Raw genomic sequence first — 71,884 nt, forward strand, 5'->3', positions numbered from 1 at the left:
ACAAACATTTCCCCTGTAAGACTACTGCGGTGTATCGTCCTCGTGGTGACTGGGAGTCCGACCCAGATGGAGGATGACACAAGACATTCCAGATGGCCATACAGTACTCTATGACACTCACTGTCCAAACACGCCGGCTCGGCTGTCCTAGCACCCAAACACAAGCAAGGCCCTTGCTTTGTTGTTGTTGCACAAAGCCTGGCCTTTTGAAGCAGTCCAGTCATGCTCCCGTGATGCCTGGATAGCTCATTCAGCCTGAGACACAGCAGGGTGTGGCAGAGCTCTTCTATCGGCCAAATATACACAACCAGGACACACTCCTGACGACCTCCCTCACCTCCCCAGAGACCCCTAGATTAGGGGGCAATAGACTTCAGAATGCCTTTCAGTAGTTATAGGTTACAGGAAGTTGTCAGAAACATCTGTCTAATGGATACCAAGAGATCACATGTTCTTCCCTAGATAGATCAGATTAAGATTGAAATATAACTGTGCACCATGTACAGTAGTCCTCATCATTACCCCACATCTGTGCAAACGCTCATATTCACTGGATGTTTAGACAGCGAATGATTCATTTCATCTCGCTGCTCTGTACGTATATGGACATCTTGCCTTCTCTTCTAGTCACAAGTGACTGCGCTGGTTGGAGGGAAAAATACACGTTACCTAACAGGAATGCTGAGGAGGTGCTATTAGTTGGCCTTTACCACAAGGATTCCCAACCACAAGGGCGTCTGGTGAGAGCATGTGTGTCTTCACTGAATAACTATCATGGACTTTTATTTTTCTTTGCTGGATGTGTATTGGCTGACTCAGCAGTCAGATTATTAATTTAGGCCTTAGTCATGCCCAGTATACAGCTGTTCACCTCCTGTCTTTTTCTTTCTTGTGCTGCTGTGACGTCATACAGCAAACATAACCAGATTATAACCCTGGAACCTTGGTTAACTAGTTGGTTTTATTCATTTTGGCGTTTTTACTTCTTTCAAAGCCTTTTGTTTCACTTAAATGAGACATATGATCTGCTTAGTCACTCAGCCACCTTCATGTTCACACAAACCCTTAAACATCAAGTTTATTTTAGCTCTATAGACTGACAGTGATGGAAAGTTTTATGCATTCCTACGTGCTCAAGTGTTGACCGTAATACTTTTTTTTATTTATTCAGTCTACCTTACACGGGACAGTGTGTACGTTCAGCTTTCTGAAAAGAGATTCATCAATCACAGCAAATGTTACACATTCACCCAGCTATTCATTAAAGGAGTAAACCGTCTTTGCAGATTGTCTTAATGTTGTTTCTCCAGAGAAATAAACTAGGACAGACATTGTCCTGAGAGGGAAACAATGTCAAGCTGGGTAATCATTTGTCTTAATAGTTTAAGACAATAGTTTCTGTCTGTCTTGTATGGTCTATTTTTCAGTATCCCATCTGTCTAGATTTCTTTATTTATGTAGCACATACACAGAAAATCCAATGTGATTCACATTTAAAAAATGTGGTTTCTTATATGATGTAAACATGTTTGTTTCTTTGCTTGTATTGCTTCAGATGAACTATAAACACTATGGCAACAGCTAAAACAGGAAGTCACTAGTAGCTGTGGTGTAGGAAGTGTGAATCTTTCTGATACTCTGTTTTCTTTTTGACTTTGACTCTTTGGTGGAATCATAGGTGGGTGTGAAGTCATCAGAAAACACAATCTGTGTTTGAAATCATAGTGTACAGTCAGTGTGAAATTAATGATTTTTTTCTGTAAAATGTTCTCCAAACAAAATCTAAAAAATCTTCAATTAAATTGTAGTCTTTGCATTAACCCAAAGAGCATCTATCTCTTCAATTAACACTTGTGGAACAACTTGACCTTTTGCTCTCATCAGTGGTTTGTTCCCAAACCGTAAGTGAATAAAGGCTAAAGGATGTTGAGGGGCTACTACTTATCTATTGGTAGTACAGTACATTGTTCTCAATGTCTCGTCTTCAGAATTGTTCTGTATTTAATTCCATTTGTTCCTTTTACTGCATGTTTATTTCATTGTTAGCTGCCTGATGGGGATTATGTTGTTGTTATGTTTGGAGCTCTGATGGTAGTTTTTGCGTTCAGGTGTATTCTGGTATTTTTAGCCATACTAGTGGTGTGGCTCAAGGGATGGCAATGTCTGTCTTGGTCAGTCGGTCGGTCCAACACTTTGGTTCAGAACAGGTGGCGACCTCTGGGTCTGAAAAGCAAAGCCAATGCGAAGTGCCTTAATCGTCATCATCATTTACTAAATGATCATGCTGTATTGAAAAAGACTTGAAACTAGCGATTGAGACTCATAAACAATGTTTACTGATGTAATAAATCAAGTCTTTTCCATATACTTCTATACAATCTGACTTATTTCTGAAACCAGAGGATGGCCATTAGAAAGAATGAAAGTTTAAGCAGGGTATGCTTGTTTTCGTCTTACAACTTGAACTCTTTCACAGTGTGTTTTCACTTCATGAAAGTGAATTGTAACCTTTTTGGGCACCCTAAAAATGTCTTATTCAGCGTATGGTTGTACATAGCATCACCCTCTTGTGTCATTTCTGGTTTCAAAAAGCCAAGATGGCGACTTCCAAAAAATGTGCGTCGTTAAACGAAGATGGTGAACATATGGTAAACACACACCTGCTTAACCCATGTTAGCTTTAGCTCAAAGCACTATTGTGCCTAAGTACAGCCTTACATAGGTAACATGCTCTAGACTCTTAGTCTTGTTTTTTTAAACTTTTTGTGTTTCACAGCTGAAGTTTGTAAAAGGTTCATACATATGTAGGCCTATTTTAAAGTATCTGCCATCTTTGTTCATAGGATTTTTAGTTTTATCCATTTCCCCAAACAGCCCTATTTGTCCTATCCTCATATAGGCTAAATGAGCTGGAAATTCTGTGATTTAAGTGCCATTAAAGGCCAGATCGCTGTTTATATAAGGGCTGTCCCCATAACGACCACATTACTGGCCATGCTGAGCCAAAAGAAATCATTTATGGTTGGATGTTACAGAAGTGAGAAAATTACAGACGAGCACACACATTCTTATCACATGTTTATTTGAGATATTGCAAGATATGTTGTCGTTGGATAGACCTTAGACGACTCCAGCCCTCACCTGAAATGAATTGTTAATACAGAGTTTTAAAGTGAAGGGAAGTTTCTCACGATGGAAGTGGAAAAGGAAGGAAACTGAGATATTGCAGATAACATCAAGCTCCTCAGCTAAAAGTGTAACTGGAACAGATTTCCACAACCATCATCTGTGTTATTCCTAGTGGTTTAAAAAAGTAGCTCATAACTGGTGCTTGCTTTTGCTTCTTAAAAATGTTTTCTCTGATGAATTTATGTATGCTAGCCAAGCAGTGCAATGAGATCACTGTGGGTAAAAACAGATGTTAGACAGAGAAATGTGTGCAACAACCAATTTTTTGGTTCTATAAAAACTGGGAGGATGAGGTGTCTCTCTGTGAAATGGATGTGACCTCTTCCAATTGGTGGCACAGGATCACACTGACACATATAGCAAAAAAAGAAAGACAGAGAGCGCAAGGGAGCAGAGACAAGAAAATCGGATGAATTGAAAATGGAGTGAGAACTGAACAAAAGACCAGATGGGCTCTCAGAAACTGTTGCTGTCAGGGACATGAAAAGAGGAAGAGGGGGAGAGAGCGGGACATTGGGAGGGAGGGAGGGAAGGAGGGAGGGAAGGAGAGGAGGATAAGCAGCCAGAGAGAGGGAGAGATCACCTTCCTCTTAACCATTAATAAATGTAGAGACAGGAAGAGGGGAGAGAATGAGCAAGCAAGGCTGAGGCAGGGCGGGAGGGGAGGTGGGGCAAGTGTGGAAGAGGCAGAAGGGTGTGTGCTCACATGAACCACTCTTGCCCTTCTGCGTGTGTGCCAGTAGTCAGAGTGTTTTTCGGGCAAAGAATAGAAAAGTTAGGGCAAAGTCTGAGTCAGCTCCAGCAGCTACTAGACACTCACAGCAACTCCCTCCACAGTGACAGGTTTCTTCTCTCTCTCTCTTTTTTGACTGCTCTCTCTCTCACTCATTCTCTCTCTCTCTCTCTCTCTCTCTCTCTCTCTCTCTCTCTCTCTCTCTCTTTCACACACAAAAACACACACCACAACCACCACCACCACCACCACCACCACCCGTCACTCCTGGCAGAGAGAAGACAGGACCACAGGAGAACTGTTACACACCTTTACTCCCAGCTACTCACCCAGCCATCGACAGACGCTTTGTCCAGGATGTGGACGCTTGTCTTGGGGGTCACCTTTGGATTATTGGCCTCCTCCTGGTCGGAACAACTTCAAGGTGAGGGGACTGTGCCTTCGCCCAGGGGATGGCTCTTTGTTTAGGGATATATTTATTTATATATATTTTATTTTGACCTTATTTTGTCTAAATTTTGCCTGGCTGACAGTCCTTTGTTTTCAGATTTGTAGGACCAGACTGTATCTGTGTTTTATCCCTTCTTGAGCCTTGTTGAGAATGATGAGTGAACGTTCATGTAAAGACAAGACAGTGAAAGAAAGAGGCTGTGCTCTGCTGCTGCTGCTGCTGCTGCTTATAGAACGGTTGAGTGGATGCCGGCAAGAGAGCGTGTGCTACACCAGCGCAGACAGGCTTACGTCTGGCAGTCTGAGACTCCTGACAGACACAAAGGAGACAGGCGCTCTTGCTCACTCTCTGTCTCACACACATTCACAGGCTGGGAAGTGAACCTTATTTATCAGGGTTTTGGATAATCAGTGTAGCTTTCACAAGCAGTCTTTTTCAAGTAGAAGTAGAAATGGAGGGTTGTTTTTTTTTCCTTCTCTGATGTGCTGATACAGCTGGAGTCTGTGCTGCCACGCTTACTGCTTTATTCTCTGACACAAAGGATGTTCAGCAATCGCTCTAGCTTTTCCCCCCTAAGTCTCCCTCATTTCTCTTTGTCTCTCACTCATGTGCTTTCTGTGTAAGGTTTTGATTGGATTTGTTGCTCGGAGCAATATATCTCTGGAGGCGAAATTGGTACTGAATCTAACAGGTCTGGGTTTGTCTGGCTTGTTCCCTGAGGAGGTGGTGGTGGAGGAGTTGTTCACAAAGACTCCCTGTGGCACTGCGCCAAAGAACAATCAGCATCAAGCTATAAATTTGACCAGTATTTAAAGGCAAATAAGAGACTGCCTAAACAGCTTGTATGTGTACTGTATGTGGGAAGAGGAAAGGGGATGGGGCCACTTCCAGCCCCACTCCTTCCAGAGGAGTTGTGAGCTTTTGTGTGAGTACTTGTGTATGTATCTCCATGTTTGAGTGTTGAGAGTAATTGGTGTCGGCTAGAGGGGTCCCGCAGCACTTAGATCTCATCCTGGTGCAGACGTTGTCTTTGAACCTTAAACCTGTAGCTTTTGCTTGAACCACATCATTAAGAGCAGGACTCATGTAACTAAGATGAGATTCGTGGAGAGTTATTTATGATACTGCCTATATGCTCACCAATAGTATCTATGAGCATGTATGATTCGCTGAAAATTGTGTGGAAAAAAATCTATTTGAAAAACTGTTTTTCCCAATAGTTGATTAAAGTCATTTCATCCCTTGAAATTCAAACATAACTGTATGACCTTTGCAAGAAGTGTAACAACAACACAATTTAGGATGGTTCAAATGTATTACTGACTCCAATAAGACAGTTGATCAAGAGACTGTAAAGAGTTATATTATCTCACTGGGGGAAAAAAGGCCAAAACAAACAATAAATACAAGTTATTTTTGCTTGTAATAAATAAATAAATCGGCCAATGGAACAAGTACAAATTTTCTTTGCAAGATTTCTTGAAATAAGATGCAATATTTAAGCCTTTCAAGTTAAAAAGAGTTATTTAAGTAATTTGGAGCTAAATTTCACTAGTACTATGAAGTGCTGATCAGTAGTACCCACAATAAGTATTTCTTTACTTAACAAAATATAGTATATGGCATGTATATATATTTTTTGCACTGCTGCGATGAACATGATAATTGTCAATTTCTTGGCTCAAACACCAAGAGATTCAACATTGATAATCTGATGATCAGAATGACAACATATGTAAAGCTTTCAACACAACCAAATCTCTCAGTAACTTTATCTGATGAGTAAGTTTAGTGCTCTCGTATCTTTTGAGTTTATAGGTCGTATTAAGTCGTGCTTCCTCTATGCACTCGATTAGTCTCCCTCTCTATCTCTCTCTCACACAAACACACACACACAAACTCAGATGCATGCATTAAGGTCAACCTGACCGCTGGACTTCCTGTAAAAATGCGGCCGTATTTGCCTCCTTGGCCTAACAACCCTTCCTGCATGCACCCGTGTCATGTTTCAAGGTGAGGGGTGGTCAGGGGGCCTGTGGACTGGGACTGGGTCCTGACAAAGAGGGCTTGTGCCTTTACAGGTCTGAGCACCATCTCCTGCCACCTGAGACTCTCAGGCACGTGTTTTCCTTCTCTACCAATGTACCCTCCTCTACAAATAAACCACCCTGAAGCAGAATGGCCCTGCACCAATATCTTATATAACTTCTCTTCTCTTTTAATTTTCATTTCTTTGCCCAGTGTCTTTGACACTGATTGAACTGGTCTTAAATGTTGCGGGGGTCCTCATATTCCAGGTTTCTTCTATCTCTTTGAGTGCTGTTAAACCTTTTAATTACTTTTTAAAACCTTTTAGTGAGTTTCATGCTCATATCCATACTTCCCCCGCATGCTCTCCCTCCTCATACAGCCCACACCAAAGTCTTTGTGTCCATGGGAAAACTGCTCAAAAAGAGCAGGGGTTTCCAAACTCACTGTATCATCAGGCAGAGTAGCAGATTATACTGGATCTATACTTTGGTTTTAAGTACAAAAAGCATGTTGACACATAATAATGCAAACAAAGGCAGACAATGAAATACTTCTGCAATGTCAGGAATGTTTTGAAACGTATCATTAAATGCTTCTTTATCTTCAAACGTGAATGTTTAAAATGCATGTTGGAGGTCTAATTTCTTATCAGATCATCTATTTGGATTCATTGAAACCTTCTTTTTAGTTTAGGGGAGAGCTTAAAGGCTATTGCTACAAAAGAGCAAAACAAAATGAGTGAACCTGCCTTCTCTATTTCATAGGAAGCTGCTTTCAAAAGTGTATATAATAGATGGAGGTGGAGGGAGGCAGAAGGTGAGAAAGGATATGGCACCTATGAAAGAAAATCAGATAGCGAGAGTCCTTCTTGTCACCTTCAGGTAAAGTTGGTCATTTATTGCGACGTGTGTGTGTGTGTGTGTCTGCGCGTCCACAAACATAGTTGCACCATGTCTCATGTTTCACCTGTCCCGTTGACCTGTTGGACTTTTGTTGTGACCAGTGGAGGGAAAAACATACCTGCTGACACAGCAACCTCATTCAAGTGTGAAAATGCAGGACACTGGAGCATTGTGGGGGTGTTAGTTCCTCTCTGAACTAGCTGATGAACTATGGCTAAAAGGATGTTACAGTAGTAGTGGGACGTTGGCTTTACAGTACACTGTTTGTTCTAGCATGGGATTTGTGTACAGTGTTATGAGAAACTTCGGTGAGAACATTTTCAGTAAGGTGTATCTGAGAAAGACAAGAAAAATGCAGATAAGGGGATAGCTGCTGTTTGCTATGTATTAATCTTGACATCAAAAAACTGAGCATACAGGCTCTCTCGCTGTGCTACATGCTGTGTCAGGGCTCTACAAAGGAAATGATCAGCCAACGTTCAAGTGAGTGTGTTTGTGTGTGTCGATGTGTGTGTGTGTATGCGTGTGTGTGTGTGTGTGTGTGTATGTGTGCATCTGTGTTCTGCCTTTTGTGTTTGAGCATCTGCATGCAGGGGGTAATTTGTACTTTATTGCTGGCATGGAAAAGACAAACAGAGAGAAAGTGAAGCGAGAGTGGAGAGTCAGGCTTGTCTATTACTTCTCAAGCAGCTGGAGGTTTTGGCAAGACGTATTAAAAGTCTCTTTCTCTCAGGTTCTGTACACTCAGACTTTGCAGTATCCTTGGTTTCAACTCTATTAGGTGACAATGGAGCCTTTGGAAGAGTCAGTGCCTTGGCATAGCTGGCTTCTCAACTGTATAAAGACACCCATGACTGTTCCCTCTGCATACTAATGTTTGTGCCTGAGATTCATGTCAGCACCCCTTTTCAGCTCACTGATGGTAAGCTGTGCTCCCTTTGATCCCCCTGGGCAGGTTTGCAAGGCCAGGACTGTTGTCTTGTTTTTCAGCCCTTTTCTTGCAGGAACACTGTGCCATGTGGCAGCATGTGTTGAGGTACATATTGTGTGTGTAGGTGTGTGTGTGTGTGTGTGTGTGGGTGTGTGTGTGTGTGTGTGTGTAGGAGAATTAAATGAGGGAAAGAGAGAAGCAACTGAAAGAGCCACAAACAGCAAAGAGCTTAACTTCCTGCTGCTGCTAGTGCTCTGTTTACTCATAACAGCCAGTGGAAAAAGGGAGGGGGGGGGGGGGGGTTAAACTTTTTTTCTATCACATCTTGTCTTTTAGAAGTCAGCTTTCACTGTATCAAAGGGATAAACACGGCCACAATATAACATCATAATTTCGTAAAAGCTTTACTTTAAAGTTGCATCTCCGGTGGGATAAAAAATAATCTGTAGTTGGGATGAACCTTTTAAAACCAATAAGTCATTTATATCTTGCATTTACAATGCACGAGTCAAATTGAGAATGCAGCCTGGAAAATCTGTACAGTTGGTGGTTAACAGTGCCCCTCCCTCTTTGCTGAGGCTATAGATGAACAATTTATCATTGTGGAGCATGTGACAACAATGTGAGCACTTGCTGTTCAAAGTCAAGCAATCTAATACAGCAACAACAACAGCCACGCAAACCTCTGAGTTGATTTAATTTCTCTCTGAAGCAGTCTCAATAAAGCTTCACAAATGTAGTATACATAGCACAATTACATTACAGGCATTTTAATTGGTCTAGAAGTTATATTGTGAGGGAGCAGGTTTTACAAGTTTTAAGAATTCTAAGATTCTTTAGCTGTGAAAAGAGAAGAAACTATAGTTTTTTCTATAGTTTGATTCAGTGCCCCAGCATGATTTCTTCTTCTAATTTGGGATCCTTATTTTCTGTTTTCCACTAAAACTGTGAGCGACAAAATCCAGATTGGAAAACATATGGCTCTATATTTTTTTATATAAATCTTGTGGAGTAATAACTCATTTCTTACACATTCTTGCTAAAAATCTATACCTGCTGGCTGCGTATTTGCGCTCCAAGTGACTTGTGAATCTTTAAGAAATTCAGTTAGTGGAAGTTGTTTACTGAAATTAGTTGGCATTGTAGTTGCTTTATTTGTTCAAACACTGTGAAGCAGGTGTGGATGCAGATTGTCTTGTTTGCCAGGCTTCACTGCATGAATCTCATGAGAAACATTGCTATATATATATATATATTTATGTGTGGTATTTTCTTCTGCAAGTCTGGTGTTGTTGCTGGGTGACTTGGTGACATCTTTCACATCCTGTGCATTCGTCACCATGGTAGCACATTTAAACAAGCACCAAACAGATAGATAGATATGTGCAGATATTGGTTTCTTCTGTGCATGAACTGTATGGATTCCAATAAATGTTCACATGACATCTGGTGTTTGCGGTAAAGGATCCGACTTTTGCTTTTGCTTATGCAAATTAATCTCGAGTTTTAGCAATACAGGATATGATACCCAATTAATTTTTATCTTATTTTGAGAGAATTGACAATCTTGCGGCACAAGATGTCATCACATGCCTGTTTTCAGTACTTTAATCGCTATCTGATAAGCCTCAATATTAGTTTCCTGATCAAATTTTCAGAGATTTTATAACTCCTTCAATTTCCCATGACATCTTATGCTATTGTACATACTAGAGATTTGATGCTTTTTAAAATAGCTTTCAGTAGACTTCAATAGCAATTCTCATGCACTAAACTGTTTTTTTCTGGGAGGGGGAGCCATGTAAACATCGCAAGTCAAATTCACGGGTAAATATTCAGTGTAAGGTGTGTGTGTCCTATCTCGCGAGACTCTTCCCAGGTGGTGTCGCTCTTTCATTTTCAATGCAAATGATCACCTGCTCACATCAGAGAAAAATCCCCAGGTGTTGTGAAACTGAAATGTATTTCTTTGTAATGGCCATATGGATATTTGAAAGTGATCTACATGTTTACACAAACCTATGCTGCCTAGTTTGCGTTTGTGTTTTCATTTCACTGAGGGAAAGTCATTTCCCTGAGGTTTCTCCTTTAGTCAAGCAAACTTAAGCAAATAGGCTAAGCATCACATGAGAGACAAACATTGCACCACTGTCAGTTCAACGTTTAATAGCATTTTGTTTGGGGTAAACCTTTTGAGAAAGAAGTCAGTTAGTGTATGTTTGTGTGCGTACCTTTGTCTAACTTTCCTTGTCTTTATGCGCTATGTGTACTCCGCTTTGCATACTTTGTGTTTAACAAAAATGACTGAGCAGGACCTGGTGGCTAAACACTGTAGATGAATCTGCTGCCTGTCTCAAGACTCTTCTGTTCTCTCCTAGAGAACTCATCTGAACAAGTCAGTCATCTCATGACTTGACACTTCAATAATGAAAAGACACTGCACATGTAGGCTATAGATCAAAATTTACCTGCCATACATTTTATTAAGCATTCATGTGCACCATCACAGTGTCAGGATGCAATAACTGAATCTTCTGAATAGACAACATGGTAGTTGAATTGAGAGAATGGCTGTGTTTTCTCTGTGAGGAAATCATGCATGAATCAAAAACAAATTCCCATTATGTAACCCACTGCATCTGGATCTTCACTGTAGTTTAAAACATATGTTTATGCTGTCTCACTATCTGGTTGTTTCAAATATGTTTTGAGCTATCGAAATTTGAAAACATAAACATAATGATATGACATGTTAGTTTTACCTGTATTAAAAGGATCTCATCTAGAAGTATTGTATTCCCTTCGAGGCCATAGTCCTCTACAATCTAAATTTCAGTCTGTGGTTCCTTGTTACTAGCTAGAAATAACATAACATTTCAAGTGTTACAATCAAAAACAACATGATAGACTCTGCGACACTGAACCTATATTTTTCCTGTTCTTTCTCTACAGTGAATTCCCGCAGCTGCAGTTATGCCGGAGTATTTCTGGCTGAGGGAGCGAGCCGTCACTCCCTGAACTTTGACACGGCTCAAAAGGTGTGTGAGCAGCTGCAGAGCCACATGGCGAGTGCAGAACAAGTCCAGGAGGCCTATAATAAAAACATGGAAACATGCAGGTGAAACCACAAGCCTTTGTTTAATAATTACCTTTATTGATTGCTGTGAGGAAGACTTTTTTGATTTACTGAAGACTTTTTGAAAATCATTTTAATGCTTGCTGAATACAAAGTACATTATTTAAGCTGTAAGACATGAAAGGAATACAAAATATTGATGATGTAACATCTATGGACCCCATTTTCTCAAGATCTTGCCATGAATGTAACCCTATCATATCTTTTAACATTTCAACTTTTGGATCGCCTTCAGTTCAGTCCCAGAGAATACTTTGCTCATAATCGGACATTTGTCACAGTTCAGCTCTACACCCTCTTCACTCTACCTGTCAGCCACTCCCTCCTCATCAGTCCATCTCCCTTCACCTGTTCAACTCACCTGCCTCTGCTCACTAATCAAGCCACTCTCTCCTCATCAGGCTAACTCCCTTCACCTGTTCACTCACCTGCCTCTGATCACTAATCAAGCCACTATAGACTCCTGCCTCTCAAACACGCATTGCCAGATTGTTCTTTGCTATTCTATGCCAGACTTTCCAGTGCTTTATCCCGGACTGATTTCCTGTTAACCCTTCCTGCCCCTGATCTGCCCGTCTCGCCTGACTCCCGGTAAACTCAACAGCCTTTTGTTCCTGACTTGGAATCATTCTGCCTTCTGTTTCCGCTGTTTCCGCTGTTTCCGCTGCTCTGCCAGAGACTTTTGATGTATCACTCTGTACCTGTTAAGTTTACTATAAAAGCCAACGGTTCCTGGAATCCTGTGTGCTGCAATTGGGTCCATACACAATACGTTACATCATTATTAAAACCCACAATTGAACTTAAACTATAAATGCACTTGGTCTCCATTATTGCAATTCATCCAGAGATTAAAAACCAGAAAAGAAGAACAAGGTCTTCCAGTTTGACAATATGGATACACCATGTTTGTCATGTGGTAGACATGCCGTTGACTTCCAATAAAAGAAACCACCATCTGCTCCCCAAGTTTTTCTCTACTTCCTCTGAGCAATATGAATTACCTTGGTTTTTCTTACGATGTAATGTGGTTAGACCTGGTATTCTGTATCAACAAATGTCTTAAAATTTGTTACAAATTCTGTAAAATATGTTTTCTAATAACAATATTGTTGTGTCCATTCAGAAACGGCTGGATCAGCAATAAGAGCATTGCCATACTCAGACACTCGCACCATGAAAACTGTGCTAAGAACATGACAGGCTTCATTATTTATTCACGTGAAAAGCCTGAAGAACTCTTTGATGCCTTGTGCTATGATGAAGAAGGTGACTATGTCCACAGGAAATAGTTACACTTCATCAGTGCAGTCCACAACTGAACTGATACTCAAATTTACAGACTGCATCACGTAGACATGCTGTTATTTGCCTTCGATATTTTTGGTAACGTCTACTTCCTGTTCCCCTTGTACCAGCTGGGCCTGAGGAGAACTGTACGAAAGCATTTTCAAATAAGGAAAACTTACCCTCAGATGCACCAGGTTAGTACAATATACCCATTCACACTCAACTTACTGTATTACTGCGCCCATTTGTCACCATTTATCAAACGTTTAAGCACTGATATACGGTTAAGTGAAAGCAAAAATTATGGATTGAAGGCAGTGTAACTTGTTTATCATTAGACCAACTGAAATATTGTACAGGACATCAACATCTAAAAACATGAAAATTATATCATATTTGGCATCTGCCATGGAACTGACCAGAAACAAATTTAGAAATTCAAACTTCTATTGCAGAAAGCACAAACCCTCCACACTTGAACAACTTCAAGCAAAGAAAACAAAAACAACTCTTAAACAACATTTCGGTCTAGTTACCAAATTGTCATCTTTTTAGTCAACACCAACATTCTCTCAGCTTCAAGCAATGTTACTTGAGGTGGGATTTACAGTCAACCTAAATCGGCTCTGGCTAAACAAAAAGACAGCTGGGTGAGGTTACTTATTATGAACGTCTTGTGTGCCATTCAGGGCTCAGTTTACCCAACATTAGGTTACCTTTTCCATTTTTGGAAAACTGCACAACCTAAGACCATACATTAGCTGTGGTAGCATTTTACATGGCCTCATTGCAGGTTTTGAAGTTGTGTATTGTCCTACAGAGAAATATCGGAATTACAGATAGTGATTTGTGAATGCATAATAAAAAAATTGGTCCTGATATGTTAAATACATAATATACATGGATGTAACAATATTTATGGTAATACAGTGCACTGAAATAAACACTGTCTACAATGTAACAAAGGCCTTGGAAGACTCCAACCGAGTCCTTCATTCACAAAAAGAAGGTGCCCTGTCAGTTTACATGACTTTTAAGAAGCCTGACAAATTCAAAACTACAATTTTTTTTATGTTTAAAAAAATGGATCATGGGGTAAAGCGACAATACTAAGTTTGTGCTGTATATTTAAATAATACCTGCACTCTCTCTGATTGTATGGTCTGACGAGACTTTGTTCAATTATTTGGCTTCACCTATACAATACATATTATGCTATAACACGGTATTGGGGTTATCTGAGTATAAGACGCAGCACGCACTTTCGTATGCATGTGGTTTGCATTGTAATAAATTATTATTATAAAATGACTGTATTACATATTGCTAAGAAATGGTTAATGTTCTAACAAAATATATCAAAGTAATGTATAATTAAAACTGTACATGACCCTCTTTATTCTCCAATCAGCTGAAGCCTCACCCCAGCCTTGGGCCCCAACATCAGCAGAGGGCCAGGAAGAGACCACTCCAAAAACACGACCTGAGGATGCTTCTGGTAGTGACCCGGCGGTACCCGCTGGGGAAGATACTCTTGGGGATGTGATTGAAATTACCCCATCAGCCACCACTACTCTCAAAGAACTGAGTCTAGATGAACCAGATGCTGCCACGGAGGGCCCTGCAGTGGAAGAAAACCCCTTTGGAGGGAGTGAGAACAGCAGTGTAGGGTCCACTTTCACCCCTAGAGAGTTTGACCAGCCTGCTGGATCTGGGATGAGAACAACCCTCTCTGAGGAGGAGGAAACCTCTCCAATGGCCCCTGTTGGAGAGCCAGAGAAAACACAATCTCCTACTGACCATAAGCAATGGAATGGAAAAATAGAGCCTGATAAAGAGGATGCCATAACAGAGAGTAATAAAAAACACAAGCAAAACCAACACATAACTGCTACAAATCTAAGCACAAGTTGAGTTGGGTTCAACAACGTATTGGGTGAATACAACACCTGAAAATATAATGCATTCTTGTATAATAGCCATGTAAAAAAAGCTCCTGGTTTTAGTGGAGACTCTATCTGAGAGAATTAGTGCTAATTGACTCTGTAGTAATACTTGGTTTGCATTATACTGGTTACAACCCCTGTAAATTAAAAATTGTCATCAAAGAAAATGCAGATTCTTAATTTAATTTAATTCTATTTATAATGCATGGAAACTAAAGAACAGCACTTGCATCAGATGTAACAGGTTTTGGGTGGACTGGAGTAACTTTAGGAACACATGACGCCCCCTTGTGTTAGGTTGAGCTGTGGAGTGGATTCATGACAAACGGGCCTCAGTGATTCTGCTTCTATCTGTCCCTAGGATGAATTACAAACGGGCTCAGTGTATTTAAGAAACGCATCAAATGCTGAAAAGTATTTAATGATGCCATTCATTTATATATAAATACATATATGTATCAAATTAGTTGGATTTTCAGACAAATAACAGGAATAGAAATAACAGTTTATATCCAGATCATATAAAAAAAACAAAAAACTTAATATGTAGCTTGCATGGTGCCAGAAAACCTGTAGCCTCACAAAGGGATGAATATACATTTCAATTTAAAGCAATATAAAGTAAAAACATTCTCTGATACAGCCACAAATACATTTCAATATTCCATCTAGTTTTGTGTGTTTAGGTTCTTCTGAGTTAAATTTGTCAGTGAATGAGTTATATGTGAGATGATTTCAACGTTTACCTTTTGTTTTATTGACATGCAGCTCCACAACAATCTAATGACAAAGAACGGGTCCTGGGTCCAGCTCAGCCTGATCACCAGGAGAGCAGCGGTTCAGTGGGTGAGCAGCCACATTACTTTACATGCATTTCTATCACCCTGAAGTCCACAGTGATGCAGTCAAATAAGATCATGTTGGGAAAAGTGCACTCATATTTGAATCCAATCTTTATTTCTTACTGACTCAGCTTCAATATTGTTGACGCATGGTTTGATATTTCCCCTTCCAGACTGGCTGGTTATCATTGGAGTGATTGTAGCCGTTGCTGCTATTCTTCTTGTGTGCGCAATTGTTGCCAAGAGAAAGAGGTATGATTTGATTGCTATTCTTTTTTTTTTGATCTTGCACTAACAGAGCTGTCATGTAACGTAATGACACATTGCCCCGTTTGCCTTTCTGTGTATAGTAGTCAATAGTCACTTTTAAAAAAAAAAAGAAGAAAAATATATATAATATCTAATAAATAAGTGTGTCTCAATGTACTCTTGCAGCTGGTGCGGCAAACGGCAGACCCTGATGATCACATCGAAAGACGGTGGCGAGGGAAACGGGGCTGCAGCATCAGCATCCAGCTCACACGCCCAGGAGAGAGAGCAGGAAATGGTGACCCTCATGAACAAGGAGAAGATCCAGGAGAACGGCAACACAGAGGAGTTCACCGTCATCACACTAGAGGAGTCGCCAGATAAAGAACAGCTGGCATGAGAGAAGAGTGTAGAGGCAGGCAGAAAAGAGTAAGTGAGGATAGGCAGGGTTAGAGTGAGGGAGATTGGACGGGTTGGGGCTCCAAACACTGGGAGGGGGGGGGACACTGCTTTAGTGGCCAGCACTGGATGGACACTGAGTAAGGGTATATGTGTGTGTTATTTAGAAAGATTGTCTAACTGAGGTACAATTTTGTACTGGGTCTGCAGGGTCTTTCAAACCAACATGTGCATCATTTTGTTTGTCTGGTATGCCAGGTTAGCTCGGACTGAATGGCAGTCAAAGAGCATCATGCATGGTGGGGAATCATGCATTGATGCAGCAGGGTGTGTGAATGTGTTTCGTGTCAGTTCTTTGTGTTTGTGAGTTGTATGCTTTGTTGATGATGGGGCTGGATAGACATGGGTTTTAAAGGGAGGGGTGATGAGGGTCTAATTTGGGAATAACATTAATTAATGGCAAATGATTCAGTTTTTTATATAGTTGGTGGATTCCAAATTGTAGGGCCTTTCATTCTAAATGAGAAATGATAAGTCAATGATGACAACCGTTATATTTGAGATACTGCGGATAGAAAAAAAAAAAATCATAATTTCGAGCAAAACAACCTTTGATGTTTTACATGTTTCATCTCTTTTTTTTCTTTTCTTTTTTTTTTTGCTTATTGCTGTAACTTTGTGTATATTTCAGACATTGCCTGTGGACTGGAGGTTTTTCAAGACAATTGGGGATGTCACTACCTTAACGTATGCAGCTTTGATTCCCTTTTTCTTGGTCTCTGTATATAACGTATATGTTTTGGAAATGCCTTAGCAATAGCTGCCAGTGCTCTTTGTTGTTTGGTAGAAAGGGGCTTTGTATCTCTTTTAAATAAAGACGTTTTTTAGGGTTATTTAATTAGAAGACAGTATCTCCGAAGTACACATTTGTGACTGAATTTTGCAATAGTCAGAGTGGAGTGGATATTGTATGAATCAACTTGATGTATAGCATCCAAAACTGTGCAATTGATGCACCACTGAAGTCAGTTATTATGGTATACATTTATATTGGGTTGGGAATAATGATGATGAAGTCCCGAATGTTATAGGTAGCATACAAAAAGAAAATGTATACATACTATATACACAGTGTGTACATTGATTAAGGAAAAAGAAAGAATATGATAAATTCATCATATTTTCAATGCAAAATGTATTCTCATTTGCGTCAAGTGAGTGACAGCGGCCTAGCTTTAGATGATAAACTACATGGCACCGATGATAATGGGGAGCGTATGAGCTGTTAACACATAGCAATGTAAAGGTTTCTTCATAAGAATGGGGCTGTGACAACGTTGTCCACGTGCTGCCGAGGGGGAGGGGTGTGATGAATGAAGCTTGTGTGCTTGCCCAAGCCCCAATGTACCAGTCTTTTTACATTTCACACATGTAAACAAAATGCTGCCGTTTTTTACTGACCTTCTCATTGGTGAAATATATCATACATTGTGTCATATCAATATTGTTCCCTGTGTGACAGCTAATTCTTTCTGGTTCAGTATGAAAATGCAGGATTACATACAGCGAGTGCAAATTTTGTTTTGTTTCTGACTTCTTCCATTTTTTCCCTGCTTTTGCTCTCATGATTCCTTTTGAGGAGAAGTAGCAAATGTACTAGTGTAGGCAGGTTTTATGACAAATTAACAAAAGATGTTGCTGAAAAGATTTGTAATGTCATGGACGAAAATAAATGTGCATAGAAAGAGATGTGCAGGAATGTGGTGTGTTCACTCACTAGTTATTCTGTATGTGTGAAAACAAAAGGGAGCAAGTGAATGCCATGACAGTGGGATGCGAGTATTTACATTTCCCCACATAAGAAGTATGGTTTCCATGGCACCAGGGTCGTGTTGTGAGAATATGTTAATTCAGGAAACAAAGATTTAGATAAAGACGACCATTTCCATCCAAGTGTTAAACAGAGTCAAACAAGTCATATGAGTTGTTAATGTCATGATATACTTTGACTTATTCATGGTATACTACAATATTATGGCTTTTTTATGGCATAGTATATCATAGGGCTGGGTATCGGAACTCAATGCCTTTAAAATATTGTCCGAATAACCCAGTACTAAGTAGTATCAAAACTTCTCTCGTCAAATGACACCTGCTATCCATCCATTTTGTTCCCAGAGCTAAAAGAAATTACTACTCTAATAATCATCCATGGAAAGATGCTAAAAACTGAAATGTGGTAAACAATATGATAAACGTGAAGAAGACGACCAGGTCCAAAGAAACCAGAGGAAGCCGAACCAACTGCCACGGAGTGAAAGATGGAGGAATGGGATCCAACAAACTATCATCCAACAAGATGCAGAGATGCAGAGATGCAGAGATGCCCACAGAGGAACAGCTCCCACTTCGTACAGCTTTACCTCCCATCTGCCTATCAGAACCGTCCAGTGAAACAATACAATTTCCAGATGTAAATGAGTTTGATGTTTCTAAGCAAAATATATTTAAGACCGATAATAAAATAATCTGAGATAAAAATATCTTAGAACTATAGATATACATTTAATTTAAATTAAAACTAATATAAAAGCGCTTCACAATATTCCCTAGTGCATCTAAAACTCTCAACTGCTGAAACGTGCAAAATTCTTTTTAGCAATGCAAAAACGTCAATCGACGGATTTAATTGATAGACATCAATCAATGATATGAGTCACATGTAATATTTTTGATTTATTTGTGGTCCTGTTATTCATTGTACTCTTCTTCATATTATTTATTAATGTCATTCATTTTGTTTATTTTATCGTTTATTAATTTGCTTTAAGTAGTTTAGTTATGTAGTTAGTTCAATAAATATTTAATTTATAAAGAACTTTAAAAAGCCATATAGCATGTCAAAAAAAGTCTTAGTACAGTGTTTTGAAAGAAGCCACTAGAAAAGGTCATAAAAGTCATCGTGTAGTATGTCAAAAACATTTATTAAAAGTCATAGTACAGTATTTCCAAAAAAGTCATAGCATATTATTTTGGGGAAAAGTGATGAAAAAAACTCTTGGTAAAGTATGAAAAAAGTATAAAAAGAGTCATGGTATGATGTGTAATAAAAAATATCAGTAACACTTTATAATAACCACACACTATGAAGTATTAGTTAAGTATGAGTAAACACTTAATTCATCATTTATAAAGCATTGTTCCTACATTAACACTCAGTAGTGTACAATTCACAACAACAGTTATAAATGTTTTTTCCTTCTTTAAAACCTTTTAAAAACGAGGCCTATTTGCAGGCCTCAGCTCGAATAAAGATAAGAAATACCTAATTAATTGTATAAAAAAAATAAATAAATAAAAAAAATAAAAAAAATAAAAAACTTTTTTTATATATTTTTGAGATGAGAAAAATCATGGAACTATCAGAATACATGTTACTGGTTCACATAAGATAAGGATGGAACACAGCAGAACTTGGAAAACTCAAAAGCTCGATCTTGAAAAACAGCACTTTTAGGGTATTGTTTTTTGGAAAGTATGGGTATCCAAGACTTTTAATATGCTGGGCTCTTAGAACAACTGATATAGGCTCTATATACACAGCTATACATAGATACAGTGAAACATTTATGAAATATAGAGCATTTCAAATTAGAAAACTGATCAAATACTCCAAGATTTGAATAAAAAAGTATTTTTAAAATTCAAAAACACTCTATATCACTTCTATGTATCACTCATGATGTTCATTGAATCAATAGACCGAAGATTGGACCTTTTTTGAGTGTTTTAAGCTCTTTCTATGCCCTTTTTAGTTATTTAGTTTAAGGTCAAATCCTGCTTCGACTCTCTGTTCAGGGCTGTATCTCAGCCCCCCCTTCTCCGATTTTCACCATTGAGACATCCTTCGAACCGTAGGAGCCAATAGAATTGCCTGGAATTGAAAGCTAGATGATTGACAGCACTATTAGCCAATAAAGCTCAAAAAGGTCCAGCTCTGAAATCTGATTTGCTGAGCTTCCAACCCTCCCAAGAATCCGAGGAGTGTCGGAGAGACACGAATCGAACGGATTCACACGGAGCACCAGCAGCTGGACAAACATGCGTTGGAAGTACGGAGATATTCCATTTTTTCGCTGAGATTCGACCAAAAGTAAGTACAATATTCGATGAAAGCTGTGTGACTTTTTGTGTTCGAAGCTGAATATCTCTGCGATGGTTTACCGGGGAGAGAAATGGAAACTATGTCCGTAATCTCCGTCAGGCGCTCGTGCTTTTTCATGCTGCATGTTCGTAGGTAGCACGTTGCTAACGGAGTGTAGCAGCCTTTTTCTCCGGTCTGTCCCAGTCATATCGAGTATGATTTATGATATTTTGTTATTTGTTTGCTTGGCTGATGGGAGATGTGTTTGTCTCATGTAGAAGTGACCTAGTTCATGTTGTTCCCAGGACGCTGAGGTTTCTGCAGAACTATAACATCACTATATTCGTTCTTCGTGGGTTCTCTGCCAGTTACTTTTAACACAAAACTCTCTAAGTTTTGATGTACTGTGCGTCCTAATGGGGGACCCTCGGGTGTATCTGGTAGCTTGTCTATTATGTGTTTGGTGATTGTTTTCATACTTTATGAATGATGGATTCCCCATTAGTAAATTAAGTATTATATATGTTACAAAACCAATTATTAAGGAGTTGTAGATGATTAATAACATCCTTTATAAAGTGCTAGTAAATGATTAATAACGTATTTAGATTTACATTATTCATGCAATTATATATTTAGAGTCCGTTTGTGATCCAGTGTCTATTTATTAATAGTCATACAAATCAATTGCATTTCTGTGTTTATGCAGTTTCTTGTCACGGTTAGGATGTGCATCCTGCGTCTCTGTGTGTGTGTGTGTGTGTGTGTGTGTGTGTGTGTGTGTGCTTTGGGCGTGGTTCCGCCCTGGTCTCCTCCCGGTTCCCTCCTGATTACATTCATTCACCTCACCTGCCCAGTCAACCCAGCTGCTTTCAATCTACTCATCACCCAACAGTATATCTACCCCCGGTTCCACATCTGCCAGATCATTGTTCAACCTCAGTGGTACTTTTGTTCTCTCGTCCTCGGATTCACGGCTGCTCCATGACAATTTTCCCTTTGTGGCTTCCTCGAATTAAACCCTTTTGTTTTCACTCAGTATTCCCTGGTTATGTCTGCTTTTGGGTCCATCACCACACCCCGTGACACTTCTGTTGTAGGATTTTGTATGTATGAATGATTTTTGGGGATTTTTTTTTAAGTTATGTAATTCTTTGGCAATTGTGAAATAAAGTTACTATCTAACGCTTCTCCAAAGTTGTGTAGCTATAAGTTCTTTCCTCAAGCAAATTGCACATTTAGCAACAAGAGACAGAGAAAGATTTATTCTTAAAACATGGGCCAAAATGCAATCAAAACTGATGAGTTTTCAGTCTATGACGGAAGATGTGTTCTTAGTATGGACAACAAGAATGTGTGGAAGAATAAGTCATGCTTAAATGTTGTGCAGATATTTAGTTTTTCCAGAGGTTTTGTGTGTATGAGTTGAGTGGAAGTGTTATGACCAAGTAGCTCAGGTAGTTAGGGGACTGCTCAGACAACTTAAGGTAATGGTTTGATCCTCCTGTGTGAATACTACTACAACAATGACTTCCACAACATCAAATGCAATATCAAATTCAGCAACTACTACGATAACAACTAATACAACAGGAGTTCTCAAAGTTTTGATGACTGAGTGCCCATTTATGATCAAGGACGGCACACTAAAAGTGTACTATATTCTGACATTATTTTTTGACATTTTTATGGCATAATACAGACTTTTTAACCCTCCTGTTTCAAAATTTGAAAATCTAGAAAAAATATTTTAAAGTACTTTTTCTGTATGAAACTTCTTCTGCTTGCCTTATTTAGTGTAATCAACGTTTAAAAAAAGAAATACAAAAATTCATGCATTTGCAACAACCCCCTGCAGGTTTCTATAACAGATGATGTTCAGGTCAATTTGACCCGGCAGTGAAAATGGAGGCTATAAGGGGTCAGAAGTGTCAAGTTTAGACCATTTCTTTCTTTGAAAACGTGAGACAAAGTATTTCTTACTCCCTCCCACCATGTTTCACCCCATTTCTCACACACACACACACACACACACACACACACACACACACACACTCTTTCTCACTACCGCACCTGTGCAAGAAATACAGATACTATTTTGACGGGAACCTTTTATAAACTCCACCCACACTTAGTAGGGGAGGGTTGCTTGAGAGTCCTACCAACATTACACTCTGCAGATGCAAACAACACAGCAGAATACTGTAGGACAACATGAGCAACAGAAACAAAGGATGAGGCTCTGGAGGCTCTGGAGCACATCCTTGATCACAACAGTGAAATAGAGGAGGATGTGTCTGAAGATGAAGACCATCTTGAGGTCAATTCAGATTATAATGGTACTGATTATGAACCATCAGATGAGGAAACGAGGAAATGAGGAAACACAATCTCACACACACACACACACACACACACACACCTCGTTCATTGTGCTTATCTCTTGTTCATTTTTGTAAATTTATGTTTCTTAACACTATAAATGAACATAAATTAAGTTTACTTTCAATACAAATCCTTTTGTATTCATTTGGCTTGATTTTGAGTGAGCGGGTCAATATGACCCTGAACAAAAGAGGTGTCTCATCTCTATTTATCTACATCACCCCATGAAAAAAAGAAAGTTTCAAAATGTACAAAAAATTTAGAAATAAATACACGTTATGGTAGACTAATGCAATTTATATCTAGGTTTTTCCAAAGTACCTAAAAAATTGTAAAACATGTATTTTTCATGAAAACGAGTGGGTTATCCTAATTGAACTATGATCTATGGAGGGGTGAATAACTCCATTCCACTAAATACTGATTGAATTGTTAGTAAGGGAGTTGGTGATGAGGTACAAACTATATTTGTTAGGATTTTTTGGTTTCTGACCACTTTTGGATGATTAAACATGCACCGGGTCAATTTGACCTACGAACATCATGGCTGTACCTAAAAAACAAACATAACAGGAGGGTTTTAATAGCATACTATATTATATACTTTTTAATAACATACTATATTCTGACATTTTTATAGCATAACATTCTATAATATTTGTATGACATTTTTATGGCTATATAACTTTTACTCTCATGAAGTTGTTACGGAATACTAAACTACGCAACTTTTACAGCAATTACTTTTTATGCTTTTTTCGACACACTATGATTTGAATTTTTACAGATGCGATAAACTTACTTTTTTGACATACTAAACTGACTTTTGTACAGACAGTACAATGAAGTTTTGACATACTATACAATTACTTTTTATGACTTGATTTTGATATAATACACTGACCTTTTTACATGCTACACTCAGACATTTTTATTTATTTACTTTTCATACTATACTATATTTTATGGCATTTTTCATGACAAACTATATGTACAATTACATTTTCTGATGATCTTTTATGTCATACTTAACTATGTAATTTCTTTCTGACTTTTTATGGTATACTATGCTACAACACTTATGGCATTTTTTCTTGGCATATTATACCATGACATTTCTTAGGACACTTTTTTAAGGCTTATTATACTATTGTTTTTTTTAGGGATTAACTTTATGATGATGTTGCTATCTCAGATGGTGATAGAAACCTGGATCTGTGCATCAGGTGGTTTGTGGTATGAATGACAGCATATTTAAAATTTTCAGCTCGTGTTTTTCTTTGGCATCATTCAAATTTTCAATAATTAGTCATTTCTTCAGTGGTTCTCGGGATAAAGCATAAAAGACAAGGCAGACTGGAGATGGTTAATAATAGCCAATACAAAGATGATTGTTCATTTCAATCTATTTAGCCCTACTTTAGTAATCTAATTTATTATAGCTTATATTTGCCTGTGTTTCAATATGACACATTAATGCTTTTCATTTAATGTTTTTAGAATATTACATCAGTAAAAGCTAGATGGGCTTGACTGTCTGGGTGTCGTTTTAACACCAACTGAATGACAGAAACAGACATGAAAATTGTATGTGTGAGTTATGTGACATGATGTAAAAAAAAAAAAATCACACAACCAAAATACCAATATTTAGTTATGAATCAACATTTATTAGTTATATTTGTATATGTACACCAAAGGTACAACACTTATTGATATGTAGAAACAGTTTTTTATGTATACCATAGACCGAGGAAAGAATTTTTTTGTCTTTTTTTGTCTCAGTAGTGTAACTCCCCCACACATACGCTCTGCCTTTACATCAAAATTACAACAGCTTTACAAAGAGGAAAGGCCTAGAAAAGTAAGATCAGGAAAGCAAGTTGTTGGCAGAAGTATGACAAGTTATCAGCTCTGTTTAGGAGTTTCTTCAAAAAGACACATTTCAGTAGAAAAGGACAAGCTTGAAGATATACTAGCTCTTTGTTTGAAATACTGTATCAGTCAAATCCCATTTCATCAGTACTATTTAACTCAGCTCCAGTTCCAGGTGTTTGTTAGTGCATATAGTTTCTGTGTAGAAAGCAAAAAAAAGGCAAGTGGAGTAAAGGCAGTTTACCAAGTGGGATTTCTATAGACCTCCATAATGTTGATGGCATAATGTTTGTGAAGATGGGGTGTTTAGACAAGGTACGATCTTGATATGTTCATGTCTTGCGGCTTTAAATGCACATGCATCAGGTAAACAAAGATGTCTGAGACTAAAGCCAGTTTTCTTCATTCAAAACACAAAATGGTTCAGATGAGTCACCTGAGGAATGTTGCTCAATACTGTAACAGGCATCTGAATGCATCAAATGTTGTTTGTTCTTTCACTTAAATCAACAACTAGGCTGTGTTTTTTTTTCTCACTGTATCTTACATACAGGGCAAATTTGACCTTTTCCTTTATTTGTCTCTCTTTTCAGCAACCTTTATTACAGTAATTCCCACCAAAATATATTTCATGTTGGTCCCCTTTTTTGAAACCAAAAACTTCCCCTCGCTCTCTTTCTGTCCCTCTCTTTCTCACTCTGTTTCTTTCTCAAACAGCATTTGCTTCACGATCACTGTAATTTCCAGAAAAGTCTGCTTCGCCACTGAACAGAACAATTATATATTTATTTATGTACAATGAAAATGAATGCACACTGCTTATATCTTCATGAACAAACATTCAAAACTCTTACATTAGATTAAAAAAAAAGATATTTATATATTGGTGTGTGACAGGTAAGTAAAACATCTAGTTAACAACTATTAGAGAACAGAAAAACAAGCAATTTATTACACGATTTCCTCTCTATACATTTTATCTAATCTAATTTTACTCAGGACATAGATGATATATTTTTTTCTAAAGGATTACATTAAAATGTCACAGCAATGAAACTATGTTCCTATATACCATTTCAACGCCCCTCCCAAAAAGAAAACAAAAGGAACAAAACAAACAAACAAAAAACATCTGTTACCTACAATATATACACAAAGTGCAAGGAGGCACTTCAAAATATCATGCTTTTAAGATAGTGGTGCAAAAAATAATTATCATTTTATTTTATTCATGCTTCTAAAACCGTGAGTTTGAACATAATAGTGGTCCAACACTCAATCCCCATCGATGATTATATGGTCTGTATTGTCTCCTTACTGGAGAGATTTTTTTTTCTTTTCCTGAAGATCACAAGATTGAAAGATCAGACTCAGAGGGCCTGATAGGGTGTCAGCTTGCTGATTACAATTAGAAATGTAGTGACCTTCCAGGTTTAAGAGTGTTTGCAAGTGTGTTTATATGTGTGCATTTAAAAACAAAGGTGAATGCGTGTGTGTGTGTGTGTCTGTTTGTGCATACTTGTTTTTGTGTGTATGGTGTGCGTAAGTCTGTGCAGTGTGTACGGCAGAACACCTTTGTTGTATCAAAGCACACTTGTTAGCCGAGCTTAAAAAAAAGCAAAGTTGAAAGACATCTTCTGAGAGTGTGTTTCAGGAACTAAAGGACATAGTGCTGTGCTAAGTGTTTTGTTAAGTTTTTTAGTGTTACTCCTATTGGCATTCGCTGTTGGGATTTGTTTGAAGCGAACATCTTCAAGGCAAGGTTGTCATTAAGCACAAATGAAAAGAAACAAGACAGGAGAGAAGGACATAATACTGATAAAGAAACACAGCCACATCACAGAAATCTCACCTCTCACTCACGCAGGCTAAAAAAGATTAACAGCCAGTAGTCCAGCTTTGTTTTTTGTGTTTGCAGGTCTTTTTAAGCCATTTGGTCTATGAGAGGAATATATTACCTGATAGTTGGCAACATTCTGGCATAATGCATGTGAGGTGTCCATTGTCCTAAAAACATCTTCGAACCCATATGGACACACAGCTGCAGCATCTAGGGTTTGTAGAAACAGTCTTGAGTTCTGGTGGCTAAAATATATTGTTGTTTATCTTTTTTTAGGACTGTCTAAACAAGAAGCTGGCAAGCCTCCCAGAAAGTGTTATATCAGTCTCTGTTTGTGCAAGCCATGAATCCATCTGTCAGCCAAACCTTGCACTACTTCTTCCTTTGTTTTTGTGTTTTTCTGGTGGTTCACCTTGTGTACTCTGTCAGTAACAACCATGTCTGTGCTTTCAGAGAGTATGCAGGTTGAGGATCATTCAATCGCTGGAATGTTGTCTGAAATACGTGTGTGTGCTTCCTGTATGTGCTAGGAAACGCTCCTTCCCAGCATATTATCATATAATGAAATTACTGTCTTTCACAAAGACATTTGCAGTAAACTGTCACCATTTTTACGGTCAATGCTTGGAAAAGTTGTGCCACTAAGAGGCCATTTTTTGAAGCTCTACAATGAGAAAGTTAACCTTTTAGGGTTACGTCTTTTTGTTTTCCCTGTAAAAGAGTACACATACAAGCCTGAGTATCTTCCGCTGTCCCTTATTGTGTTTTTAGAATCTAAAACTGTAATGTTTAAATGGAATACAATCAGAGTTGACATAAAACGATAATGTGCATGACTTTGACTATGCCACTGACTGAAAATGATCCTCATTGGCTTTATTTGTGCTCTATCATTCTGTTTATTATCTCTTTCTGTGCTACAAATTATTCAGATATGTCAATTATTTATTATTTATTTGTTTTTACAACAATCCCTTTGGCGCCTAATTTTCTTTTAATTTCATTGGCATCACAAAATATTTTTTTTTTGGGGGGGGGGTGAGAAAGTGATACGTTTCATATTTAGGGCAGTGATTTTCTTAGCTTTGAGGCCTCAACAGGAACTGTGGTAATATCAACTCTTTTGCCAGCCAGTTATTAATGGACATAAATGTTAGAAAACGGAATGTGTTGTGAGTGACGTCAGGGAGGCAGTTCAAAGGCCTCTGTAAGTTGATTGATTTTCTGCCTGTTTGGTCCCTATACTTAACTCGGTCATGTTCTTAACTCCAGCTCTCTCTCTCTCTCTATCACACACACACACACACACACACACACACACACACACACACACACACACCAGATTTATATCTCACTCAACAGGTTACATGATGACAAAGAAGTCCCTTTCCTTTACAGCAGAAAAAAAAGGAAAACAAAAGGGGGATACAAAAAAATGGCGTCCATGGTAGGATTTGTGCTTTATAATTCCTGTGACTGTGCTTGTAGGTTTTGAGGCTCAGTGTGGTTATCCTGTTCTTAACTCTTCTCCCTGCCACCTACCCTTTCATCAGTTTGCTGGACCTCAGGGATAGTGGGAAATATTGGGCAAATGCAGTCAGATGCAGTTTAACATTTCTGACAGTTTGAGAATCAAAAGTGATGTTTTTAGATGAGAGACTGAGCTGATGAGGAAAATCAGTGGCCTTATGCACACATTTGTGATGGTACTGACAGGGCTGAAATTCAAGAAAGTTCAGTCCAAACATTACGTTGGTTGTCATGATTAATGCTCTAACTTCTTCTCTCATCTCAATAGCGTCTCACATAAATGTAGAACCAGGATATATTGCAAGGTATAGCTTATCTAACTTTTTTTTTTTCTCTTTCTTTCCTCCCCAAGCCTTGAAGTATGTTGTGCAAGTATCTGCTATACGGTCATAATTGTGCTCTAACAGGTAAAGTATACCTCTGTTATCATTTCACGTGAATTAAGTGAATTAGTATTATAAATCAGTCAGATAGACAGTTACAAAAACTTTTAAAGGGACTAATAAAAAAAGAAAACTACATAAAAAAACAATTAGTAGTTCTGTTCGTGTGACTTTTTTTTCATTCACTCTTTTTTTTATCACCAAATAGGAAAGCTTGTGGAGCCCAGGAGCAGGGGATCTCTGTGCTGCCATTATTCATGTTTCCATGGTCCCTCCTCAACAAGCGTGCACTCCGCAGCAGAGCCGTTAGTGGCTGAGGTTACCTGTAAGCAGTTAGCAGGGAGAAAGACACACACAAAAAAACACAGTTCATTTGTAATACAACTTTGGATCTGCATTACTGATTCAGTGCTCCCACTTCAGTTTCAACCAAGCAATCTAATTGGTCAATCAGGCTTAAAAAGCTCATAAAGCATGGTTGACCATTGTTTATTGCTTGCTATGCAATCAAAAAAGCAAACTTACCAATCAATGGTGTTATGTCCTAGTTTTTAAGTGTCATATGTCGAGGTTATCATTTGAGATACCACACATGACTGTAAATATTGTATAACTGTAAAGCCAGAATACCATTTAGAACATTATTTTCTGTAATTTTGGGTGCTGTAGCTATGGCACTATGGCATTAAAACACTGCCTCTTAGGTATCATAGCTATTTTGCAATATACAAAAACTATGGAAGAATACTGGAAATCCTGTACTACCACTGATGATCATGCTTAAAGTAGCCCTAACAGTGGTGCTTTTTTATGGAACTGGGAACGGATCACATTTATGATGACCAAAAACTCAACAGGCAATGAAAAAAATCAAAAATACGATGAATGAATGCAAAATAGACGGATCACTTTGAAAACAAGGTACAAAAACTACATAATTAGCGCATTGTTAGGTTTTAGCTATTTTGCAAGCACCCTGCAGGGGTTTGCATCTTTGAAAAGAGGGTTAGAAATGTGAGTCATACTATTTACATGCAAGACAGACCAGACGACAGAAATATGTCATGGTGGTTTCTTGAAATAGCAAGCCATTGTGTCACATGTATATGTAAATGTATTTTCATAAATAGAGACTCAAATAGGAGGATATCACTTTTTACTATGGACAGATCACTTGTGTGACAGGTTGCCAGCGTTGCTAGGCAACACCTTTCATCCTTTAATAAATTAATAGGCTCATCAGTGGACCTTTTCCACCAGGGTGTGTGTGTGTGTGTGTGTGTGTGTGTGTGTGTGTGTGTGTGTGTGTGTGTGTGTGTGTGTGTGTGTGTGTGTGTGTGTTTGTGTGTGTGTGTGTGCAAGGGAACAAGCACTCTGAACTCCCATATATTATTCTAAAAGCCTGGAACACATTCAAAGACGGGATTCAAAGTGCATTATGTTCCACATTACGGGAATTGTTTCACAGCTTTTTATTTCACAACGAAGTTCTCACAATGAACAGAAATAGCTGGTGTCAAACTGTAAAAACCCAACTGGGAATGACTCACTGTCAGTGTGGTTGAAGTGTGTATATATAGGGAATATATGAGCTACTAATTAGCTGTAACACTTGTACAGGCAAGGGTGAACCTTTGGAAATCAGCCTGTTTAACAATTAAAATACCCTACATTTTAAGATAACGCGGAATGATCCACATTAGATATTAAGCTGAACAAAAGGAAAATGAGCACTAAAATGATCAGTGTGAATTTTTGATAGATAGGAGGGCTGCTAAATAATTCCTCATTGTCATGATGGGGACTATCTGCATCTGTCTTTTGAGTTAGAGCCAATCCCTAACAGGTTACAGCCATCTGATAAGGCTAAGTACAGAGCAGGAGCTGATGTATCCTTCATTTTCACTCACTGAACTCGAAACATTTTAAAGTTTGTGTAATGCTGAAAACTTTTTGGCTTGAGCGCTTTACATTTTTGTATGTTCATTTTACACAAAAGCTGCTATTCAAGAAAAATGAAATACATATGTCCACATGCATCTGTTGTTCTCGTGCTACACTTCTGTCTTAAAAGAACAGTGGGTGTATTAAGATTATTATGTACAGAGATGCAATGAATAAAACAGAGTCAAACAAACATGCAGGGTGAGCATGCAACAACAGAAAGGGTTAAATACAAGTCTCTATGTCTGTAAGCATTAATTGTACCTTGCATTCATCTACTACGACAGAATTGTTAGCAGTAGCACTAGAGGTTGCGGTAGCGGTAGAGGTTAAGACGCACTGGTTGGAATTGTTTTCGTGGTGGTTCTTCATGTCGTCGTAATAAGACTGGGTCTTCGACATCATTTCAATGTCATCGGTTTTGGCCGTGTGTGCGTCCAGCTCATCAAGCTCAGCCTTGGACATGTGGTACACGATGCCTGCACCGTAGGAGTCACCCACCACGTTCACTGAGGTCCTGAATCGATCGCTGAGGACAGAGAAAGCAGTATAAAAAGATATTTTTACTTTATCAAATGAGGAATATACGAGCAGGGATTCCCAGATGCCTGAAAAAACAAAACCTTATGTAGAAGCAAAGGGAAGAATCAATATGCAACCACAACATATGTTTTTGTCTTGTCAAACTCACAGCAGCCAATCAACAGCAACCAGCAGACTGATGTCTTGGGTTGGCAGGCCTACAGCGGTCAGGATCAAAAGCATAGTCACCAGGCCGGCACTTGGAATACTGGCAGCTCCAACACTGGCCAGGGTGGCTGTCAGACTGGATGAAATCACAGCAAAGCAGTAGTCAGTCACATTTTCCAAACCCATCACACCTAACCACAATCTCCGCAACCGACCCCACACCCTGCAACAACTCCTCAAATACCAACAAACATGATTACAGCTACACATGAAGACATTCATTCTCGATGGTACTTGTATATAAGAGCAGCAGCTGAAGAGCACCAGAGTAGGTCCTCCATCACACATGATGAGAGTTTTAAATGTGAGAGATGGGACATTTGATTCAAGGGTTTCATGGATTGTTATGCCATATAAATGTCAAGCTGAAGGTTGTCCATCCTTGACTCACTCTATTACCAGAAGAGCATTTGGAAAAAATTGTTACAGATTGGTGTTTGTCTTCCTGCGTAACATGAGACACGGCACAAGTCGTCACTTCCTCCTGGTGGTTTATTTTCTAAACTGAAAATGTCTTCTCTAAAGTTGCTGCTTTGAGCCACAGAGGCTTTTCTGTTCACTGTTAAACGCCCCTACACTGCTGCTGTGTGAAATCTGTTTGGTAAACTGTATCCTCAGGGCTCCATGTAAACCCTCTTTAAATAATGGGAATTACAGTTATTATTGTTATGGCTAAGAAAAGCAAATTTAAGTCAATTTATTTCCATTCGGGGATTGTTGAAATATAATGGAAGATTTTCTAATTTTGCAACATTGATGTTGACATTTAAAACATAGACTTATACAGTGCAAATTATATCAACTGATAAAATATGATGTTTCAAGCTCAAGGATAAATCATAAGTGTCTCCTGACCTGACAGTGATAATCTGACCAGGGTCAAGGTGGATGCCATTCATTTGGGCAATGAAGATGGCTGCAACCGCCTCATACAGAGCTGTTCCATCCATGTTGATGGTGGCACCGACTGGGAGGACAAAACGAGTGACTCTTTTGTCAATACCTAAGTTCTCCTCCAGACAACGGAAGGTGACAGGCAGTGTACCAGCACTGGAAGAAAAAAGCAGATGAAGGTAGGTTATGCTTTGTATCAACTGTAGAAATATCAATAAACAACTATCCATTAATTCTGATGCTGACCTGGAGGCAGTCCCCAGGGCAGTGATCCAGGCCTGGAAGATTCCCAGGAAGAAGGTGAAGGGGTTTTTCCTGACAATAACAAAGTAGATGCTGGGAAGGAAGATTGCTCCGTGGATTATGAGGCCAACAATCACAGTCACCATGTACATGCCCAGTTGCCTGCCCACCACCTCCAGGTCCTTGATGGAGATGATCTTACCACAGATAAGACAGGCAATACCAAAGGGAGAGTACCTGACAAAAAGAAAAGTGTTAGTTATTACTTTAAATACAGAAGACAAAATATTTGTCAGGACACCATTTTTTTTTCTGTTTCACATAGCTATAATCTTTTAAAATGTAATGACTTGAGAAATAACTTGGCATTAACAGTTATTTCTGGTTCAAAATAACTTCAAAATGAGTCAATGAGATTCTTAAGTGATACTAACCACATGATACAGATGACAAGTTTCATCACAATCTCATTGAGGATGTTGAAGAATTCAATCATGAGTCTGGCCCTCTCGCCCATCTTGCCCATGCAGATGCCAAATGCAATAAAGAAACCAATCATACCTGTGACAGAAAATCATAAATGTATCAAACTTTAAATACCAGTGTGGATGAGATGATTACCACATGAGGGGATTATTATTAGAAGATGAGAAGTTTTCCATTAACAGCCAAACAAATTTGGTTTGTCCAGATATTTGCAACTGCAAAATTCTGTAAACGTAAAACTGTGAATATTGCTTTGATTTTTAGCGAAGCTAGCAGCATGGCCCTATGGGTAACATTTGGTCGGTCGGTTGGTCAGTTCACCATTTTGGCCCACACTGAAAATTCTCAACAACTATTAGATGAATTTCCAATGACATTTGGTAGAGATATTCATTGTGCCCCAAGAAGGAATCCTAATGACTTTGGTGATCCCTTAACTTGTCCTGTAAGGTTCATACATGTGGTTTTGAGTGAAATGTCTCAATAGCTACTGGATGTATTGCCATGATATTTAAAAAGAAATCAGTGTGTTGTATACATTGCCAAATATCTGCAAAACTATTGACATGCTGATCAGCATTAGCTTATGTTTAGTGCTAATTTGCAAATGTTAGCAAGCTAACATGCTAAACTAAGATGGTGAACATGCAAAAATATTCTACCTGCTCAACATCAGCATGTTAGCATTGTCATTGTTGACATGTTAGCATGCTGATATTAGTGTTAAGCTCAAAGCACAGCTGTGCCTAAGTGCAGCCTCACAGATGCATCGCTGTTGACTCTTGTTTGTTTTGTTTAGTAGTAATAGTACACATACTGTAAGTGCTTTTACATACCCAGAACATTCATGCCACTTTTGAACTGAAGGGATTTTTTGGTGATGAACAGAGGCTCCTTGGTCATGTTGGCCACCAGGCCTTCTGCAGTCGTTGCATTGACGTCCTCCTCAATAATCACCTCTACCTTCTTCGTGACCGTTTGGATCTGAGTTAAAGGAGGAAAAGATTGATAAGATTGATAAACAATGCTGGAATCAGATATGTGATATATGACACAAGGCCACTCAACTGTTAATAATCATGTTCTACTTCTTCTATGGTGTGTCCTTACAATCCAAGGTACATTATGATTCCTCTGTTAATATAATATAATCCCTCAGCTACTGTATATAAAGACAGTCCATGGACGCTCTTTGTGTATACTTTTTTCCAGACATACAAGCTTGTAAGTCTCTCTAACTTGATTTTGGCCGAGAAATGATATTCCATATTAAGTGATGCCACTCATCCAGAACACAACAGTGACTTTCATATATCATAGACTGTCTAAGCATCTAGCACCAGCACTGACTGTCAAACTTCAGCATTAAATCGTGTCATTGTCAATTACCTGTTGGAAACAAGCTTGCACCAGGTTTTCTGGGAACAGGTTCCTGATCAGATCGAAGAAGGCATCCAAACTGGACACTTCATCGTTTTTCTCGCCTTCGCCCAGATTCTCCTTCAGTTTGGGGTTGCCAGGGTGGATGACTAACACCAGGATGACTCCCAGTACAGCAGCAATAATAGTTGTGCTCATGTAGTAGACCATAGCTCTGGTTCCCAGGCGACCGCTGGATTTTGCATCCAAACCAGCCAGACCTGCATCCAAAACAAGCAACATTGTGTTTACCTGGTAGTTACTGGTAGTTACTTATTGAATGGAAATGTTGACTTAATACTGCAGGCTATGAAGCCTGGATGCAAAGACTATTATGACCTTGCATGATAGTATTTGATCATGCATTTGATAGATGGCATAATGTATTACAATTACTGTCAATTATGATTTTAGAATCAGGATCACAGTCATAACATTTTTTTTTTTTTTTGTATTTCAGCAGTGGAAGGTGTAGATGAAAATTAAGTCTAAAATATCTAATATTATTATATTAATATATGTATTTGCCATAAGAGATCAGTCACACTGCACCTGTGATTAAACTGGAGATGATGAGTGGCAGGATCAACATCTTCAGCATCCTCATCAGGATGTCTCCGGGAAAAGAAATCACCATGACAATGTCTGGGTGGATCGGGGAGGCGACACGAAGCAACATCCCTGATACAGCTCCCAAGATCACACCTGAAGTGCAAGGAGGCGAGTGAGTGAGTGAAACTGCAAGAGTGTATAACGGCAAAATACAAGAGAATCGAAAATGAAGTCAAATATTGAAAAGTCAGACAGAATAAAAATACAGATACTCTATTTTAATAAAAAAAGAAAAGAAAAAGTAATTTCTCAAGGGTGTATTATGTGCTAATGGGAAAAGCTTAGATATAATCTATGAAATAGCAAATAAGCTATAATTATCTCCATAAAGAAGCCTTAATAACTCAATTCAGTTGTTAGGAGCTCTACAACAGGCTGTCTGCTAGATGCTTAAAGAGGACAGTGGGTTGAGAAGATAAAACCGAAAACCTGCTGAGAGAGAGTAAAGCTCATGGAGGATTAAGATCTGATCTTTTTGAAGCAGTAGGGAGGAGGCAGCATGTCAGATTCCCCGGTGAAGCATCTCAAAATAAAAGCCCTTCAAAATCGCATGCATGAGCTAACTTCAAATCACATTCACGAGACAATTTGTCTAATTTCAGACGGGCTTTTATTTTGAAATGCTACATCAGAATGTTCTGGTTCTCTCTGAGTGACACCTTGAGGTGGTCTGCTATCAACCTGAGGTGAAATGATTTCGTAACTATGCACCATTTCCTCTTAATAATCGTCATGGTCTCTGAACATATGAGACACACTGGTTTTAAACTGTCCGTGGGAAGAATTAACCTATAAGAGTCTGTTCATTGTTGGTTAAAGACTCTGGTCTCTCTGGTCTCTGTGACCACTTTTCTCTTTTTGGAGAACGTCATGTGAAACAACTTCTCTGACTCACGTAATTATTCACCTGCCCTTCGTTCTCTTTCCTCGTCTCAGCCCTGTGTGTGTAAATTACTCACTCGAGTCAGGAAACGTGTCAGAATACCCACATTTGATTGACTGAGCTGCATCACGTGATGTGATTTACAACGCATGTAATTGGTCGGTTTGTTTCCTGGCCCACTGACAGAGTGCCGTATAGGCTAGAAAAGCTGCGCCGGTTAAAATATAGGCGCTCTGTCAAAATGTAATAATTCTCAATTATCTATTGGTTTTAGGTCCAGGGTCCGGATACAACGGCGTCTGGGTCCGGATCCGGACCGCGGTCCGCCTATTAGTGACCCCTGCTCTAGAGGATGAAAACAGTGCCATTACAAACATCAGCCCATCCCTAACAAAGCCACTGTTGACGCTTGACCTATGCTTCTTCCAACAAACAGTTATTTTCCTGCTACACAGTGTTACTGCCCCAGAAGGTAAAGATGACCTCTGTGTGCTCTAAGCCCCCTGTAGCCCGGCCTACCAGGCCCGGTAGTTGGCCTCTGTTTCTGTCCATCTCAGGCCACACACTCCAGCATGCGCCCCCGGGGCTGCACTTCCTCTACTGCCACACCACTGCCAAAGATCACACAGGCCCGAGACATTGTTTAATAACCCACACTGGAATCAAAAGCCCTGCAGCTTTTTTTTTTTAATTGTAAGCTGTCCTCTGTGCTTCAATCTATCCTCCAGTCTAGCAGCATCCTGTGGATTCTGCACACCCAAGGGTTTTGGATGGCACTTGATTTCCTGCCTTCTCTTTGGCCCATTTGCAAGTTCCCATTCAGGCTCTTATCTGCCAAGTGACAGATGATCAATGATCATGCTGGCTCACTTGCTTTGTGAGAGTCCTGCCAAGTGGGGTGAGATGTTCACATTACACATGCTCACATAAACACACATCCATGCAAGCAGGATACAGATAGACAGGCACACACACAGCTAAATGAAATATACAGTATACACATAAATGCATTTATACAGTTTTAACAAGTTCATGACCTATGCTTATTAATGATATACAGTATGAGATTGTGAGGGACCACATGGCTGTCAGACACAGCAAACTATAAACAATATGTGCAGGTCAAACCCAAATCTGATTCAATGCTTATAACCAGAAATTGCACGACTACTTTTGTGCCCTTTTCATTACAATACCCCTGTGGCACAGTGAGCCAATGCTATTATCACAATATGTTCATGCACCACCAGAGGCTGTTGTCTGGATATCCAGTGCTGCAGAGAGCGTTTGATAGCAACAGGTGGCAAGAAGCTGGGGAAGGTCAGGACACCCAGTCATCTTACTGTCTGGTACACTGAGCAAGCACAGATGGCATCTCCTCCTCATATTACGAGCAAGCTGCATAATCGAGCTCTGAGTTAACAGAACGCTGATGCGCCGACGACGAGGTAACTTACCGAGGACGGTGAGTGTGAGCAGAAGGTTCTTGAACAACTTGGAGCAGATTTGGGCACATTTGGACTGAGGCCTGGCCTCAATGGGCTCCAGGTGACTCTCGTGCATCCTCACCTCAACTTGTTTAGGCATACTGTTGGCACTGTGATAGAGACAAAGAACAAATTAAACTGTTATGAACAAAATGCATCAAGCTGAACCCTTTCAAAAACACATTATTGGTCATGTGTGAGAGAAAAAACAAGACATTAAGTGGACTCTACAATAAAATACACCACCATAATACATTAATCAGATCATTTTGGGTGCGCATGATGTTTCTGAAAATATATCTCTGATATTGTTAAAAAGACAACACTGAATGGTAAAACATGTTAAGCATTCAAGTGTGTTGCCAAGCTGTCACTCCAACACTGTCCATGATTGGTATCGCCTCTAACAGATGGAAGCTGACTACAAGCTGCTGCTCGCAAAATTGCATTCCTTTAGGGGCAATACTTCACACACAGAGCATCTGAAGTCAGTTCATTAAAAAGATTTATGTAAAGAAGTTCTACTTTGTGATAAGTTCAAAATTGTCTGGGCTTTTGTAAGACTTTGAAGGCCTAAGTACATTATGCAATTTGACTGACTGAAATAATTCCCAGGATAGTTTTTTGACATTCTGAAAAAGTACAGTTATATGCACTTACACAGAACAAAAAGATGATTGCATCCTGAGTACAAGTTTCAAACCCAGTTAAATTATGGAGACTTTACAACTTAAAATAATGCATCATGTCATCATCATCGTCAATGTTTTTTAATAAAATACTGTGGTTCAGTGTAGAAAACCAGAGACAAATACCCCCTAGTGAGTGTATCTAGACATCCATTTAAGACAGCGATGAAGAAGTGAAACAGATGCCCACTTGACAGTACAAAAGTTTGATGAATTCAAGAGAGGAGGAGCAAACATATTGCCTGTTAAGACTTATTCACTCACTTACACATTCACTGTCTCAGTTATGAATGTGTGACAGTAAATTTAGAAGCACACAAAATCTCAAATACAATAGTAGGAAGAGGGGGCTCAGTCACGCAGCGTAATTAGTTGAATGAAAAGTGATTTCTCATTTACAGGCAGCACAGTGCAGCTTCCTGCGGTCCCGGCGAGGTGTGATTGTGTTTGTTAGCAAGACGAGAGCCAGCTGTGTGTGTCACATGCCAGTTACGCAGGTGTTCAGCAACTCAGTAAAAGCTTTATATTCATCGTCCCCTCAACAAGTCGCAGGAATAATATATCAAATTGTGTTGCACGGTTTGACATCCTTTTTGTCTATGAGATAATATAAATGTGTCTGTGTTCCTATTCATCTCCAATAAGCCCATGCAAATGTCTACTGTGATGAATTACAAAGAAAAGCAAAGAATAAATAATGTGACTCTGGTCTTTCACCTCACCCCTGGGGTTCATGGCATAGAACTCGCTAATGGAAGCCTCAATGGTGACATTTTTTTTTTGTCCTCATAAACTGCCCCCATGTCCACTAAGGAGTCAGAACACTTCATAGATATTAATTATGTGGCTGTCAAGTTGTTTTTTTAAGCTGAAATTTGATCAAAGACGAGACATTGAGTTCAACTCAATAGGCATTTGGAAAACTTCCTCGCAACCAGAGGCTCTTTATGGTGTTATTGTTGTTGTGCAAGTAGTCACTAATAATTCCACACGGAGACACACACACACACACACACACCTCCCTCAGCTTTGTGTATTACAGCTTTGTAAGCTTGGCTATAGGAAGACCACCTGGTCAGCTTCCAGGCACACAGATGGACCAGTCCTGTCTCCTCTTATTAATTTCAAAGTGAAGTGTGAAATACAGAAAATACATGCAAACAGCAGGCAAACAGTAGCCATCATTTTGTCATACTTCAGATGATAGCTGAATGAATTAGTAAAACCCCAGGAATAAAACCCAGAAAAAATGGCATTACCACGTAATCCCATTCCATAAGAGTGATGAGTGCTGTTAATTGAATTTTCCCCCGTTTCTCACCCTTTCATTATTTTTAGCACTAAGATGGTGAGAAAGCAGACGTTGGACGTCACAGAGGACGGATATTAGTCATAATTTTCTCATTAGCGCCTCTCCCATCAAGCGAAGGAAAGATGAAAGAGTGGGCTTGTGTGACCCAATGATAGATGAAAATGAAAATGTACAGCAAAGAATAATCGACTACAGCAGAGAACTGTTATTTCACATCATTAGGTGTTTTTCTTTTGTGAAAGAATTATTTTACTTGATGGGCAATACTCCTTGTGTACATTGTTTTTGCTTTGATTTGTATGCCACGAGTTTAGAATGGATTCTCTCAGCCATAAAGATTAAATCAGAGATCTTCAGCTGAAGAATTTTCAGCATCCATTGAGTTACACTGGGATGCTGCTTTTAGAAACTGTGAATGTAAAAAAAATGAAGAACATAAAAGTCCAATAGAACTTCATAGTTCAAAGGACATTCACACATGCACACACACATCCAAACAGTTTCTTCTTCTCAGTCTCTAATGGGATCATCTCATAAACCCGTTAATCTTGGCCGAGGGCTAAATCAGATTAATTGCATTACAGGACCGCTAAGCCATGACGAATTAATGATGGCCTTAACAAATCAACACCTGGTGTCAACCCCGTCGATATTCAATCAAAAGTGTTTTTTATCTTTCAGTTACAAAAGAGAGGTTCCCGTATATGTTTTGCTGATACTATACTTTATACACTGATTTACTCTCTCAAATTATAGGAGCTGGTCATGTTTACCATTGACTTTTACAGAAAATAAAATAGCTTGCATTAAATCAATAAGATAATAAAGAGAGAAAGTAAAATTAGATTGTGAAATCTAATTGTGAATTGCAAATGAGATTGCGAGTACTTACTTCATTTCTGTTGGAGTTGAGGTAAGTGCTACATACATTGACCAGGATCAAATCTCCAGCCTTTGGAATTTAAGAGTGAATCAGCTCAAGGAATCGTTAGTAGGATCACGACTGCTCCATTCAAAACAGTTTCCAGATGTCAGCAGGTAATGTCCCGGGCACAGCCTGTGGCTGAAAACACCAGAGCTCTGCTGACAGCTAGCAGCTCTCAGCTGTCCACAAGCTCCTCCAAAGCATCCAGAGAGGAGCGAGTCAACACAGCCCAGACGACAGACCCAGTCACAGCCACAGCAACCTGAATTGCCCCATCCTGAAGTCTGCAAACCCCCATCAGCCCCCACCCCTTGACTCCACCACCACCACCCACAACCAGCTACACACCAAGGGCATACAGAGCATGCACACACATCCAACATACCTAGAAATAAATAATACAAAATACGAAGAGGAGGGAGGAGTCAATAGCTTAAGAGTCAAATCCCTCAGGGACCCTCCATTCCCTGGACACTGTAATCCCCCCGGAGAGTACGCTCCCAGACTCATCCAGCTACATGGGATAGTGAGGGAAAGGCCAAACTGCTAGAGATGATCACGATGATGCCTGCTAATGGCACAATGCGGACAGTACAGTAGTGCTTTGTAAGTAGCCCTTTTGATGAGAGGGGAATAAACGACAAAGGAATGACTGATGGAAGGGTTAATGTCATAATGCTGCCGTTTGGGAGCTTTGAGGTCATCCTGATGGACAGCAGATGGGAGTTAATGTTTGCTGCTCTTGCATATATAACATATTATGTCACTCTTTAGATTTATGGAAATGGTTATGTCACACTCTTCCAAATACTTAGATTCAAATATATGATAGGTACATATATACATATACTTATTCAGTTATAGTCTCTACAAACATAAATTAAAAAAGTGAAGAAAAGCCACAAAATATCTGATCTTTAAAGATTCTGGCAGAATAAGATCCACACATTCAAGTCACACACACACTCCAACATATAAATTTACGTATCCCCACTATTCAACAAAACTCCAGAGTGCTGAACTCCAAAGCACAAATGACCAACGTGATTCATGTGTAGATGGTGTCACGCTGATTTCCCTGCAGTCTCCCAGCAGCATGGGACTTCACATCGTATTGAGCATTATCACATAATTCTAATTAGGGAAATGTGTTGGAAAGCTATTTCCTCTTTAAACAAATGACCAACTGCACAACAAAAGCCAGAGGAATCCCATCCCTGTCGGCAAAGGTTGTGTCATGAGAAATCACTCATCCTAAATCCCTTGACATGTCATACTCATTGAAAGGGCTCTCTCAGCGAAGAGAGAGTATTTTCGGGATGGAAGCGAGAGAGTAGTACAGAGAAGAAGGGGTTCCAAGGGGGAGTAAGAGGGACACTGGGGGAGAAAGGGGTACTGGGGTCACACCAGCACCTCTCAGCCAAAAGAGGGGCCTGTGAGGGGAAGGCTGAGGCAGCCATCCCTGCTCTTGGCTGGTACCATGTGAAGCTCTCTGCTTCCTCTCTCTTCCTTCTGAGGGGCTTTGTTTCACACGCAAACAGTGGCAGTGGCCCCAACTCGCCCGGCCAAGCACTGCATCCAAACTGGCAGGGGCGAGAAAAGAAGGGAGGGGGTTCAAATGGGAGGGGGTGTAAGGGTATAGCGAAGGGGAGGGCAGTGGGCATGTCCAGAATGCCAGTTCTTTCAGGCCACTGATGTCATGCCTGTGCCCACCGTGGGAGAGCAGCGGACGGACCAAGGCGCCCCTTTCTCTTTCCCCCCTCCACAGTCTCTTTTTCCAGGATGAATGAATCTTTCAGATGCTGCAGCCCATTGTGTCCCATAATCGACAGCGATTATCCCGATTTTATGCTGCCTTCCCAGTGCGAGGAGGTTCCCTGAGTGCTGGCATTGAGGGCCGCTGGGATGCAGCAAGGACCACGAGGGGTTGTCCTAGCAACACTCTGCGGCTTAGAGAGAAGTGGGATGAAGGGGAAACGGGAAGCCGCACACAAACACACCCAGCACACAAACACATAGCCTGCCCACACACCATATGAGATGGGTTTCAGCTTGAAAGATTCGCAAACGGATAGAGACAATAAATCTTTACCTCACCAAGAACATTTTGATTTCATAGATAGAGAAGTATTATTACGTTATGCATTTCAATACATTTAGAAACTTCAAGACATTTCCAAAAAGAGCTTCTCTGGTGTCCATCCCGCATAATTAATAAGCTTCTGTCAGCGGCTTTGCCATACAATGCCACTCTACCATCCACAACATGTGCTTACATAATGATTAACAAGCTTGCATTAGTGACAAGTTGTGTGTTATACTCAGCTAATTCAGGTCAAAGGAAGATATAAATTAAGTTTCCTACTGGTCTCTCATGACTGGAGCGTCACAATATACTGTGAGGTAAAGACAACTGGAGCTGGGCCAGGCTCCGGATATATCTGCCCCCCCCCCGGGCCTCACATCCACTTGCCATGCAGTGGGAAGAAATGGGCTCACATGCTGGCTGCCTAGGAGCTGTGAAAAAGCCCCCCCAAAATGAAGCTCTCAGCAAACACTTCAGGTTGTGCTGCGCATAGGAAGTGGGAGATAAATTCCAGCTTCTGAAGAAAGGGAAGCTTTGTCACTCTACGCCTCTCAATTATGTATCCCTAGATGGTTGTTGGGATGAATGCATTCAGTGATGGATAGTGATAGAGAGATGTGTGGACTGTCACGCAAATCTGGTTTATTCCATCAGCAGTGTAACCCACTGTTTTTCAGTAGCAAAACAAAACAAAGAAGAGTGCCGCTTGCTAAGACACAATATCTCCTATGAATAGAGGGACCATGAGAAAAAACGTTCTCATCGGGAAGCTGCCTTAAAACTTTGTGTAGATTCAACCCCAAATATCAAACCACAATCAGCACCGGGCTTTCCCAGTATACATTTCTCAAACAACTGCCCAAATGAAATTGACCTACCAGTGTCTCAGTCAGTTCATCTCGAGGAGACACATATTTAAAGATGGAAAAAATTGTTTCACATCTACCTCTGCTCAGCAAAATAATCCTTTAAATGTGTATGTGTGTCCACAATGGGCACATATTCATGTATCACAACCGGTTCTGAATCAAGTTATCCAAAGGCACACACTTGGTCCAACCTTGATGTTCCTAAATCAACTATTACAGGCAATATCAGCGAACCAGACCCTTTATCGCCTTGATTTGATGACCCCAGACAAATGTAGGTGTGCAAAGTCACTCAGTGGTCTACTTGAAAGCTGTCTTGAACCACTTCCAAGTGGACTATAGAGTGAGAATACTGTCTGATAATAAAAAAAATGGCACAGAGCCAAAAGAGCTGCACATCGAATGGAGCAGATTTTAGTCAACTCCATGCTGTAACTCACTGTTTTCGGACTGAATGCTGAATGGTTAATGAATGAATACATAGCAAATGACTGTGATTATGAAGGACATTAATATTTAATACCAAACAATGTGCTCATTTACAGTCCAATTCCAGCAGAATAAGTGAGTAAATTTGTCATGTTTTACCTCGCACCAGATCAGATTATATCAGTGTGCAGCTTAATTTCTCACAAATTGTTATAAACTGTTCCCTTAAATTCTGCACGTTTTAGTTCCTTTAAATACTTTATTCTGACTATGTATTGTCTTCTATTGACTAGTCTAACACACCTCATTATTTAGGTTGATTGTGAAGGGTTACCTTGAATGTGTTTAGACATGTCTGGTATTAAAGGGTTAACCCTTCCAAACAGATACAGGGTAGCAGGGCAGGCATTCAGTGCCACGGTCAGTGACGCAGCTTGATGTCTCAGCTCAGGATGATCTGACCTGCCGAAGGAGCTGCTTTTACAACAACTGATCCTGAGTGATCATAAAGGCATGCGGCATTCCAGCACTGAAGCTACCAAATGTTTTCCTAGTACCAGTGTTGTCAAATGATCAGCATGTAACACTTGTCTACAAACTGTAGACATAAAAATGAAGTACATTGACCTCTGGGAGCAAATCTTCCTTATTAAGCCGATTTCTGTGTCTGTGTGTCTTTCTATAATAATTCTACTGAAGATCACAAACCTCTTTTTTAGTTGCTGTCCATCATGTGCTGCAATTAGCAAAATGCTTCTTATATTGTATGTTACAGCTGCAACTCACATTTATATGCTTTCATCACTTCTTTGAAATTATATTTTACAATCAGGGAGCATCAGCATCCAGGCAACTCCTGATTGAACCATACAGTATGTGCCTGTCCCTCAGCATCCTCTAAGGTTTCCCTTTGTTTGGCACAACTCTTTGTGTCCATAATGAGGCAGTCATTAGAGAGAGCCTCTGGGAATCCTGAGGCTAGTGTTGTAGTCTGCATAGGTCTCTCAGATGTGACCAGTCCCACTGTAATTATGTGCTAACAGCCTATTATGGGGAGTGGGTGCCATAGGGCTTGAATTGGGTGATTCCCATTTGTCTGGATAAAATCTGCAGAGAGCTTTAGTTTGATCCAATCCGGCCACAACCCACATAACGCCCGGATCTACAGTTGGGCACTCAATCAAAAACAAATACTCATCCCCAATGTCTCTCCCTCTCCTCCTTTAGGTCTCCTCTTTTCTCTCTTTTTTGTGTTGCATTTAAAGTGTGTAACCCTCAAACTCGCTGGCATTCATCTGTCACATGTCTCACTTTTTGTAACTCAGTCTTTCCTCCAAGAGGAATTCTTGGGTTCTAAGAGTTTTAACTGTCATGCTGTTTTCAGTGGTGTTCTTTAAAGGTGCAACCAAAAAGATTGTATTACTCTCCGTCCAGTATCCTCTATCCCAGCCCCCACCTTTTGCCTAAAGCTGCACAGATGAAAGGTCAGTGGAGAAAAGAACATCATCCATAGTCATGTGAGATTTTTCCACTGTACCTCCCCACGACCTCCTCTATCCACTGAAGGGCTACACACCTATTGCAGACATACTTGTTTCTTTTCTCCTATAGCTGCTCATGCGTTCATGCTGTCTGCATATGAAGAGATGCTATCATTAGCAGAGGCGCATCTGTTTAACAGAGCTGGCTATATAGCAGCACACAGCTTTTGATGGCTTTGGTCCGATCCCCACAGGAGCTCATTAAATCTGCCAGTGAGGCAGGACCACCCCACCCCCTACTACAACCACCGCTATGGTATACCCGCTACATTACTGAGAGGGGAATGAGAGAGAGAGAGAGAAAGAGAGAGAGAGAGAGAGAGAGAGAAGAGAGAGAGAGAGAGAGAGAGAGAGAGGTATATAGTAGACAGAGGGAAGGATGGGAGGGGTGAAATGGCAAGAATGCCAAATACAGATAGATGTGTAACAATGTATGGGGGAAGGGTGAAGGAAAAGGGGGGGAGGATGGAAAAGGAAAGGTGTGGCTGATAAAGGTAAGGCTAGAGACAAAAGAATGGAATGGTAAACAGCTGTGGAAAATAGGAAAAGAAAGGGTTGGACGGAAGTCAGATTAAAACAATCAATCGAAGTGGAGAATGAGATGGAGCTTGTCTCTACATATACAGTAGCCTATATAAACGGCTTCTGTGTTATCAGGTTATCTGTGGATACATGAAGAGCTGACATCTGTGTCGGGCAGCTGGCCCTGTGAAATGGGATTAGTGCACAAATCTCGTTTCATACATCACTAGACTCACCTGCCACCCTCTCAAATTTAAATATACGTGAGTGATACGTGCACTTAACCCTCACTGTCTAGCCTTCTCTCTCGCTCACATTTGTGTCAGTACAAAACATTTAAATGCAAGCTTGTGCGCACACACACACACACTGTCTGTGGTCATGAATCTCAGTTGGTCCAGTCCCGTGGTATTCGAGGCGGGGTGAGTGGGTTACAGTCTCTCTCAGGATTTGCCAATGAGAGGGCTAAGGAGGATGGATGTTCTCTCACTAATTAAACACTGCAGTCTGTAGAGACTGAGCCCAGCCTGCAGCAGTGGCCATGCCCCGCTCTCCTCACACCACCCCGCAGTGATGGCAGAAAGGGCATTCCTGCACACACACACACACACACACACACACACACACACACACACACACACAGCTCATTATATCAACCAGCTAAGCCGCACGACCACACACACACACACACACACACACACACACACACACACACACACACACACACACACACACACACACACACACACACACACAAAGCTACTTTTTAGAACTATCAGGTTCATATTTGCAGATAACTGTTAAGTATCATGGTAAAAGTGTTATATACTATACAGTTCAGCTTAGACAAAAGTATGAAAAGTATAGTAACTGTATATTGTAGATCTTGCAGCTATAAACTGTACTGGCTGCTCTACAAACAAGCATTCCTAGACATATGCTGCAACTAATTTTATACAGAATTGCTTGGTTTGAATTATTCTTTTGCGTTTGTATTATGTGCCATATGGTATCTACTGGCTGGATCTAGTCATGCTTATGACCTTAAACAGAAGTTGAAGACTGTAGACAGGGCTTATGGTAATGTTAGTCTATGTACATTTCTATAAGGTCCCTGCATGCATTGTGTTTTTTCTAATTGCAACACTCCTTGTCTGTGTATCTGTACTCAGCAACAAACATCACATCAAGGATGACCAGAATACAACGGGGAAGCATATCAGGAAAGCAGCGAAGTGTGACAGAGCTGACAGTCTCTTTCATTCCACAGTTTGCATTTCCTCCCTCATTACACTCTCTCTTTCACCGTCTTTCCCTACCTTTCTCTCTGTTTTGCCTTCTCCTTGTCTTTCACACATGCACACAACATGTCACTGCTATCACAACACACTGTATCAACTGAAAGAGTGCCTTCATCTGGTACGAATGTCTGACAGACAACACATTTTCTGGAGCCGTGCTCTTCTTTCTAGGCACAGAAGCACATGGGATACAAATAAAAAAACCTGTGGAGTATGAAAAACATTGTGTGAGTCAACTGTTTTAGTGCAGCAAACATCATTTTAATCAAAACATCCAGTGATGCCTGACATGATATAAAATAAATTCGTGAAGATAAAGACTGGAAGGGTTTCAAGAAATATGTTTGGTTCTTTCACCCATCTAAAAACTTCAGCCTGTGATGTAAGCTTAAGCATGATTTCAGGCTTCTAACACTGCAAGCCTGCTTTCCTTTCAGGACCAGTTCACTGACACTGTTCTTTCAGAACCACATGTATGTATGCACATGAACCAGGAGTTATTTTCTCATATCCCTTAAATGCTGTGAAAATAAAAGCTAATTGTTGCCTGTTACTGACTGTTGTTTCAAGCAAAAAGCCGCAGGGGAACCCCTGCTGCTCCTCACTTCATTATTGTTCTTCCCATATCACTATTCATGCATACTTTGTCAAACTATGTAAATATTTCTTCAGTCACACGCAGCACTGGAATGCCATTGAGAGCAAAAGCACTCGCTTAGGCTTTTAGACTTTTCCACTAATTATGAAAGCCTTCCTATAGTCACAGTCAATCATTATCAGAACCTCTAGGCAAAAGCATTTTCAACACTGTTCCACTGGTTGATCCCAGTCACAGCCAAATCCCCAGAGCACATTCATCCTAGCCCACTCAGAAGATGGTAAACCCCTTTCAGTCGAGATGTAAGGCATACGGTAATTCCCAAAAATCCTGGTTCGCTGTAATCCTCTACTACTAAAAGACGAGACAGGATTCCCAGGGATGTCAGGATCCATCTGGATACAAAAGGATGCTGTGCAGTGTACAGTAAGAGGGCATGTAAATCTGAATTTTATACACTACATAAATCTAAATTTATTTAACTTGAGATAAGACTTTCATATTTATGATGATTTAATAAAAAGTTAATTTACAAACTTTCGTCACTGTAAAGAAACCATTACAGATAACGTATTATGCTGATAGATAGATGTATAGATAGGTATGTAGATAGATAGATAGATAGATAGATAGATAGATAGATAGATAGATAGATAGATAGATAGATAGATAGATAGATAGATAGAGCTCCTAATTAACCAGTGCATGTTGTGAGCCAAAACCCTCTAACAAAACCCTCTCTGTGTTCATCAGCCATTGAGGCAAGCCGCTCTTGGAACACGCCACCTCTACTAGAATAATGGGCCACTTTACAGGCCTCCAAGTTAGTTCACAGAATTTAGAGCTGGGAAACAGCTAGCACAGGGTTCATTGGAAGGAGGGGTAATTTAATTGTTTCCTTCGTTTTTGTTTTTGTAACCCCCCCACACACCCCTCCTCTCTCTCCTCTTTTAGTTCTGAAAAGGGGGCTGACAAACATGCAATGAAGGGGATTGTTTTGTGTTCCGCAGGACAAGTGGGTGAGGTAAACAAAACCAGACTGTCGGGTCTATCATCTGGGCTCGGCGGGATGGGATAGGCTGAGCAGTGGGGAGCAACACACATACTGAGGGAGGATTGGTCGGGATTTCTGTGGAGTAAGAGGGGTGAGGGCCGTTTTGGGGGTAGGGGAGGGTAGAAGGGGTGAGGGTAAAGGGTCCTGGGGGAGAGAGAGCAGAAGAGGTTTACTCCGGAAGAAATGGGAGGTGGACATGGGTGCTGAGTTTACTCCTCCGAGTGTGGGCATTGTATTTGGTGCTGAAGTTCTCATGCATGTCCCGTTTTGGCTCCCTAAAATGTCGGAAAGTGATGGAGCTCTCCACGATTAAGCGGACAAGTGGCAGCTCTGCTCTGCGCTCCCACAGCTCAGGCTATTTACATACTCAAGAGGAACATTAATGCCGGCCTATCCCCCAAAGCTGAACAAAGAAGCACACAAACCTTCCTCAGAGGCCTATTACGTACTTAATTGAGGATTTGTGGAATAGTAAAAAGGGGCAAAGGAAGAGGAAGGTGGGTGAGACGGGGAGGGGTAGTGGGTGAAGTGGGCAATGACACTGGTTTTACTTTTTTTTCTGTGCCCATAGTCAGATCAGACCTCAGCTAACGGCAGGAGGATCAAATGGGAAAATTATATCTTGCTACATCTTTGTCACCATATAGAAACTCTAAGCATCATCAAATCCTTTTTTTCTCTATTCATCCCTTTGCTCTTTATTCCCCATTCGTTGATCCTCCCATTATCCTCATTATGAAACTGTCACAAAAGCGTTACTCTAGAAAGGAAGGCTATGAGGAGAAAAGCAGCTTGAGCAACTACAATTTTAATTTTTTTTAAAAACTCAAAATAAGTTAAATATAAACTATAAATATGAATATATTTCTAAATATATTTTAAATGCGTTTTTGATTCTGTAAGGTCACATGGTCCAGTATTTGAAAGTGTCAATCATATAGCTCTCCTAAATTCAAGTAAAAATGAACTATCACACTGCTTTTTTGTCTTTTAGAGATGTTATGTGTTGAGGCATGAAGAGAGCAATGGCACAAACCAAAGGTAGCTCCATCTGATAACCAGTGTGAATCTGTCAGACTGCATCTTGTGACAATTGTTCAGATGAAGTCCTCTATTTGTTTTGAACGAATCTCTTAATGTGCTTTAATTATGAATCTTTTGTTGCAGCACAATGGGCTGATTGTTCTCAATGGCATGGTCTTTGGTGCCAAGAGAAAAAAACGAGACCCCCCCCCCGTTAGGCCCCTCTTCCCTTTACCAATCACTCTCAAAGCAATTTCGTGACTCCCCCTGCTGACCTGAATTCCGATGTAGCAGGTGCCAATGGGATGTGGGTGGCTTTTTTTTCGGGAAGGAGGAGGATGGTGGCAGTGTTGAAGGGTTGGGTGGGAGGAGGCCTTCACTGTAGCACAGTAAACACTGACTCAATCCCCTCTGGGGCCCCCCACCCAGTATGTAAATGTTAATGTCTTAATGTGATATTAATTCTGTGGAGTCCTTTTGAAGAAAAGGATAGGGAACTATGGATTGAATCATTTTGGTTATTTGGAGGGGAAATAGGCCCTATTAAGTTGTGAGAGGTCTTGACTGTGTTGTTAAGGATGTGCTGGCCAAACCCTCTTAGTTATAGTGGAAATGTGTTCAACTTGTGGACTTCGTATGCCAATAGGACATGTGTGGGCTAATCTGACCATGACTTTTGACTTGTGTCCACCAGATGAGAGCAAACAAAATAAATATATATAAAATATAAATATATATATTTGGGTTTTGGTTAATTGTTTTCTTGACTTTCTTTCTTATTCAATATATTTTGTGTATTTTAACGTGTAATTGTGTATTTTTTACGTAAGTATATTAGCTCTTGAATTGTATACCGCTGACAATTTAAGGTTTCTTTTCTTTTCATCATTTCTGTTGTTTACAGTCATGTCTGTTCTGCACTATGAGCTCACCAAGGCAAGTTCCTGACAACATTTATGTTGTAATGAAACTAAATGAAACTAAATCTCCACCTGTATTCACCACTTTTTTTGCCACATGACAAACACACATGGTTCCACTGTTTGAGGTTATGATTCATCCCTTACGCATCAACACAGATTATATGGTCAGTTTAATGATCGCTACTGTCTCATAGCGAAACTGAAGAAATGCCTTGACCATGGCTAGTGGAGATCTATCGTTTTGCCGCCCAGCAGCAGACCCGCTAGTGAATGCCTCTGTTTCTGTTCCTGTGCAGTCATACAGAAGCGAAAGGAGCCAGGCTCTTTGTTTGGTCAACCCATGGGAAAGGCCTCGCTCTGTTGTGCTCGCTGAGAACCGAAACACTGATTCTATAGGCAAGACTAAAAGAGAAAAAGAGCATGAATCCCACATATTAGGAATATTCACATCAGGAGTAAGTGATGAGGAGGAGATGAATCGCAATTCAAGACCTGAAAAGCAATGAGCGGGCAAAGGAATACTGGGAAAATCAAGTGCAGAGACAAATAAATTTGGATGATATTAAGGCAATTAGGAAGAAATGAAATGAAAGAAACGGCTAAGGGAAGAGAAAGAAAAGTATTGAGAAAGTGAGAAAATGAGAGAGACAGAGATAGACGAGCATCAGAGTGAAAAGAGGAGCTGGATGGTACTTTGGCAGCTTCTGCGTGTTCCCAGGAGGATTACTCAAGCACTAGATGCCACAGACTGCCAGCAAGACCAAAGAGAAGCTCCATGAATGGAGACCCACAACCACACACACACACACACACATCTCTGAGGATGTCTGAACTATGGTGTCTATTTCACCTGTTTCCTCTCCTCCCTCTTTTCCCAGTTCTACTGTCCTTTTTACTTCCTTTTTCTTTCTTTCCTATACTCTTCCCAGCTTGTTCCCTGCCTCTCTTTTCTCACTCTCTAACTTTCTCACTCTTTCTGCAGCCTCTCCAAGCAGCAGTGAGAGGAGAGTTGTAATGTGCCAGCCACAGACAGGTAACATATGCTCCATCTTCAGGCTGCTTGTGTGGCCCTTTTTTATATCCTCATTCATGAACAGAGCTGAGAGGGAGCCCCCCACCCCCCACCCCCCAGACATTGTACCCCACTCGGTCACTCCATTCTTTGGCCATCTATCTCAACCAAAGAAAAAGTTCTATATTTTACTGTCTGTCCTCCCTGTCTCTTTTATATCTTTCTGTCACTCCCACACATTAAAGCCACTCTCCCACTCTATCTAACACTTCTGGCAGTGTAAAATCTCAGTTTATCTGGCAGAAACCAAAGCGTTTCCACATTGTTCTTGGGTTTTATTGTTTTTCCCAGGCGCTAAACGGAACTGAAGAACATTATGGAACAGTGTACAAAATATGAGGGCAGCAAGGAAAATAGGCCAGCACTATCTGCTGCCTGCTTGCTTTCTAAGTTGTCAGGCGGCACATAGAAAAATATAGCTAGTGAAAACATGATCATATCATCAGAATCTACCCACTGCATGTGAACATATAGGATTCAATTCATCTTTCAGCTTACTCTGCAGTGTCAATGCAATTTTTATTTCTTCAGTTCATGCTTACTAGGGGGGGTTCATTTGCCATCTGGTCGGCCGCTCCCAGTGATCGAGTATTACAAACAAATCCATCCAGAGGATTCTCCTCTTATCAATTCTCAAGCTGTCAGGATTGACTGGTAACAAATTTGATTTCCACAGTAAAGCACAGTCAATGAAGAGGCTATTGGTTAGCATATTTATTTTTTTGATTGGTGTGCTGCTACTTTCTTTTCCTTTATATGTTATTTATCCCTGGCTCGCATATCTCCACAACTACCCTCCCCCTACCTGTATATGTACCTCACAGTAGAACAGACTATATTTAACACAAACACACATGTCCGTGCTAACATCTACTCTACCCTGAGTACCCCGGGCAACGTCTAGCCTAATTAAAGCAGCATCTTCACAGATGGCTAACATGACAGATTCTAAGAAATGTGATTTTGACTCGTTTCACTTGGGAACTCAGCAACGCTGCAGGGTTTTGCGTTGGGGTGGGAGTACCTCTCTATGCTGCATTGTGCTTGTATACGTGCATGATTACTTGGATTCATTTATGCTCAGAAGGGGTTTAAGAATTCATGATTGCATGGTGGACTTTCAATCATTAACTTTTGAAAAAAGCTTTAGCAATAACAGTAACATTAATTGTTACTATAACAAACAGCTAAATATTGACGTCACACAAATAACATAGATTTGATTTTCCTCCACAATTTAAGAGGTGTTTCCTTAATAAGAGACATGGATATTAAAACTGATTATATCTAAAATAGGAATAGTAATTATTCTTCTGATTAATGCAATCTATTCAAAAGACGATAACAGAAAACAAAAAGAAGAATATTAAACAGAATATGTTTGCAACAACAGCATACGGCAAGACATAAACACCCAGGAAATAATTAGTTTTCTATAATAATGGAGCACTCCAAAACACAAGTCTCTGAATAAATTCCCTTACACTAATGATATACTTCTCTGTAAGCAAATGCTAAATATCTGCATAATGGTCCAAGCAGACTTACATTGATGGTTGTTATGGCTACATTAACAGCATGTAACCCTCTCACATGATAAACGCATATGCTTATTAAAAAAAAGGGTGAAAAAATCCACCCCCCACAGATTCAGGACATGCATTTATATACTAAATGACTCACCCTGCCTTAAAGCATGTGAGCTAGCATTGGATGTCTGTTGTGCTCATTCATGTAAGGCAGCAAATGCCACAGTACAGTAGTTTAGAGAGCAGCCTCTGGGAAAAGGACAAAACGCATTAGCTGCATGGACACTTTCCTTTACTGATTCTCCCAGCAATTACACTGAAGGCCGAGGCCTCTTCAGATAGCAGCCCTGCCACACAATGCCCAAGGTAGGCCACAGACAGTTCCTCTCACCAGGAACCACCAGCAGAAAATACCATGCCCATTAAAAATCAAACATATAATTATCTCGTGTCAACATTCAGTGACAGACTCTTGTCCACAAACACACCCTACGCGTTTTTAAGAGACAAGCCAAGAGAAATGCTGAAGACGATCAACTGAAGGTGCAAAGACAGTTGGTTTCCATGGTGACATTGCTGGTGCTGATGAAAAAAAACTGTGTGTGAGTGCGTGCAAGTGCGAAATATAGTGCTGGCGTTTTAATATGAAAGAGGGAAAGGGCTGCAACGATTGGTTCAAGAGGTGGGTGGGGATGGCAAGGTAATAAGCATTTCTATTTTTTGCTTCAAGGGCCTGGACAAAAATCAAACCCTTGATATAATGAATATAAATATAAAAATATATAAATATAAATTAAAGATAGCCAACAACATTTTGGAGGAAAGACATAGAAACTACTGCTAATCACAATGTAGACGGTTTTCTTTCTCAGATCAAACAAGTTTAGAAAAAAAAACGTGGATCTACATGTAACTAGTTATTAGTGAATTTGTGAGAGCAAACCTTAACAAATGTATTACAGCAAAGACACTTTCTGAACTGAGGCTGTAACTTTTTGACTGATTTATCATAAAATCACTACATGCAGAGGCACAGTTGTGTTTAACATTGCCTAGTCGCACCGTGGTCTATGAAGTAAATGCTCCTACAGTAAAGTCAACCGACCGGATAATTCGGTTCAAACTTCCTTTTTCTTCTGAAACAACAGGAAAACGTTTCCCGTTTGGCTGGAGCGGGGGTGGGCAGAGATTCAGGGGAAAAGCTTGTCACAGAGGTTTTATCTACAGCACTGATACCAAAGTGTTGCCTACGGCTGCTGTCAAACGTACAGAGACGCATTTTGATTGTTTCCTGAGATGTAACCGCAGGGAATAATGGTTAACTTAGATCATGTATCTGCAGCAAAGGAATCCCCCTTTTTATTTCATGCATGCACGTTTGAGGCAGTGATCTGTGAGACCAGAAGAAAGGTGTGAGTGAATGCAGCGTGTGCAGCGCGAGCTTATTGTTGACGGTCAGCGCTCGGGGACTTTTCACTGCAGGTTGTCACATCTATGGCTTATTCTATGAGCATATGGAATATTGCACAGGGGGGGGATGAAAAGGTTATAAAAAAGGGGGGTCTGCAAACTGGTGTTTAACTGTATTCTTAAATGGTTTACCTACAAACTTCAATCGTTTCTCGTTTAAAGCAATTATTTAAATTATCAATCAATTCAATAACCCGTGACTTGTTATGATAAACAACAAATAAAGCTACAAATAAGGATCAGGGCTTGCCATGCATCCGCTCATCACCTCCAACATCGCGCGTTTATTGATCATGTTTGTAAGCTAAAATAAAAACAAAACAGCATCTTACCTTTGTTGAAAATCACGGTGAAAAAAGTTTTTGGTCTGGTAGGGTCTTTTCGTATCCGCTTCAGAGGGGGGTCAGCCACAGCGAGCTGCAGAGCGCACAGCGGTCCAGGACAGGAGCGCTTCTCAGACCAAACGGAGGGGTTTTCTGTTCGTTAAATCCGAGGAGCTCCGCAGCTCAACAATCCCACTGAATGAGCTCTGCCTCACCTCACTCTTCGGTGCTTTACTCCCCCAACCCGCCTCCGCCCGTTTCGCCCCCCTTTGTCTCTTCAGCATGGGAATGCCGGCTCCCGTTGGTTGATGATGTAGGCCAATAACGTACTCATCTCTCTTGTGCCTCTTTCTCTCTGTCAACCGCTTTCTCACACATTCACACCCTGATTTCCTAACACCGTCAAACTTGATGCAAAACCTGTTCATACAAACATGTTTGCAGAGAGTTTAACCAGATTACCCATATTCAATATTGCATTAACATGCAAAGGGTTGCATGATTTTATAGCTTTGATTTTGGTTTTGATGTTATTCATTTATTGTGTTGCACTAGCGAGAGATTGTTGGCTGAAATGCATTAAAGTGATTTATTTCCATGCATCCTCTAATCTGCTATAGGCTACATTATATACAGGTTTAATTTATATGATTGCAGTTCAACAGAAAATAGTCCTAGTTTAAACTGAAGTACACATTTATTTCCTTGTGAACTGAAAAAAGCACAAGGTATATGATCAATGCAAGTCAAAACCATAGGGGAGATGGGCTTGGGAACATTGTTGGCTCATGCCTCGCTAATGACTCAGTGACAGAATGTGGCTCACATCAGTCTTCTGCGGCCTGTTTGCATGGAATCAAGCGTGAGGTTGAGCAGCAAAAACAGGACAACAATAAATAATTAAGAGAATAGAGAAAACTTTGGAAACAAAAAAAATAAAATACAAAGGCATTGGCCATTTGTTTAAACGCTTGAAATGTCTGATGATTACATAAGTTTACCTTTTAAGGCTCTCGGATGGCGGTGTGAAAAATGACAATGGTAGTCTTTTAGGCACAATTAAGGGGTGAGTTTCAGCTGAAGTGCTTTCCACAAAGCTCCTCAAAGCACTTCTCCCAATACCTCCCCAACATTGGAATTAGGTCGGGCTAACAAAAACACATTTCTTGGCATGTCTGTACAGCTACAAACATTTCTGCCTCAAGGTATAACAATGATAGTTAACACAAACTGGTTCCTTTGGAGCACTCAACAACCTGTTGAGTAATGTGCATATTCTTATCGAGCCATGAAATATCAACATGAGGAGTTTAGGTTAAATGGATTAGTCCTGACATGGAGTTCACATCCTGTTGTCATTCAACCTACCAAAATCTATAAACTGCCCATCAGCGGATCTGTCAGGGGAGAGCTCTTTTGAGAACTTCTCCACATGCTGATCTAGCAGCACTCAAGGCCATCCTCGTATTGTTCTCATGAGTTTATAGGTAAAATTTAATTCTTATTGCAATTATGGATGGGTCAGTGTTCCTATATATCCTATTGGGCAGCAAACGAGAGGTTATGAAGAGCAAATTCCCCAATCTGCTCCAAGAAATAGAGCCAAATGCTGACTAAGACAAGAGATTTGTTGGAGCACGTCTTGGACAGAGCTGATATTCCACTTCTGCACAGTGTCTTAATACAAAGTTTGCATTTCGGGATCAGACCCACCCGTTTTAATAGTTCAGTGAGGCTTTCTGTGCGTAGCTGCACTGGCTGCTTTGTGTGGAAAGGACTGATTAGTATCTTTACTGTCTAGTTGCAGCCTTGCCACCATCAACGAATAGTAATAAAGGTCATTATTGCAGGTATGGAAGAATACAGTGTTTTTCCGAGTAACAAATGCATTTGCAGTGACTGAGCTGTAGTGTAGGAAGCGACAGGATGAGAAAGAAGCTTAACTATTACAGAGAAACTCCCCTGAGAGGAAAAAAATCACCAAGGAGTTATTATTCTTCTTATGTTGTCTGCCTGCAATGTCTTGCAGGTGTTTTACCATCACTGTAGTATTTTATTAGAACATTGAAATTGTATTATATTTGTATACAACAAGTTCAGCTATTTCCAGAACTCCCCAATTTGTTACATCAACTTGAATTACTTTGAAAATATGTTAATGAATCATAATGAGCTAATTGTGCCTGATTACATTATCAACACAAAGTCATTTCTAAAATGTTTATAACTTATAACAAGGCTCCAGGGTTATTGATCACCCAGATTCAGGCATTACAAAAGTAATCTGCTTCCTGGGTTACGTTCATGTTGTTGGGTAAAAGTTGCAGTCCCAGAAAAATGATCCTTCACCTCTGTATGAGACTTCACAGTCATCAAACCCTTGCGTAACAAATTCACTTTACTTGAGAAGAAATATGATCAGGATCATGATGAGTGGATGGTTTGGAGGTGTGCAGGTTGATTGGCAGCAAGAGTGAAATGGAGAGCTGCTCAGACAACAGACAGACAACATACACAGACAGAGAAAGAGAAAAAAACAACAAGAAATAAAGAAATTAAAACAGCCGTAACACAAGGAGAGAGGCCAGGACAGCCAGGTCCGTAAGAGATTAACTTAACTATGTTAATGCTGATGTCCTCAAAAGACATACTGTACACATTGACTGTTGGTAGGAGAAAGGATGCAAATGTTTGTCTCCAGTATCAAAGTAAAACACTTTAGGTCCCACCATCCATCACAACCTCCTAATCTGTTTTGCGGCACCATATACAACATACTACCTACATCTTTGCAGCTGAATGTCCTCTCTTATCTATTGTATAAGAAAGGACAGTAGTAGGAAAGTGTAATTCTCATCATCCATTTCTTGTACCTGTTGGCCGTAGTTCCAGTGTGATCTTAGTGTGATAGGAGGGTGATTTATGAGATTGATTGATAAGAGAAGGTAAAAGACACCTAAACAACATATTTTTCCTGACTCAATCAACCCATCTCAGGTATGCTGAACTTTGTGACTCCAGTAGGCAAACTTCCCTTGAGAAGTCGTTGACCCGTTTGTAGGGAGTAGCATGTTACTTCTGCTTTTCCATGGCTAGTTGACCAGTTTTTGTCATGTAAATTTGCAGATTACTGATGGTTAAACTCAGCCTGTTGGCAGGATGTGACCTCCCAACAACACCAGGAGCTACAAATAAAAACAGATCAACAAATCAGTTGGTCTAGGTGTTGAGTGACATTCATGGGATTAAGGAATTCAGTCCCGCAGCAATATACAGTATATCACAGATTACATACTAAAGAACCTTTAAATATATTGGGAAGAATAAGAGCAGCTGAGGAGGGATCCTTCTCCCAGGATTGACAGAAGTGCAATAGATGTCATGTGTACAGAATGAACATTATTAAATGAAACATAGTCAATCTATATGACAGCAATTTTACCCATAATGCAAGCAGTCATAGCAGTAGTAGCAGGAATATAATAATAATAATAATAATAATAATAATAATAGCAGCAGCAGTGGATAGAATGATAATGATAATAAAAGAAGTAATAGTATATTTATGTTTTTAAATTTGGCGTTTTTAATGGTATGTATTTTAATAAGTTGTTTAGGGAAGAAACCATGATACACATTTGCACCTGTGCCTGTATAAAGGGAACACCTTGAAGGGCTTGAGCCAGAGTTGATGGCCTCTCAGGAGCAATCAGAAAACCTACAAGTGTTACAAGGATGTTCGAGGGTAATAAAGCAGGCGAGTCTTCAGAATTACCCCTGGGGGGTTTCCTTGGGGGAGAAGGTTAATGCAAGTATTGAACTGTGTGCTAAGACTTGTATATTTGAAAGATTGCATTCGGTGCTGCTGAATGGTACATATGTTTAAAAGAACATCTAAAACAAGAGAATGTTATTGCCGCGGCTCCCAAACAAAGGAACCCCGCCTGTCCGCACATTACATATACTGCATATTTCCTGCTGTCTCTTTCATTCATTCCCTCTCAATCTTGCTATCTCTGTATTCCTATTTTTTCCTGTTCGCTCTCTTTCTCTCTCACACACCGTGTCTCAGTTCAGTAGCGGCAGCCTGCATTCATGCAGGCTTTCTGCAGCTGCTGTAGGAGTCAAACAATCACAGCTATAATAAATCATATTGCTACTCCTTGCTGTGCAATTCAGTCACAGGCCTGCATATGGATGAAAACACATCAATACTGCAAAATTGCTTTGTGTGTTGAAACACGTGTGTGTTGTATATGTATGCAGGGCTGTGAAGTGTATGAATTGCTATCTTCCATTTTATATAGTCAAGCCATATCTGGCAGGTAATGGCTGCATAATACCATGCTCTGTTTAGGTTCATGTATGTATTAGAGGGCTGAAGGGGCTGGAATAAGAACTGTATTGGGGAACCAGAATGAGCTGCCATGGGCATGATGGGTAGAAAATGGGGTTGGGATAACATCTAAGGGCAGTAAACACATTACTGCCTAAATAAAAAGGCTATCGTTCATCTAATTTTCTTTTCTTAACAAATCCTACCAAAGGATCAAAATCAACAATGAATTGATCTTTCCAACAAGTACTGCCCATACCACATCCTGATATAAAGTATGATATTCATCTGTGGCCTCCATTAAAAACACATGAATGAGCCACACTGTTGCACTGGGTGACAAGTTACCTCATTACAATGCATGAGGGCACTGTAGCTTATTCTGAATCGATCCCACATATAGATGCTAGTGTTGTAATGTTTGCAACAAAAGTGTATCAATCCGCACCTGAAAATACTTTCTGATCCTGTAACATTGGAAAAAAAACTACAGTGCCCAATTCTGGCTTGAACATTTGTGACCAATTTTCTTAAATCTTCAGCAGGAACATGGGCATTACGAAATGATTTAAAACAAATATGGAAGAGACTTGATGTAAATGTTTCAGGACATAACCCTAGCCTTACCACCAGACTACTAATAACAGAGCTGTGTGTGGATCTTTAGTGCCAAAATGTTTTAGTTCAAAGAGTTTTCTCACATAGAGAACAAAGCACAAAGGGCTCATCAGGCTAACTGGAAAACTGGTGTGAAAACCTAAACATTTTGTGTAAGTCTGGTGTGAAGTATTTTGCCCCTCCGCCTTTAACTATTGAGTTCTCATGGCAGCATTTTCCCATCATTATCCAGGTACTTTGCTCAGGGTTACATCTCCGTTCCCAGGACAGTCAGGACTTGGTTAAGTGTTGCCCATGTTTCTATGGATGATGCCCTGTGAGCTAACCAGGGCCTGTGAACAGACAGTCTCCCAGCCCAAGTGGACAGGACTCTCCTCATGGGACTATACTAAGCTGTTGTTCAACTTCAGTAAATGGGTGAAGGAAAGACAGAAAGTCTTTGATGGATGCTGTTCCTGCGGAGTGCAACAAAGGCACTGTAGCAGTTTTGCATGTCAATTGTGATCTTACATCGAGAGCATTAATAAGTGTTATAAACGGCTAGATATTTTTAATATATATATGGAAAGACAAAGAAAAATGAGATACTTTTAAGAGCAGATCTTAGTAACAAGAAAGTAATTAAAATGAGAACTTTACAGCATCAACAAACTATGATTAAATTGGACATAGTAGGCCTAAAATAAAAAACAAATAAAACTTCAAGATGTATGGCTGTGACAGCACAGATAACCCCCATCAAAATTAGACCTGGCAAATGTAGAGACAAAATTGGTGGACGATCTAAGTCCACGCTCTAATCTATTTTATATTCTGAACACAGTCCAAGTCCTGCAGTACAGTAAGAGCTGCATTTTTTTAATTGATTAGAACATTCATGAGAGTGAAATATTTCCAAGGCAGGTGTTGTGTAATCCCTCTTTGAGATGTCTTTTTAAAAGTCTGACTACCATGTTATAGACCAGCTGGTTGAGCTCATGTTTCTTATCAGTTCAGCATAGTGAAGGAGGTTTGCAGTTTTTAAATCACTGACTGAAAGCTTTGGCTGGGGTTGAAGCACAGCCTCTCTTCACATAAACATATACATTCTGGGTGCTCGACATTGGGATATGGATGTGGGGAATATATGGCTGCAGTAAATAAAACTGTGGTGACTTTAAAAGCTTTTAACACAAACATGCTGGCTTTATTAAGAGTGATGGTTTTATAAATCAAAATACAAGGCCTAATTGGCCCTGGTGATTTTAACAATATCCACCAGTCATAAAAAAAATACCACTTAAAGCAAAGTTAACTTTTGACCTGATCTGAATCGAAGGGCAGCAGACAAGTGCGCCACTGGATTGCTAGTGACACAACCTTCACTGCTCCAAGGTAAAACTTCAGTACTCATGCTCCCACTAGAAAATGGTTGTTTTCAATTGCCACTTTCCCTTACATACAGTTCCACCATACATTTTTGCACGGTAATGTCCCTGCCTTACAGAACAGTCTTTTCAAGATTGCATCTCAAAAATATGACAATTCCTGTTAGGAGTTGACCTTACCCCATGCTTACAGCTGGCCAGTTGCTGGGATTTTGACAAATTTGGAAAGTCTAGATCATATCAGTCCTGTTGTTTCCACTTATCACTGGTTATTAAGTTTTAGAGCTGATTTTAAGGACATTTCTCTCAAGAGTTGATCAAAACTGACCTAAAAAGAGAATGAATATTAAACTTTTCATTCAAGTTCCCAATGGCACGACTCCAAATTAATGATAATGTTGCTGGATGTGTAAATAGGCAACGATTTTCTAACACATTCACCAAGACAACTTTATAAGGTGATACTAAGTCAGTGTTGTGTTTTCAGCTTGTTAAGCTGCCTTCAAGTGGATCAAAGAACAAGTTATGCAACATTAAGACTTTACTCACCAAAATTAAGCACTTCATGGAATGGCTTTTCATTTTATTTCAGATCTTTTTTCTTTATTGTAAGCCAACGCGCAGTCTCAGATGCTCAGCCTGCATTTTATTATTTCATTATTTTGAAATCCCCAAATTCAGAACAAATTAACCAACAAACAGAGCCCAGCTCCTATATTAATGCTCCTGGAGATAAAGTAATACTTTTTATTGCCACCTTTTGGAAGTCGATATAAGCTGCAGCTCCTCTATCCATGCAGACTCACTTCTGAATAATGGAGGAGGGTCAGAATGGAAGTAATTGATTTAATTTCAGCACAGAAAATGGAATTGATCTGTGAATAATGTGCTCCGTTTATGGTTGTGAAAATGGTGCTTCTCTGACCTGGATTCATTTGCCTCATAGCACAAGTCCACTGTGTGCTTCATAGAGCAAATATAAGGTGTTTATTTTCACATCATATTAATTAAATGATAGGAATCGCTAGAATATATTTGTTCATGCATACATACTGAGTTTTACACTATGATGAAAAAACAATCACACTGAGCAAGCCTTACCACACCCACATTATATTTAATTAAAAACGTCATGATTTTTCTGTCTTTAGCTACAATATGTACATCTCTTGGGTCATATGAATTGGTAGAATAATTCAGTACATTACAACATATACATACCAATGAGTACAACACAAATTCAGACAGAGGTGTGAAATGGTTTTCTGGTCACTTTCAAGTCTGAAACCTCAGGCTGAGGGACTTGAATACTGACGTTTTCTGATGAGAGTAGATGCCTAGCACATTTAATGTGTTAGCACCCCCTTCAGTTAGAGCACTGCATTCTCCAGTGTTGTCCAGTGCTTCTGCATTGAATAAGAAAATGCCCTCGTGCAAGAAAAAAAAAAAAATTAAAACATTTAGGGAGGATGACTAGACTGAAAAAACAGACAAACATAATGGAAAGAGGACTGTAAGATATGAAGTTGTTTAAATATTTTAGAAGCATAGAGGGAACAAGGTGAGTCAGACAGTAGCATCTTTATTTCATATTGCTCTCTATCCAGTCTTTGAAGTTGGCTACACGTGTGTAGACTGTGTAGAGGTCAGGATCACACTCCCCTTGGTCATAGCCAAAGCTCACCAGTCCCATGAGTCTCCACAGCCCTTTGCTCTCCCCCTGCACCTGCCTAAAGCTGAGAGAGGGCTTCTGGTTGTTGTTGGCTTGGTTCTCAGAGAGGGCGGGGAGGACAAGGATTCCCCCCGTGTCAGAGGGACATATGTTAGAGGGTTCATAGTCCGGCTTGTGGCTGGCACAGAGCATATTGTCTGTGACGCTGACTGGCACGCCATTGCGAGCATACTGCCGCTCACAGGGGACTACATCAGCAAGTTGAACAAGCCCAACCCTTGCCCTTTCATCAGGAGCTAAACTTGAATCAGGCAGTGGAGACCAGCCTGTCACAAGCCCTTGCCCAGAGGTCACTTCTTCTTCCTGGCTGTCAGAGAGGCAGAGGGGCAGGACCTTCTCCCCGACCCTTGCTTTGTCCAGTAACTTGACCACACTTATGTCAGAGTCGAGAATATGGGGATCGTAGTTTGGATGAACAACAATGGAGGCCACCTAAAGGAGAAAGACATGGACTTACTGTGCACGTTTGGTTTTAGGGTCATTAAAAGACAAGATCTGACGCTTACCCTCAGGTGTTGAAGACCTTTGCTTTCCCTGTGGTCATCACGGTACTGCTTCCCTACCACGACCTTGATCTTGGCAGCATCCAGAGGATACACCTTCCCCAGCTCTGTCACACAGTGGGCTGCGACCACCACCCTCTTTTGGTTCACCAGAGCCCCACTGCACACCAGCTGCCAGTCAGTAGCCTGATTGTGGCTGCCAGTTCCTGCTTCAACGTCCCCCTTCAGGGACCCTGCCTGGCTGTCAGCCTTGGTCACCTTGGTCCCAGCTCCATTGGTGAAGCGGCGGTAGATGGCTGCCAGCCAAGGCCAGTGAGCCTCTGCCGGCCTCTCTGGGTCAAAGTTAGGATGCTTCCCACACACTGCCAAAGAGGAGGTGACAGGATGAGAGGACAGAGAGGGAAAGACCACAATAAAGAGAAGGGGCGGGAAAAGGAGTACAGGAAGAAATTAAACTCACACTGAGACAGTGTCAACACTTAGTGTCTTTGATTTGTCTTTGCCTTCTGAGGGCTTTTATTTTTTATGTGCACATAAGCTTGCTGTCTTTAAGATTGTGTGCCAAAATGCAAAGCAGTGGCAAAGAAAGACACATTTAAATACTTAAAAGCCACACAATCTTGCTAAATGTGAGAGTGCCTAACTCTTCAAAGAAGCCCTGAATAATATTTTTTTTTTATAAATACAATCTCTACATAATAGATAGATATCTGTTTTACTTACCTACACTAGATTCAAACATCTTATTACGTTTTGATGCTTTGTTCCACAATATCGCAATCACTACGCTACAAAAAAAGAGTCTACCTCCAGAGCTTGTTAACATGTGGTAGATGTGTGCAGACCAATTTTATTAAAGGTAAGCACAGCTCACAGACCCAACACTTTTCCAGTTTGGTATTAAGGCAGGATGCCCATGAAGAGCAGCCAGTTTTGTGTTTGCAGCAAATAGTGATTAAAGTGGCTGGCCCAATGTGTTTTCCCTCCACTCTGAAGAATATAGCTATTTTAAAGTGATTAGGTCTGGAGGCGCAAAGGTTCCAAGTTGACCACTCTGTGTGGATTAAGTCTCCTTAGCAACGTTTGTATATTGATGGGAAGGGAAGGGTGATTGGATCTACTCTGCAGCAAAGCTTTCCCATCTTCTGCATAATGTATGCTTTTAGCCTTTTACATATGAATTTGTTGGTGATGATGAAGAAGTGGAGACTGTTGTTTATGTATTTTGTCCATTTAATTACAACCTGGAAGACACCATGTTTACTCAGAGACGCGGATCTGTTCAAACTCTCATTGCATCTATCTCACAGCTCAGCTGTAAACGTCAACAATTGGCTTTTCATTTTAGTAGCTTAGGAAAGTTACAGTGAGCAGAAAGGAGAGAACTACAGCTGACAGTGACATTGTATTGTTCGATACCAGCATTTAGAGGCAGTAGTGATATTTTAGGAGAATTGAGATACATGTCTGACAGAGTGACTACATCATCATAGTGTATCCACGTATCATTGCTGATATGTGGGCATTAATCACAGTATTAAAATGTGTTTGTTTTGTGGGAGTGTGGTGGTTATTGACAGTGGTCAGCCAACTAGTAGTTCTTTGCTGCCCTCACCTGGCGAACAGGACACATGACGCCCGCTCCACTTCCCAGTCTTCAAGCAAGTGCGGCGAGAACTGCCAGAGTGGTGGTAGAAGGGAGAGGCACACTCGTACTCTATATGCGAGTAAAGGTGGTGGAAGCCCTGGGGCAACAGGGAAAGCACTGGAGGGCTTCTAGTGGGGCCGTCAGACTGGAGCAGTCGGCCCAGCCCAGAAGAGTAGAGCTTGTGCACAGGTGTCTTTCTGCGTGGAGAAGAAGAGGCCAGGGGTGAGTAGACATACCCTTTAGGTTGTGTAAATCCTTTTGTATGCGAGTACAGACAAAAATGTACTGTATAACATTAGACTCATTGCTTTCAATTCTTCAGTCACTAAATAGCATAATAATATACAGAACGTATAGACCTTTGTTATATGACATAACGCATTGATAAACATACCTGAATGGTGCCTGAGGTGGAAGAACTCTTTGTCTAACCAGCTCCGACACTTTGGGCTCCCGGCATGCTGCAAATAGACACATATTTATGAACACACACGGATAACACATACAATACACATACCAAGGTCCGCTGTGATGTGAATGGAGAGACTAGAACTGGAACAGTGACTGGACTTTGGGTATTTGTAGACTGACAGGAGACTGAGGGTTTTAGAAGTTGTAAGTGATGGCTATAATAAGGGTTAAAGGAAAAGTTAAATATTTTTGGAAATACATCTGCTGTCTTGGCAAGAGTTAAATAAGAAGACTAGCCCTCATGTCTGTGCTTCAAACATGAGCCAGTTAGCTGAGCCTAGCATAAAGACTGAAAATGGGTAAAAAGCAAGTCTGGCTCTGTTCAAAGCTATACAAATATTTAAAAAAATGAGCACCTCTAAAGCTCATTACTTAACACTACTTTTGTTTAATCCGTACAAAAACAGAAGGGAAAAAAACTAAAATATGTGCTTTGAGCCAGACTAGCTGTTTTGCCCTTTATGTTAGACATGTAAATTGATCTGCTACTGAGAGTAGGTAACAGACATCAATTTCCTCATCTAACTAAGAGAAAAAAAACTATTTCCAAAACTGTAGAACTTCATTGAAAAGAAGAAGAAAAATCCATCAGCTGCGTATCCTCCAACAGAATAACTTGCTTTCTCTTTTATTCTTTGCTCTTTAATTCATGAGGAAAGTAGAGTCACAGACACTTTGACCACTTTATCTTTTGGCAAGAGCTGAAGAGCATCCAGACCAAAATCCATTACAACTAATTAACATAACACTCCAAACTTTATGGATTATTGTACTGCACAAATCTTTTACCTATTAGCATTTCACGCTAGCATTTTATAACCCTTTACTAATGGCTTTTGGGCTACATCAACAAGTTTGATGGCCTGACATAAAGTGAGAAACTCATGACACCTCGTTAATTACTTACTCATGTTCTAACAAAACACTGCTCAGTCTGCTGTACTGAATGTTTGTCCTTGTTTGTACTACCTTTAGATGGTAGGCTATACACCTTATTAGGAGGTATTAACAGTACCTCTGACACAGAGGGGTTGATTGCCACTCCAGGTACCATTTGGCTGGCAGATACGTCGGGCATTACCACTGATAGCATATGAGTGGTTACAGAAGAACTCCACTGTTTCAGGCTCCAGTCCAGGCACCAGTTGGTAGTAGCCATGGTAGAGGCGAGAGAGAAGTGGGCAGCTTTTCCCTGCGGGGGGGGGAGGCAGACAGTAGGTGAGGGTGAAGACCAACAAGGAGTGGATGATATTGACTTTGATTTTTTTTTTTTCAATGACTTTCTCACCGGTGACGCTTTGGTTGACCTCTTTCTCTTTTTCTTTGTCTCTCCTCTCCCTCTCTAACTCCTCCTTTGTTTTCTCAGCCGAATCCTTCTCTGTCTTGTCCTCTTTAATTGTTGGGTTTTCCTTTGCTTTCCCATTTTCCTCACTTTCCGCCCTGTACATTGTGTACTGTGTAATGTTTACTCTAGTGGGAAGGAATTTCCTCCCTGGCTCTGGAGAACCTATGGTATTATTTCCCTTCTGTGTATCTTTTGTATCATGTATAACGGTGTTGTTCTTTGTCATTTCCAATTCAAATATCTCCACTGTGTTGTCACCCTCAGCTATGATGACCGTTCTCACCTTGGTATCATTCGGGCCGACTTTGTCCGAATCTCTTTTTCCATTCACCTGCTCCTCTTTTCTTTCCTTCTCTTCTTGTCCTTTGTCTTTTATCACAACTATTTCTGTGATATCTGTCTTTTCTGTCTCCAAGTTTGTGTCTGGGCTGCCTTCTTTTTTCTCAGGTGGCTTCCCAACCCCAGGTTCTTTCATTTCAACTGTATTTAGGCTGTTGTCTGGGCCTTCACTATCCACTTTATCTTTGCTGCCTCCAGTGGGTTTCTCTGACCCAGTATTTCTTTCCTCTAGCTCTCCTTCATTCCCACCCTCAGACACAGTTTTTTCTGGAATGGTACCCGTATATTTATCTTCTCTGTCGACTGCTGTTGTATTGTCTGTCCCAGTGTTTATATCTCTCCCTCCACCACTTTCTTTGTCACCGGTTGTGTTTTCTTGACCTTTCTCTTTCGTTTCGCTGATATGTTTGTCACCATCTGTTTCGTTGCCTTTTTCTGTCTTTTTTGCATTGTCTCTGTCCTTTTCTTCTTCAGTGAGAGTATTATTCACTGTGGATACAGAACATAAAAACAGATTATTACTTTATTGTCAGTCAGCAGCTGATTGCAAATCTATTTTCTATTGTTTAAGTTGGCTCGTCATGCTGAAAGGCTCTCGGCACTGACTCGTTTTCTGATGACCTTATGAAAGACAGTGAAATGAGTTATAGGTACTTTGCAATATTTGAAATGACTCACCCATTCTAATCCCTGTTATTTAAGACACTTTGTCTGACCTTGGGTGCAAACAGGAGGAGTCCCACTCCAGGTGTTGTTAGGGAGGCAGGCTCTCTGGGAGCTTCCACTGAGTTCATAGGGCTGGTAGCACAGGTACTGTAGAGCAATGAGGACATCATTGGGTCCATAAACCAAGAAGTGGTTCCCATGTGTTGGCTTGGGTGGTAGAGCACAGACTATTTCCACCGGCACTGGAGACAGGAAAGGAAAATCAGGCTTTTAGTGGCTGCAAATAGTCCAATTTTCCGCAATCTGCACCACCTCTAGGGCAGTATGCATGGCATTCGGAGAAAGCATGTGACACACAAATGGCTTTCCCAGATTTCAATTTGAATTATATGGCAAAAAAAAAAAGTATAATCACGTCATTATCTTACCACACTCTGGGGCAGGCACGCTCCAGGTGCCATCACTCAGGCAGATGGCTGTGTGGAAACCCCGCAGCTCAAAGCCAAGGTCACAACGGAAAGTGATGTGTGCCCCCGAGTGATGAAACAAACCCTCTGTGGATCCATGGGTGGGCACTGGAGGTCTGCGGCATCCAACCACTGAGTGGAAATACAGGCATGCACATGTTGTCTTATTTTCCTGTATTTTAACTAAAAGCTGGATCTTCCAAATTAAGACAAATAGCAGATTTAGGAAGTATCTTAATCATTCTTTAAAATATCAGTTTATTTAGTCTCCCTTCTATAAAGACCTCAAAAATACACCTTTAGTGAGTTCATTGCCTTCAGGTGTTTGCAGGTCTAACAGGTAACTCACAAACCAAAATCTCAGCTTTCAGACCTTAGAGGCTCATTAATGAGTAATTTCACCCATCGTGGTCAAGTTCACAGCAAGACTTATACACAAGGCTTGTAAATGGGGAAGGAATAGATGCAATAAAATAGTTTTAGTCAAACTGTTTCATTTTCCAGGGTTGTAAAAGTGGATTTTACGCAGTGAGGTAGTAGAGATTGTTAATGTGGTGATGGAATACTGGGTGTAACTCAGTTACTTTGGCATTTTGTGTTTTGTACATTTTCTTAGTGAATATAGTATCAATTTCTATCTTTAAGGCAAACTGCCTAAGTACACACAAATGTTGTGGTACAGGACCACGCCACCCACAACTGAGTTCACAAAAACCCAAACACACATGTCAACACTGAGGTTATTCAGCCTTTTGTGTGAAATGAACCCTCAAGAGGTTTTCTGTGTTGTTCATTTCAAGTTGGGTCCGATCCATGAAATGCTGTCCGTGGTTTGATACCTCCAAACCAAGGAACCCTCCCTATCATGCTGTTTTGACGTATTTACCGACTTTGCCGACCAAAAGTTGAACAGTAAACTGTAGTTGACCTCTTTTGAATATGTTTTTTCAAAACGTTGAAGCATTCTGGGGAGCTGTGGGCATCTTTGTATTGTGCATAAATGATCCATCTTCCTTGTCAGATTGTGTCCACAGGCATAAAAAGATGAGTCATTGGGCTGGAATGCTAACATACTATGCATAAAGATTCATACTGGAAGTAAATCATCATTCCTTTTGTTAATGCCTTGGAAATTATGTTGAACACTGCACTCCAAAACAGATCAGACTCAAGAATAGATTAAACTGTTCCAGAGAGAGAAAGGAAAATAAAAGATTTCCCATGTTGAGTTTCTACGACGTTTGATTATTGGAGACATAAAATACAGCTGATGTCAGGTTCATACTTAAAATTCTCCATGTGACTGCAGGCAGAAATGTAGACTACATTTCCCTTACAAAATGTCAGACATTAACATTATTTCAGCTCTCATCCATTAAAATCAACAGCTGATGATTCCTCATGGGAACACAGATGAATGCACACTGTGTGGGATGAAACTCTTGCCTTTTTTACGGGTGTCTCCTCCAATGGAAAAGCTTGCTCATGTTATGGAAGTAGAATTGTTTCACCATTCATTTTATAGACTCTTATTTAGCCCTGAAAATGACACCACAAGAAATAAGTGAGTGGGGTTCAGGGGGTCTGTTTTTGTGGGATCTTAAGGGAGGTGTATTGGATGTAAAAACACAAGTTAGGGTCCAGACACCCATAAATAAAAGACCTTGTAGGCCAACCACACCCTGATTGAGCAGTACCCCACATAACAGAGTTGAGTAGCTCTGCTGGTATGTTGTAAATATTGACCGCACAGATTTAAGGTGGCATATAGTGCTGAAACCAAAATGGTTGCTGACCGTACAAATAAAAACACAGCGTTTTGAACTGCTGACTGACCAAAGCTATAACTTGGACTGCACAGACGGGGAAGGCAGCTGGTCTGAACCTAGTCCAAACCACAGACCTCTCCCTTGTGACAGTGAATCACCGCCTGCCTCTGAGCAGCAACAACGGCAAAAAAAAGGTTCTCCTTAAGTTTATTGGAGCTAGGTACGTCTGATTTCCGATGAAAATTACGAAAGTAACTTTGAGATTTCGAAAGTGTCAATAGAGTAAAACACATGTCTTTGACATTCCTGCGGAGATGGAAAATTCAAGTCATGGCTGCTTTTCTCCGCTGTGATAAGAACTTTAAGGCATTTTTCCTTCCCCAAAAACATGAAATGTCTTCTTTTTTTTACTACTGTAGAAGCTTCATTTATGTTACAAACTCACCATTTTCACACCTCTTGCCTGTGTAGCCAGCCAAACAGGCACAGTGGTAAGTGTAAGAACTTTCCAGCACACAAGTCCCATCATGTAGGCAAGGAGAAGAGCTGCAAGCTGTAAACAAGTGTGTGACATTAGGGTACAAGAAGAAATGGATTTATTTGCAGTACGATGATAAAATATGTATGCCAAAAGGAATGGCTGCCCACATCAAGCTACATCAAGGGATTCATATCCAAAGCTTTCCATTTCTACACAGAATGCCACTGTTTACTTTTACTAGATCTGGCTTAGCTGCTGGTAACTTATGAGTCTATGTGTGTGAGACCTTGAGAATGAAGACATTTCTGGAAAGTAATGACATTTTGGTCAGCACATGCTTTCTTAACGGGCCATTAGCAGGCTCAATACCCTGACAAAGGCTTTTGCCAAAACTTGTAGGTGTCAGTCAAGCACTAATTATTCACTGTACTGTGAGTTCGTTGGAAACTTCTTTCTGGTTTCCATTTGTTGTGGCCCATTCCTCAAAAGAACCTCTTTGTTCATTGAGCCTGACTATATAAGTGACTTTTTATTTATTGTCTATGAAGTCTACGACTGTTGGGCGCTGTTATTGGATAAGGATCGTAAGGTTAAAATGACCCTTTTTACTTGGGGTAGGAATGCATTACGTCACCAAGGGTCCTCAAAAGTATAGAAATAAATTAGTAGTGCATTGTAATAAACAGCAGTAGCAGTATGTTTGTTATTGTTCTTAAATGACAGTGATATTCGACCTACCTGAGCTCTCCTGGAAAGTGGCAAAGAATCCATCAAAATTCTTGTAACCGTCAGACACAAAGAGTATGTGCAGACTGTGACCAGAGCTGTGAACTGGGGCCGGTCTGTTGTTCCCACAGAAACGAGCGATAACACGCGAGTCAATGCTGTCACCGTCTCGGACCTCCACGAAGTCGTAACGACAAGATTGGTGAAACTCCAGACTCATCATCATGAACCTGTTTGAAAGAGGATGAGTTTACAAAAACACACAACGTGTCTTACAAATTAACTTCATATTTCTAAAACAGTTTTAAAGTAATTTTCTACATTAAATATAAAAAACTAAACTAGCCATCATTGGAAAAACATTTTGTTAATTGTTTTTCAACCATGACACATTTTATGAATAAGATGGTGACATGAAGCAAACTGACTGAATCTTTTGGTGTAAAAGTGTCTGTTGTGTTTCTGCTATGTATTATTGTTAATAATATTGTTACCCTGGATAATGAGCTGGTATCGTGGAACCGCGAGTTTAAAATCTTCAGCCAGCAAACAACAAATGAACAACAATCATTGCTACCCAATACATTAAAGGTGATTTGCTCCACTATTGCGTAGCTTACTGTTATTAAGGGTGTATAAATAAGTCTCATTTTAAGGTACCACAGCAGTTAAAGATTTAAATTATTATTATTTCATGGAGAAAATATAAGTGGAAGTTAAGCTGTTTGCAGCAGTAAATATTCAAGGAAAAGAGTAAGCTGAGATCTTGACTAAGA

At 40.1% G+C, this 71,884-nt stretch overlaps 3 protein-coding genes across 7 annotated transcripts in view; 1 reads left to right on the top strand and 2 right to left on the bottom strand.

The window, feature by feature from the left end:
* Positions 1-3,867: 3,867 nt before the first annotated feature.
* On the top strand, positions 3,868-17,848 carry cd44b (CD44 molecule (IN blood group) b). Of its 3 annotated transcripts, XM_068723102.1 has the most exons (10): positions 3,868-4,346; positions 11,190-11,355; positions 11,887-11,964; positions 12,500-12,642; positions 12,792-12,857; positions 14,075-14,518; positions 15,378-15,455; positions 15,625-15,703; positions 15,887-16,129; positions 16,791-17,848. In XM_068723102.1, exons 1-9 carry the CDS (start codon positions 3,896-3,898, stop codon positions 16,098-16,100), a joined length of 1,719 nt encoding a protein of 572 aa, XP_068579203.1. In that variant the 5' UTR covers positions 3,868-3,895; the 3' UTR covers positions 16,101-16,129; positions 16,791-17,848. The 3 variants fall into 3 exon arrangements, with proteins under 3 accessions (XP_068579203.1, XP_068579202.1, XP_068579205.1); XM_068723101.1 differs by having other exon boundaries at positions 3,869-4,346; positions 15,887-17,848; XM_068723104.1 differs by lacking the exon at positions 11,887-11,964 and having other exon boundaries at positions 3,872-4,346; positions 15,887-17,848.
* Positions 17,849-24,272: 6,424 nt separating this feature from the next.
* On the bottom strand, positions 24,273-54,880 carry LOC137880864 (excitatory amino acid transporter 2-like). 3 transcript variants are annotated; one of them, XM_068722408.1, is made up of 11 exons: positions 54,650-54,880; positions 36,945-37,084; positions 34,545-34,697; positions 33,963-34,213; positions 33,410-33,557; positions 32,522-32,648; positions 32,091-32,324; positions 31,806-32,000; positions 30,892-31,026; positions 30,465-30,729; positions 24,273-28,579 (listed from the first exon to the last, which is right to left on the bottom strand). In XM_068722408.1, exons 2-11 carry the CDS (start codon positions 37,072-37,074, stop codon positions 28,508-28,510), a joined length of 1,710 nt encoding a protein of 569 aa, XP_068578509.1. In that variant the 5' UTR covers positions 37,075-37,084; positions 54,650-54,880; the 3' UTR covers positions 24,273-28,507. The 3 variants fall into 3 exon arrangements, with proteins under 3 accessions (XP_068578509.1, XP_068578508.1, XP_068578510.1); XM_068722407.1 differs by lacking the exon at positions 54,650-54,880 and adding an exon at positions 39,868-40,146; XM_068722409.1 differs by lacking the exon at positions 54,650-54,880 and adding an exon at positions 39,868-40,144 and having other exon boundaries at positions 30,541-30,729.
* A 7,178-nt stretch (positions 54,881-62,058) lies between these two features.
* Positions 62,059-71,884, bottom strand: part of pamr1b (peptidase domain containing associated with muscle regeneration 1b) — a 20,448-nt gene continuing 10,622 nt past the window's right edge. Inside the window, exons 5-14 of the mRNA XM_068723641.1 lie at positions 71,121-71,338; positions 70,347-70,454; positions 68,094-68,264; positions 67,716-67,907; positions 66,604-67,488; positions 66,331-66,507; positions 65,239-65,305; positions 64,812-65,041; positions 63,200-63,558; positions 62,059-63,125 (exon numbers count right to left, since the gene is read on the bottom strand). Of these exons, the coding sequence (XP_068579742.1) occupies positions 62,544-63,125; positions 63,200-63,558; positions 64,812-65,041; positions 65,239-65,305; positions 66,331-66,507; positions 66,604-67,488; positions 67,716-67,907; positions 68,094-68,264; positions 70,347-70,454; positions 71,121-71,338 (2,989 nt within the window). The 3' untranslated portion in view covers positions 62,059-62,543. The remainder of the gene's footprint in view (positions 63,126-63,199; positions 63,559-64,811; positions 65,042-65,238; positions 65,306-66,330; positions 66,508-66,603; positions 67,489-67,715; positions 67,908-68,093; positions 68,265-70,346; positions 70,455-71,120; positions 71,339-71,884) is intronic.

The sequence above is a fragment of the Cebidichthys violaceus genome, unplaced genomic scaffold (assembly GCF_023349555.1).
Source record: "Cebidichthys violaceus isolate CVI_PGR_0920_01 unplaced genomic scaffold, fCebVio1.0.p SCAF_3, whole genome shotgun sequence".
NCBI classification, from domain to species: Eukaryota; Metazoa; Chordata; class Actinopteri; order Perciformes; family Stichaeidae; genus Cebidichthys; species Cebidichthys violaceus.

What these genes read in the sequence shown, in the direction of transcription:
- cd44b (XM_068723102.1), top strand. Translation starts at nt 3,896, where the DNA reads ATGAACCACTCTTGCCCTTCTGCGTGTGTGCCAGTAGTCAGAGTGTTT. An exon ending in CTGGTCGGAACAACTTCAAG is followed by an intron (nt 4,347 to 11,189) that starts GTGAGGGGACTG and finishes CTTTCTCTACAG; the next exon opens with TGAATTCCCGCAGCTGCAGT. An exon ending in CTTACCCTCAGATGCACCAG is followed by an intron (nt 12,858 to 14,074) that starts GTTAGTACAATA and finishes TTCTCCAATCAG; the next exon opens with CTGAAGCCTCACCCCAGCCT.
- LOC137880864 (XM_068722407.1), bottom strand. Translation starts at nt 39,905, where the DNA reads ATGTATGTAGCACTTACCTCAACTCCAACAGAAATGAA. An exon ending in CTTGTCATCTGTATCATGTG is followed by an intron (nt 32,325 to 32,521) that starts GTTAGTATCACT and finishes TCTTTTTGTCAG; the next exon opens with GTACTCTCCCTTTGGTATTG. An exon ending in GCCCTGGGGACTGCCTCCAG is followed by an intron (nt 32,001 to 32,090) that starts GTCAGCATCAGA and finishes TTTTTCTTCCAG; the next exon opens with TGCTGGTACACTGCCTGTCA.